A 72,089-nucleotide genomic window follows, 5' to 3' on the forward strand; every position below is an offset into this window, starting at 1 on the left:
TTCTTATTGTACCAACATTTTACTGTCCCAATATATTTCTGCCTTAATGGCTTTTTCTTTCAATGCCTTTCTGATCCAAAATCTTTCTGCCCCAACATCTCTCTGTTCCAATATCCTTTTGTCTCAAAATCTTCCCTTCCCAATTACTTTTGTCCCCATTACTTGCAGTCCCGAAATTATTCTTTCCCGTTAGCTTTCTGTTCCTTAGCCTATAGCTCTTCCAGTCTCTTTCGTTTCGTTACCTCCTATATCAATGGCTTTCTGTCTCAATTTCTATTTGTCTCAAGATCTTACTGTTCCAATATCATTCTGTCTCAATATCTTTTTGTCCGAATATCTTTCTGTAGCATTATCTTTCTTTCCCAATATCCCTCTGTTTCAATTTTTTTCATTCTCAAAGTCTTTCTTTCCCTCTTTCTGTTATATTTTTGTCGCAATACTTTTCTGTCTCAATTTTTGCTTCTTAGGTGCTGTAGATCAATTATTATATCGCCCGGGTGTTTACTGTAACCTGCATATCTTGCATTTTGCTACTACTATTGAGTGAGCGATGAGTTTTATAAATGTTATATGCGTGCTTGTGTGCATTGGGGTTTACCCTTCCTGCTTAGTCTACTTTACCCACCTCGTTCCACATGACAGTGCTGGCCCCAATTATAGCCAATCCCTGGGGCTGCCAGTGCATTTCTGAAGTTTTCGGGATAGAAAGACATTGAAAGAGAAAGTCATTGAGACAAAAAGATATTGGAACAGAAACCCATTGGGGCCGAAAGATACGGGAAAGAAAAAAATCAATATTGGGACAGAAAGATATTGAGACAGAAAGTTAGGCCATTACAAATATTTAAAAAAGTTTTTGTCCCTCTGGTGTTGGGCCACTGAAGGGGGGGGGGGCGAAAAAAAAACAAAGAGAATTTTTTAATCGAGCAAAAAAATATGGAGTTTAGGCATTTTTATTTAAAGTTTAAACGTGAAAACCAAATCTATTCTTGCTTTTAATAAATACGTTGTTATTTTTCATGCAAAAATCTACGAACAAAAAAAAATTTAACTCAAATGCTACATATTATTTTTTAGCCTCCCGATTTTTCAAGCCAATTTCCAAGGGGGAGGGGGGTTGGTTCTGACAAAAACTTTGAAATTGATTTGCAATGGCCTTATTGGGCCATAAATTGCAACAGAAAGTCAATGAAGTAGAGATATTGGAACAGAAAGATCTTGGGACAAAAAGAATTTGAATCAGAAAGACATTGAGAGAGGGTGTATTAAGACAGAAAAAAATTGGGACAAAAAGACACTAGAAGAGAAAGGCTCAGAACCAGAAAGTCATTTGGAAAGAAAGATTTTGAGACTGAAAGAAATTGAGACAAAAAGATTTTGGATTAGAAGAATATTGAAACAGAAAACCATCAATAGGGAAAGATATTGGGACAAAAAGAAATTGGGACAGAAAGACATTGTGGTAAGAAGTATAGATGCAGAAAAAAATGGGACAGAGAGACACTGGGATAGAAAGTCTCAACATTCCCATTTTTTCTCTGTTAATAGGTTTCATCGGGATAATACTGTCAAATTTCGTTAAGCTTATCACCGATTTTCACAAAAACTTTCATCAATTGGGCTGTGCTGTGATAGGCAGCAGTTCAATTGATGTTCATGTCATCGATTGACTTTATTAGATCAGCCCGATTGAGGAAATTTTTTCTCAAAATCGGCGATAACCTTAGTGCAATTAACGAAATTTGACTGTATGGAATTCACTATGAAGGAAGGGTGATAAGGGGCCTGAGAATAAATCTATGTTAAAGGCATTTTGACATAGAATGGCCTGATTTTGTGGAGATTCGAACTCACGACCATTCGCTTGTCAAAGCATACTCAGTAACCTTGCGGCTACATGGCCCCAATTGCTTTCTATTTCAATGTCTTTATGATCCCAAATATTTTTGTCCCATTATCTTTCTGTCCGAATATTATTCTGTTGTAATATACTTTTTTCTCAATTTCTTTCAGTCTCAAAATCTTTCTTTTCCAATAGAAAGAAAGAAAATTGTTAAAAAGGCTAACAAGCCACAGGTTGAAGACTTGAAATAAAGCATCAAATCAAATCTTTCCCAATATCTTTCTGGCCCAAAAGCTTTCTGTCTCTAAGCCAGTGGTTCTGTCCTGATGTCTTTCTGTCGCCGTACCTCTTGTCCAAATAGTTTTCTGTCCCAGTATTCTTCTGTCTCAGTTATTTTCAGTTTCGAAGTCTGTTTTTCCCACAATCTTTCTGTCCCAATGGCTTTCTGTTCCTGAGTGCTGAGTCTTTCTGTCCCAGTGTCTCTCTGTCCCATTTTTATCTGCATCGATACCTCTTACCACAATTTCTTTCTGTTTCAATATCTCTCTTGATAGTTTTCTGGTTCAATACTCTTCTAATCCAAAATCTTTTTGTCCCAAAATATTTTTGTCCGAATAGCTTCCTGTATCAATATCCTTTTGTCTCAATTTCTTTCAGGCTCAAAATCTTTCTTTCTCCATGTCGTTCTGTCCCAATGCCATTCTGGCTTAAAATCTTCCTCTCCCAATATTCTTTTGTCCCAATTACTTTCTGTCTCGAAATCTTTCTTTCCAAATGACTTTCTGTCTTTTTTTCGGTGGCGAAAAAAAAACAAAGAATTTTTTAATCGAGCAAAAAAAACATGGATTTTAGGCATTTTTACCTAAAGTTTAAGCGTGTAGGCCAAATCTTTTCTTGCTTTTAATATAAGGTACCCCGGGGCAAGTGGGACTTAAAAATGCATAGTTAGTGTTTATACCACTGTGTTATCTATACCTATGATTATTTCAAAATTCTTTCAGCACAGAAACTCTTCAGTGGTATCACTGCGAAGGTTTAATTACGAAAAAGGCCTATCAATTTACATGAAATGAATCTGGAGGAGAATTTTCAAAAACATGGCGATAGGTCCCACTTGCCCCGGTAAATGGGGCAAGTGGGACCTAAACTCAAAATTGATTAAAAAGCATAAAATAACAGAAAATTGTGTAAGTTAATATAGAGCAATGTTAAAGCATTGCAAGAAACAATCAAAGACATTATTGGTACGAATGGTTCATCTAAAAATGATTCATATAAAATACAGATCGTGAGCAATTACGCTGTAATGCATTATTGTAATGAGATGTCGTTGAATATGTCGCTGTTTCCAATTCTTGCGAGACATAATTTGGGATTAACCATTATTTAATAGCTCGAAAATACGATTATGATCTGTTTGTTCTGTCATGCCCAATTCGGTAGAGCTACTCATAAGAGATAGTTACGCTATAATAACCACAACACTTTATTGTTTCAATTCCAGTTGCAGAGTTGCTTAATTATATCAAATTTGCCTTTCCAGATTCAATTAACATCGTTTAGATGTAACCAAAATGTGACCGAACTGTTTGTTCCCTCATAAGCTGTGCTAATGATCTTCTTTTTTGAGTGCCCTTGGTTTAGTCCTTTTCGGTTTTATTTTAAAGCTTTACTGATATAAATATTATGTAATTGAACTGAAAATGTACGGTAGTACATCTAAAAACTGTATTAGAACAGGAAGTTTTGTGCTGAAGCACTTTATTTTTATTAATAGGTCCCACTTGTCCCGGGTGCTTTGAAGTGCCGATCTTATTCCGACCTATTTTTTAATGCCGTTTGTCAAATTAAACAACTGGTTTTCGGGTTAATTTTTTTTAATACAATCATTATGTTTACCTACTGCCAGAAAAACATGTACTTTTACGAAAAGCCTGCGGCCAAAATATCATTTATAGATAGGTGCATCAAACTTACAACGCAAATTGAAAATAACGCTCAAATTTAAAGTCCAATTTTGGTGTTTGAAATACCAGTTATAAATAATCTATGATTTTAATACATGCGTTAGGGTTGTAGCTTTCATTTCTAGAAAGATTCGGTGGGATAAAATGAGGTTGAAGAGAGTTATGAGCTCCGTTCCCACTTACCCCGTATTCCCACTTGCCCCGGGGTACCTTAATCAGTTCCTAAAAAACTTTATGGTAACTGTGTTAGTAGAAATTTTTATTTTACATCGGCTTTTCCAATATTTTTACGTTCCAAAGCCTTTATAGCCTTTTATTTCTCAACATTTCGATCCCTTTACGTGACTACCGACCGTTTTACCGACGTGTTTTTTGACTCTCTGGATCTGTGCTTTTATTCTTTTTTTTTCTGTTTAATATCTGCCTTGTGTGGGCATTGTAATAATTCGGTTATTCATTTTTAAACAATATTTACAGCAAGTTTACAAAATTGTGTAGAAAAGCAGTTTCGTATTGATATTCGGTAGAAGCATTTAGTGAAACATGATAACATTTACCATCGCAAGTGGTTCAAATGTTCCTTAGCCGGCATTCAGCACACGAAAAGGCTATTTTCCTGAGGAGTCGAAAAATATCCGATCCCTTCACTTAATCTAGACCGACATGCTTGAGACCTATTAACTTCGTCAATAGACAGACCTATATATGTGTGTTCGATGTTCGATAGCAAATGTGTACGGTAGACAGGAGTTTATCCGTCGCTGATACGGAGCAACTGAAGTTGAAGTACACCACGGAACGAACATGGAAAACCTATTACATTTTGCACTAAATTAAGCATGACGACAGCGCAGCCTCACTGGCGAACGGAGCGAAAGTGAGATAGATGGGCATCATTACCTGTTTCGATCGAACATAAATTTCCCGTTCATAATTAATTCATCCCGTTCGGCTTTGGTTCAGCGTTCATTAGTGAAACGTCACGCAGTTTGGAATATTTGTGCAAATCCAACGACGACGATGACGACGACGACCTGCTCGAAATGAGAACGGAATTGATTTTTCGCTAAGTCAGACAGCTGCGTATTGTCGATGTGAAAGTGGTTCGGGTTAATAAAAATAACTTGCTTTTCGGGTTGATAGGATGCTTGATGGAATTTCTGAGCTCCCTGTGGAATCGATTCATCGACCTGTACCGTAACAATCATGGCGAGGACAACGCGTGACAAACGAGCTTTCCCACTCAGACCTGAACGACAAAGTTGAAAAGCTTGTAGGTACGTACATTCGCACTCGGCACATGGCATGTGCACCTTCCGAGTATGGACGATACATGATACGGGAGAATCCAATGGTTCCATTCGAAGCTCCTCATTGAAGTCGGGATATTGATACACGTATTTTGTTTCAATAATACGCTGTGAGTTGTGTGTACGCACTCATAATGAATACGAAATTAGTTTTCCATTCCATCCCCGGCGTTTGCACAGAGAGACTAACTGCAGCACAGCAGCCAGGCAGGTGGGGTTCGGTCGGACTCGGACCGGTCTGAATCCCTGTGATGTGGTCCGTTAAGATGAGCCAATGGGTCAAGTAAGGTCCTTCAGCACACGGCAAGGCAACCGGCGTTGCTTTGCGTTGTTCAGATCACGATTCTGTTAGGGTCGACGAGATTAGATTAAATTATGGCACATTGTTTCTTGCGTCGCGTCGCTCGGCCAGATGACCATCCCCCCTATGAGCTCCACAGACTAAGCGGGAAGGTAGGTATCGGCTTTGTTTCTTCTGTGTCCAACGTTATTGTTCCTTGCTACCGATATGAGCTTATCGGCAGGTGTAATTCTCAGGAGGTGAGTTACATTACTCATATTCCAATGAAACGATGATGCTCTAGCATTACTGCCACCTTTGCTTATTGTTGGCGAGTATTGATTTACGCTTCGTGGGTATATGGATCAAGAAACCGTTTCAGTTGGATGATTAATCTTGCTGCTCCATTGAAGAAGGAAAGCGTTTTAAAGGGAAACTGCTCAGCCGGACAGTTTTGGTTTTGGTATTTGATGTCTCCGTTAACCGAATCTTAAACGAAAGATGATGTTAGAAAAATAAAAAAAAAGTTGAAGTAGAATATAAAGATCTGAATCCCGAGACGACCTCCTTGCGGTATGAAGTAGTTAAAATAAGTTGCTTAGAGCATTGAATGGTTATCGTTCAACACTCATGCATTTTAAATTGGCTTTATTCTTAGTTTATCACGCATATACTAGCATCTTTGACCCACGGGATCGCGGCTTTCGGGATGCACTTTAAATTCCTATTGCATGCAGTTTACTGCTTATTTACAGCATTTGTTTTACTGCTAACTGAATCTCGCTGCCAACGAACGATAGATTTTGCTCTCGCCTATTTCTGTTCATTTTCGCTTCGGCAAACGATGCATCAATTCGGGTTTTTATTTCACATTTTCTTGCCCAGCGCCGAGTCGAGCCATAAAACAACCTTCTTCCCGGTTGCATAAAATAAACGAACTCCGAACTATAGTCTCCCGGTTGCTCTCCGTGGTATTATCATCGTCACGTTAAATTGACTTTCATAAATAACCAAGAAGGTGCTAAATTCACGGTAGAAATTATTACCGATCCCAAACGGTTTCGACATGCGCGCGCGAACTCGGGTTGACATTTGCTTCGGTCTCGGTTCTCGATGAAAGGCGATAATTTACCATAAATTACGAGCCGCGGGAGAACAATATTGAATAAAAAATTGCCACGCCACGGTTTTTTTTTCAACCCTCCAAGCCTACGACTTTGGCGGCGGCGGCGGTTCTTGTTAATGGAAGAAAATATCTGATTTCACGGCAAACCGTGCTAGTCGTGTTGCTCCATTGTTCTCTTTCAACAAGAAAATCAGCGAAAAAAAAGAAATTCATAACGGAAGAAAGCAGCTCAGTAGAGAAAAAACGAGTGTCACAAATAGTTGCATAATTTTACCCGGCAAACAAAAGATGAAAAATAATTGTTTTCACATGACAAATTGCGAAGGCGGGCGCGTGGGAAGGAACTCTCCGTGCCGTTATAACGCGGCCACTTTTTTTCTGCATCAGTAGCCTGTTTGAATTAAAACAAACGGAAAGTACTTTCAAAACAAGTAGATTTTTTATGGACATTTTTTTTACGGATGTCTCGTCGCTGTGGTCAGCAGCGAGGCGTCGAAAGGGTGCAGCACTGAAAAATGCAGTGTTGAAATTACATCCCTTCAGTTAGAATAGAAATGGGAATAAGTTCCTTGGTAGGGAACCATTCGATTGCTGTCCTTATCGCAGCCAAGGGGGTTGTTCCGGCAGTCCAGTTTGTAATTTATTCCTCATAGACGAAGGACTTTTTCCGTTTAGAAGTTCTTTTTGTTCGTGTAAGACCGAAACCAGTGGAAAGCGCTGTCATAACCAACATCAACACCAATGACGGGACTTGAACTTGAAAGTGGATCGCCTGCAGCTGGCAGGCGTTTTGTTGGTTAGTGTCCTTGATTGAAGAAAAGAAAAGAAAAGGTTGAAGAAAAGTTGGGGCATCACTTTATGATACAAGCGGAAATAATGGTGTTGCATTGCAAAACTCCGAAATGATTTTCGACAGAAGTATTTTCTATCACCAATTTTCTTTGCTTGTGTTTTTGTTTAGGTACAGACCATTTTCTCAGAAATCTAAAGAAAATAATAGTTGGATATCAAATTTCAATGCGTTTGCTTGTCTTTTACCCAATGTTTTAACCCCACTGGTGTTGGTTGAATATGACTTCAACTGTAGCTGACATTGATAAAAATATGAAAAATAAAATAAAAAAATAAAATGCATAAAGAACCAAACTTAATTCTATGGGCTGGTGAAACCATAGTTGAGGCTTTGCCAAAATCGGTATAAAACAATCTCGATATAAGACAATTCGATATAAGACAATTCGATATAAGACAATTTTTACCTCCAACACCTATGACATAGTTGGTAATGACACCAAAGCTAATTTTCCATTCCAAAAACGGCGCCATGAAGATGTTCATTATTTCAAAATTATCCTAAAAATTGTAAAAAACTAATAGCTCAAACAATATAAGTAGTTCAAAAATCGTAAACACACTACACAGACCTCATTGGCGACTGCTAATGTAATTTTTTTGGAAAAATCATGTTTCGATTTAAGGCAATTTCGATATAAGACAACTTTTGACGTAGGACTACGTCTTTGTTTACTATACTGGGACTGGGTAGCACTTTGTAAAAACGAAAAATAGAAGTGTAACGTTTGAATGAAATATTTCAAACGCTAATAGCTACTATACTACTGAACGAAACATAACAGTTAATATGCCGTTGGATAGATAAAATGTCCAGCAATTTTATAGTAACATATTAATAATAATTTTTTAAACGCTAAATAGTAAAAATGTGTGTAAAGTTTTAAGGTCGAATTTTCCCATACATTTCCCTTGTGATCGCCTAGCTTCACAGGCACGGACGACAATTAGATACACCAAAGGATTTGGATCCAAATGATAACCTTTGAGACCACTTTGTAAGCCACACCCCTTTTCCAATCCAATTGCCAACATCGATGGCTATTGACGGCAACACCGACCCCGAAGACAAGCGGAATCAGCGGGCAATGGCCAACGTGAGTCCCACACGATACTCTTTACGTTACATTTTGCATTATCCCCAGACATGCGAAATTGTTCGATAGCTTGCTCAATCAGTGTCGAACAATCATTTAAGCAGCAGCAGCCGATATAGTTTCCTCCACCACCTACACTAGCTTACAAGTAGCAGCGGCAGTGCCAGTGACTATAAAATAGCACACTTGGTTCGCCGTCTGCTCATTTATCGCACGATTGCACTGAAGGACGGTCAGTATTTACCATCGACGGCTATTGGTGGCGAAACCAACGGCATTTGGCGACAACACCAGCGATCGGAGGCAACACCGATAGCAATTGGGAGGTCAAAACGATGGCATTTTGGCGGCAATTGGAGGTAAATCCAAGGACTTTTGCGGCAATTAATGTCAACTTCGATGACAATTCGAGGCAAACCCGATGGCATTTTGGCGGTAATTATCGCAAACCAATACTGAAGGCAAATGGAAACGGATCGACTGACGGGCAGCAAATTCAGCACTAGGCCGTTGTGGTCTTAAACAGTTCTTATAAAAACTATAGTAATTGAAGAATGGAAAGATTTTTCTACACTTTTCTACAATTTCGACGGAAACACCGGTAATTGGAGGCAAACCAAGGGCTTGGGATGACAATTGGTGGCAAAACCAAGGTTGTTAGTGGTATCATTGATGGCGATTGGAGGCAAAACCGATGGCATTTTGGCGGCAATTTCGATCGCAAACCAACACTGATGGCAAACGGCAACGGAACGACTGACTGGTAGCAAATTCAGCAGCAGGCCATTGTGGTCTTAAACAGTTCTTATAAGAGCTATAGTAATTGAAGAATGGAAAGATTTTTCTACACTTTCTAAATGGTTAACGTTCCATTCGGATAATTATTTGAGCAGCAGCAGCAGCCGATCTGGTTTCTCCCACACCTACACTAGCTTACAAGTAGCAACGGCAGTGCCACTGACTATAAAATAGCACACTAGGTTCGCCGTCTGCTCATTTATCGCACGATCGCAGTGACGGATGGTCAGTATTTTGATAAAACTAATCCATTTCTACTTTACCGTGATTTGGTATTTCCTATCACTCCTGTATTAGCGGACAACCATCATCCTAGAGTCTAAAGGACCAAATAGCGACATCCATCTATATACTGGCAACAGTAATTATAGTACTGATTTTTAAGAAGTGCTATCAGCTCAAACATAGTTCTTTTCAGGGCCACCAAACAATTTCAAACGATTTTTTTCAAAACCACTATTGATTCAATGAAGAATTAAATCAGAATATTTCGCTCTTCTGTTACAAATAAACACTCAAACAATGTTACTCACAGATACTCAAATATGCATATGCCATAAATGCAGTTTGCATTAGTCTTTGATCTAATGATCAGACATAAAGTATTATATGACACAGCATACACAGCATATATGACACATGAAGCATATATGACACAGTCCTACGTCATCCTTTCGTACAACCCTTAGGGCTGTATACCTTGTAGTTTTTGAAATAAGGCCATCGCAAATTATTTTTAAAGTTTTTATCAACCCCCCCCCCCTTGGAAATTGTCTTGCAAAATCGGGGGGCAAAAAAATAATTTGTTGGACATGAGTTAAATTTTTTTTTTATAAAATAAATTGTCTGTGGGCTGCCTGACACACTCGAAAAATGAGTGTACGAGTTGAGTTAACGCTTCTAGCACGAAATAACAATAGAAATTCAAACAGTGGAATTTCCGAAAATCGGCTTTAAAAATTTTCTTGCGGTTTTGTAGTTTTTTTTCGTAGATTTTTGCATGGTAAATAATAATGTATTAGGTACCCCGGGGCAAGTGGGAATACGGGGTAAGTGGGAACGGAGCTCATAACTCTCTTCAACCTCATTCTATCCAACTGAACCTTTCTAGAAATGAAAGATACAACCACCAAACTTGGATTTCAAATTTGAGCGTTATTTTCAATTTGCGTTGTAAGTTTGACGCATCTTTCTATAAATGATATTTTGGCCGCAGGCTTTTCGTAAAAGTACATGTTTTTCTGGCAGTAGGTAAACATAATGAGTGTATTAACAAAATAGACCCGAAAACTAGTTGTTTAATTTAACAAACGGCATTAAAAAAATAGGTCGGAATAAGATCGGCACCTGAAAGCAACCGGGACAAGTGCGACCTATTAAAAATAAAGTTTTTCAGCACAAAACTTCTTGTTCTAATACATTTTCAGTTCAATTACATAATATTTATATCAGTTAAGCTTTAAAATAAAACCAAAGCCAATAAAGACTAAACCAAGGGCACCCAAAAAGAAAATCATTAGCACTGCTTATGAGGGAACAAACAGTTTGGTCACATTTTGGTTACACCTAAACGATGTTAATTGAATCTGGAAAGGCAAATTTGATATAATTAGGCAAGTTTGCAATTGGAATTGAAACAATAAAGTGTTGTGGTTATTATATCGTAACTATCTCTTATGAATAGTTCTACCAAATTGGGCATGGTAGAACAAACAGATCATAATCGTATTTTCGAGCTATTAAACAATGGTTAATCCTAAATTATGTCTCGCAAGAACTGGATGCAGTGACATATTCAACTACATCTCATTATCTTTGTGTTATATAAATTATGAAGTCGCCCGTTGTGATCTGATTTCGTTACGCTATTTTTAGATGAACCATTCGTACAAATATTGTCTTTGATTGCTTATTGCAATGCTTTAACATTGCTGTGTATTAACTTACATGATTTTCTGTTGTTTTATGCTTTTTAATCAAATTTGAATATAGGTCCCACATGCCCCTTTTATCTAAGCAAGTGGGACCTATCGCCATGTTTGTGAAAATTCTCCTCCCGACTCATTTCATGTTAATTGATAGGCCTTTTTCGTAATTAAAACTTCGAAGTGATACCACTGAAGAGTTTCTGTGCTGAAAGAAGTTTGAAATAATCATAGGTATAGATAACACAGTGGAATAAACACTAACTATGCATTTTTAGGTCCCTCTTGCCTTGGGGTACTTTACAATCCATAAGATTTTTCTGTGTTCGCTGAAGAGATAGAAGATTACTGTCTCCAGCAAAATTTCTTGTAGTAATATGCTTTAAAACTTTGCAGAACACACCAATGCCTATATATATAATTGAGCGTCAGTTTGTTTGTATGTTTGTATGTCCCACCATAACTCCAGAACGCATTGACCGATTTCCACCAAACTTGGCACACATGTGCCTTGATATAAGAGAATCAGCACTGGGGGGTTGACAAAAGGGGGGAGACTATAACCCCGAAATCCCTGGATGGGTATTCAGCAAACTTAGCACAATTGTTCCTTGTTATAAGAGAATCTGCACAAAAACGAAGGAGGAAAGGTTCCCTGATAGGGGGAAGGGTCCTTAATAGGGGGGGGGGCATAACTCCGAAACGTCTTGACCGTTCTTTATCGAACTTCAAACTTGGCACACATGTTCCTTGACAACAGGGAATTATCACGGAGGTTGATAAAGGGGACAGGGGTACTAATAGGGATGGACCATAACTCCGAAATAAAGGGGTAGGGGTTTGTAACAGGGGGAGGCCATAACTCCGAAATGCCTGGACGGCTATTCATCAAACTTGGCACACATGTTCCATGACATAAGAGAATCAGCACTGGGAGGTTCGATAACTCCGAAACGCATCAACCATTCTTTAGCAAACTTTCATACATGTTCCGTGATATAAGGGAAACAGAACTGAAGAGGTTGACAAAAGAGGGGGGGGGGAAGACTCCGAAATGTTTGGACGGTTCTTCCTTAAGTGCGGTGGGACAAAAGAGGGAGCTGATGACAGGAGGTTGCTGACAGGAAGGGGGAAGTGACGCCCACATGAGTGTAACAATTATCCGTACAACAGAAAAAATCAAAATACGAAACACTAAAGGGCAATGCTCGCGGCTGTAGATTTGTCATGTGTAATTATGCGCCGAATCAAAGTGACCCGTATAAAAAGTGTTTGACCATTAGTGCTAAGTGATAATATGTTTCATTGATATTTTTCGGTGAAATAAAACCCTTCTTTTCTCGATCTGCGTAACGTTTCTGGCTACTATGCTTCGCCTATCGTCAGACGCCTGGAAAATTTTATTTTTGGTTAACTAATTTATACAAACTTTAAACACATTTTTCTTTTCACAAATTTACATTACAAAAAACAAATTAAAAGCTTACATTTCCGTCAGTCTATTTTCTTAGCACATTGTTAATGCTGCGTCCGCTGCCGGCGAGTAACCATTTTAGTTCACTTTTAGGGGGATTAATCAAAATCCAAATTCTACCAGACGATAGAGTTTTCAATTTCAAGAAACTCTTCCAAAGGTTTGATAAACCTAAAACCAAGTTTTCCCAGTCAAAACTATAATGCGGACGGTTTTTTTTGTTTTGGCCCATAGTGCGCGCGAGTAACCGTGTTACAAAAGTTGGCGCGAGTGTTCGAGGGTTAATATCTTTTGACCGGAAAAACCAATGGTTTTAAAATTTTGCAGATATATTTGCAACATGAACACCTCTAAATCGATTCCAAAATAATGTAAACTAAATAAATTATCTTGGATGAAATCGTTGTGAATTATCATAAATTTTAATGCGTTGCATACTATTGCTCATAACTTTCAAATTAAACGACCAATTGAAAAAACATCTATCTGGCTATACAGGGGAACTACGATATAACGTACATTTTGATTTTCAAGTTGTACGTTATATCGAATTGTACGTTATACCGAAGCATACAAAAGGAACTCAAAAATATAGCTTATATTACTCTATTTTGTTACTGTTTAACTACATTTAATAAATAATGATAATATAATCCAACTAGAAGGGTGTAGCAACCTTTTTCGTGTTTTTTCCTTTACACAATCCTGTATACTAAATCTTTTCATAGAAATCATTATATTCTATGATTTCTTATGTAATAGCCAATGATCGCGTTTTTGCAATTCAGCAGCACTGTGCTGTGAAATGCCCTAGTTGGAACTCAGGAACCTTTACCAAGGGTCTAGATAGTCATTATGAATCTGTGAGATTGACAGGGTACATAAATGATTGCGAATGAAACTTTAAATACAGTTTCTGAAAAAATTTGCAACATTTGAAAATATGTACGTTATATCGAGGTAAATTGTACGTTATATCGAGTGACGTTCTATCGAAGGTACGTTATATCGAAGTTTGCCTGTATTACCTTTCAAATGAGACTAATAGCGCATAAATCGATTTGGCCATCTCTGAGAAACAGGCGATAATTATTATCTTGTCAAAACAGGTTTTTTAAGTATAACTTTTAAAGTACTTGTTTGTTTTCAATAAAGCTGCCTGAAAAATTTAGTTTTAACAAGAGCTTTCATTTGATACTAAGATCATTGAAATCGGTCATGTGGTTCCGGAGAAAATCGTGTCAGGTAGTTTTCACATTTTTGTTTATAACTTTAAAACGATACGTTGGACCATGAAACAACTCAATAGTGATATACTAAGTAATACAAGTACCTTTCAAACAAAAGTAAAATCGAATGAATCGGTTTAGCCATCTCCGAGAAACAGGCAATAGAAAATGAAACGCGCACACACAGACATGGCTCAGTTCGTCGGACCGTATCGATTGGTATATGTGACTCGACCCTCGGGGCCTGGGTTCGATTTCATGTTTTTCGACCAATTCCTAAACCTTTGCTATAGTATAACAAAGGTAAAATATCAATAAATGGCGTGTAATGTCACGAAAACAACCAGAAAATATAGTTAGGTAAAAGCTGGGAGAATACCAGAAAAAAAGAACAGAAAGAAAACCGAAAAGTAGACCAGAAAGGCCGAAACAACTGGAAAGAGACCATATAAAATGATATACCTGTTGCTAATAATGCTGATTTTGAAAATTCAGGGATTTTTGAGGATTTTCTATCTTTATTTTTACCAAAATTAAAATACCAAAAATCTAAAAAATTGCACATGTAAGGACGAGTTTTACAAAGGTAGGGGTCAACTTTGAAATTTCAATTCAAGTTTAATATTAATACTAGTTTTTGTGCATTATATTTATTAGAGTTATTGGTGGAAATATGGTAAGAAGAGTATCTTTTAGGTCAAAATCTGGACACCTACCGGGTTCTGTGGACGACAATCTGGTGCAGAAAATCATACAAACGTTCGCTTAGACGAAGTGCGTATACCCACTGACAAATGAAATGGGCCTAAGACTTATCGACTTTGCCAAGTTATGGAGGCCATAAAGAACAATAAATTGGCTGGGAAGGGCGGCAGTAGAAGCTGGTCACTTGTCCGCACCGATTGATTATTAGAATTTGAAATATTGGACAGCTGGAAGGATAAAGTAATCGGCCCAATCTACAAGAAAGACGGCAAGTTGGACTACGAGACTAGCGTGCGATCACCATTTTCAATACCGCTTTCAGATTTGTGGGAAACTATCAAGTCGAATTGTTTGACGGACGGTCAACGACGGATCAAATATTTACGCTGCTGTAAAACATCCAAAAAAGTCGTGAATACAGAGTTCCCACGCATCATTTGTTCGTTGGCTTTAAAGCTGCATATGATTCCATCGACCGAAAAGAGCTATGGAATATCATGATACGAGAACGGCTGCCCCGGGAAGCTGATCAAACTGATTCAATCTACGAATATTGTAACGATCGACTTCGATGATTCCAGGCAGTTCAAGAATTTGTTCACCTTAGCTCACCTTGGGTGACGTCGGGCAAAGACCGATCTGAGATTCGGAAACGTACTATCAACGGAAGTCTTGCTTAAGCTTTATGGGTCTCACAAAGCGTGTCAGGCACAACACGCTCCAAACGTGGACAACGTGGTCCTGCAAGTACTCGGAGTTTTCGAGAGACGATTGCTAAAATAAAATAATTATTGGCAGGATAGAAAATCCATGTTTTCTCAATATTTTTCAACGAAAAAGTAATTATTTTCTATTCTCCCGTAATAGGAACAAAATAAATAACGTTTATCTTCCATCGCACGAGGAGATCCATTGTTTTCAATTTACCACTCGTCTTACTTCGTTCCAAATTTCCACGCTCCTTGGGAACCTAACCTTCCGTTTGAACAAACTTAACACTTAATTATTAGCATAAGGAGAAATTTATATTACTAGCACTGTTCCTCTTCAGGATCGAAAAGGTCCCTCGTTATGGGTTCGAACCTGCACCGACCTGTTTGTAAGGCCAGCGCCTTTCTTTCACGGTGCACCGACACAGATCTTCATTTAACCCTTAGCTTTAGTCGCAATAAATTTCCCTTCAAGAGGGCATGTTTCTCCCGTGTACAACTGGCACGATATTCACGTTGAAACAACACAGCACAACATTACTTACATTTGTACTGTACTACGGAGAGCCATGCTTTATCAGCAGGTATTTCACACTCCATACCGACCGTGCTACTGTTTACAGTGGGGCTGCATGCTGCCGGCCAGATCCCTGCATCTATCATCCAGCCACCAACTCTCGGGTGGTGCAGTAAAAATGTTCCAATAATACCAAATCGACGTTTCGTTGAAGCTGCAGTGAACGAGTAAGCGGCCGATAGTGGTTCTCTCCTGATGGTTTTTTTTTGCTACTTCTTGTGGCTTTGTTCGCTCATGGCTAGGTCCTTCAGTCCTTCAAGTACGATATCCAGATGTGTGGTTAACTTCTGCAAATGCATCTTCTCTTCGGTTTGGGTTGCTTGCTTTTTTGCTTCCTCTAAAACTATAATATATGATTTGATGTGGTTGCAAAGAGTTGAGAAGAAGTGAAAACCTTACAGACCAAAAACCGTCAATAGCATTCTTTTGCTTGGTTCCAGATTGTGTCCTTGGTTTGCATTCCCTAAGCCTTCAGATATAGACGCTGATAGATTGAAGAAAAAAAAACGTCCTACTAAATTAAGCGAATTCCTTACCACACATCAACCGGTGTCAGACGGGAAATTTACATAAATGACGAAAAGTTTTCCAACAAACGCCCCAACTGACAAAGGGAAAATTCTCTGTCGTAACTCTCGACGCTGTCAGTTTACATTTGAAAGTCAATAAACGTGCTTTTGTGTGTGCTGTTCCGTGGCATCCCCCGCATTATTACCGAAGTGCGATTGAAAGGCGATGATTGACGTTCGCTGTGCGAACGATGGATGAAAAGGTGAAAGGGCTGGCTTCGGTCGGTATCCTTGCATGGTCGGGTCGCTGCTGTTTGCTGATTTATCTGCGGTTGAAGTCAAAATGCGTTGATATCAATTACACGGTTGGACTATTATTGTGATGGAAGCTCAAATGTCTTGTTCTGCCTGTGTCGGAATCGGGCAGAATCATAAGTGTCTACAATTGTCATCATTAATCGCACTAGACATAATTGATCTGAAATTTTACAGCGGGAAGAGAAATGGTCTCGCAAACTCATTTCAAGGTACATAAATAGGGAATCGAATGCACTCTAGGTAGTACAGAATGCACACAAAACTCAACCTCCCGCCCCCCACCGGGCGGCGAGGGGTGAACAACGCATTTTCCTCGACTCGAGCATCGCGAGCGAGTTCTACCGCTTCCGTGTTTTGATTCTAGGCAAACATTCCACAACAAACAAGCAATTACTGTATTGTTTCAGCACACAACATAACTATGTCAGCTCATCAACGTCAGATTCAGTTTACCCTTTCCGTACTGTCGGTTTGTAATGAAAAGTGAAAAACGCAAACGCTCGGGCTCCGGGTTTTGGGCCTCTCGCGGTTCGTTCCTAAATATACAACCAACGGTGCGCGGTGGCGGAGGGGTTCCCTCCTGTCATACCGACTCGGATTTGATTCAATTTCATGCCAATGTATTTTCACTATCATCGGTACGTCTACGCTGAGCCGCTGCTATACACTGTTGAACTGTAAACAAGTGCAAATCCAGCTCAGCTCATCCCCTCGCCACCGTCACCACCACCGGCAAGTTGTTGGGCCGCGCACGCGGTTATTATTATTATTATTACGAAAGCTTATTCATTGTATGCACAATAGAGCACTCGATACCGTCGCCGCTGGACTTCGCCCAACAACTTCGGCACCGAGGTTCGAAGGCCTTGGATTCATCAGGATATGAAGTTTATGGAGAAAATATAATGTGAAGTATTGTTTCAGATTTCATTGCGCTGTAAACCGTGCACCGTTCTGACAGCGATAGTTCGCCGATTGTGGAGCCGCCGCACTATAGCATAGCATAAGCGACCGAACGAACACCGACCGTCGGACTGTCGGGCGGGAATTGTTATTCAATTACTAATTGGAAAAGCAATACTCTTACTGTCAATCATTCGCCCGTCATAATAGTTCAGCTTTTGAAGCAAACTTTTCCGGAATGGAATTGTCGTACCATTCGATGTTGGGAGATTTATTCTTTAGAATTCGATGGAGAAATATACGCTGGCTGTAGAAAGTTTTTTTTACTCAAGGGAAATCTGTTTTTGAGCGCCTTGTTTTGAAATTTTGATAAGTTATTAGAGAGCAATCAGCGCCGTAGCGTGGGGTTGGTCAGACTGGCTCCCGCCAAGGGCGCTAGCTCTTGGGGGCGCTTAAAAGGGCTTATATTCAGTAATGCATTAGCAAAAATTGGACGGATTTTAGCAATTTTTAATGCCACGTTATCAGCGGATCAGTTGACAGCCATGGCGAAAACAGTCAAACAACTGCGCTTGATGCTTTGTTCGTACTGCCAGCTCCACCCCGTAGTGAAGTAGTTGGACATGGTGAAGCACTTCGTACCTGCTGAATAGAACCAATCTGGCATTTACAACATCCTCCCCCGCGAGAAAGCCGGAAGCGTTGAACAGAAGCCTGGTTCCGGACGCCCGACAGTACTGCGCGACCGTAACGTGCAGCAGAAGCAGAAAATGGAAGAATGAGAGAAAGGTGGTCTCATCGTTCCGCAGCTTAGGCTGGGAGGTCTGAGCAAACGGCTAAACGGTGAAGAAGTACTTGGCCAAAATTGTCATCTTATGCGGATGCGCCAGTGGAGGCTGACTGTGTCTGAGCTGAGTAGCAGTCAATGACCTCGAGGACGGCTGAAGTTGCTGATGAAAAAATCTTTTCGGCGAAACACGACGTCGTAGTCATAATGGATGACGAAAACTACTTGACGCTGGATGGCAATGACTGACAGAGGACCGAGTACTTTACATCCCCAACCAAGAAGTCTTCCGCCCTTAGTTCCCGAAGATGATCCTTCTATGGCTAGCGATCAGTGAGAAGAGAATGTTTAAGCCGTTGTTCTTTCGTTCGGGGTTGCCAGTGAACAAGAGGATACGAACGTATAGAACGAAATACCTACCGGAAGTTGCCGCCTTCATCAAGAAGTATCGTGTAAGGGATGTGGTCTTTTGGCGGGCCTGACCTCGGTCCATTATCCTAAGAGATTATTGGAGGAGATGAACCGGCTGAAGATAAACGTTGTACCGATAATCACCAAATCTCCCAACGGCAATCTATAGGAAATCTTTGGGCCAAGCTCAAACGGAGTATTTACTTCAATAATTTTGTTGCCAAAATGGAGAAGGAGCTGATCGCCAAGGTCACGAAAGAGTTGAATAATATGCCAACGTTTAACTTTTGATCGGCCATGGGGAAGGCTCCGGTGAACCGCTGTAAAGCCATTTGGCAGGGATTCGAAACATTGTTATAGAAGGCCTCATCACTATAAGATTCCAGGAGAATCTGTTTCATTGAAGTAGCTTGTGTATTTTTACCTTTGTTATACTATAACAAAGGTTTAGAAATTGGTGGAAAAACACGAAATTGAACCGAGGCCCGGAGGGCCGAGTCACATATACCAATCGATAGGGTTCGACGAACCGAGCAATGTCTGTGTGTGTGTGTGTGTATGTATCAGAGGTGGGCACAATTCCGCTAATCCGCTAACAGCTAATTAGCTCAGCTAATATTTTGGTTAGCGGTTAGCGTTTTCGCTAATTTTTATAACCGTTAGCGTTTTTGTTAGCTTCCGCTAATTTTGTGTACCGCTAAATAAACCGCTAACTTTTTTTTGGCAGAAGGAAAATTTGTGAGAAGTGTCGCACAGGTTTCGGTCGAAGGATTCCAAATTCCAAACTTTTGTACATACTTTACCAGCCAAGAGCCGGGGTGGCTCTTGCCGTATCAAGAATTCCTCTCCAGTGTACTTCTGGGTCCTAGGCTACTCGTTTCCAATTTGTTACGCGTCTCGGCACATGCAAGTCGACTTCAACCTGGTCAAACCATCTAACTCGTTTGGCCCCTCTATTTCTATTGCCGGTGGAGCTCTTGAAGAGAACGGACAAAGTTGTTATCTCAAGTCCGTAGAGGACTACTTTTGTACGCGGACTCAAATAAATCGATATTTAAAAACTTCAAGGCCTCTTACATTCAGTGAAAACATCAAGGGAGATTTTTCGATTTTCTCGGACATCACTCGTTTTATAAATTCATGGGCCAAATTTCAACGCAATAAAGTTTTCACAACAACCAAGGAAAATTATGATTCTGATTCTTTTCATTCTGATTTCATTGTATTTTTACTAAAAACTTGAAATTTTATTACTAGATGCGCCACTACTGGTACGCCTACCGGTAATGCTCAAGTGTAAACCCAACGAAATGTAAGTAACTTTTTATTAAGCAATCCAGAGAAAATATTATTTGGAAAGCATTTACATAAATTTTCAAAGCGATGGAAAACTCCAATAAAAAATCGAGAAATCTATGTCATGGAAAATGGAAATGTTTTGTACCCTTTTAATGTGATAATATGCTAAATGATAATGTTTCTTAAACAGTTTTCATGAATGCCTGCAATTCTTTGCACGGAATTATCTCAGGTATTTTTTCTTAGACCTTTAACGGGAAACTAGCAGTCATTAACTTTTCGTCGGAAAGCCCAATTTCGGAAGCAGTTTTTGGGCCCAAAAGCGGGGTTCCGTTTATAGAAATGTAAAGACTGCATTCTTCTTGTCAATCTGAACACAGCGAATATATTTTCATGAACAATATTTTTGTTTTAAACAAAAAAAACTGCTTTTGAAATTTGCAGAATCGATGACGACTAATTTCACCTTAAAACAAAAATTTTCTTTTATTGCCGAAATCAGCGCTTATCAAAGTAATGCTGATTCTACAGTGCTAACAGATTTAGCTGTTAGCGGTTAGCGTTAGCTTCCGCTAAATTGTTGGTTGATTTAGCGGTTAGCGGTTATCGAAGCTAACGTTTTGATTTAGCGGATTAGCTGTTAGCGAAGCTAAAATTTCGGTTAGCGGTGCCCGCCTCTGGTATGTATGTATGTATGTATGTGTGTGTGTGCGCTATTTTCTATCGCCTGTTTCTCAGAGATGGCTAAACCGATTCGTTTGATTTTACTTTTGTTTGGAAGGTACTATTGCCTAGTGTATCACTATTGTGTTGTTTCATGGTCCGACTCTTTGTTTAAAAGTTATGAGTAAAAATGTGAAAACTACCTGACACGATTTTCTCCGGAACCACACAACCGATTTCAATGATTTTAGTACCAAATGAAAGCTCTTGCTATCATAAAAAAATTGTCGGGAAGTTTCATTGAGAACAAACAAGTAGTTTAAAAGTTAACCCTAAAAAACCTGTTTTAACAAGGTAATAAAATTATCGCCTGTTTCTCAGAGATGGCTAAACCGATTTTTGTGCTATTAGTCTCGTTTGAAAGGCGATATAACCTAGTAGATCACTATTGATTTGGTTTTTGATTGGATGTTTAATTTGAAAGTTATGAACAATCGTGTACAACACATCAAAATTAACAATTATTTATAATAATTTTAACTAAGACAATTTATCTAGTTTCAATTATTTTAGTATCAACCGAAAGGTTTTGACACTGCGGATGTATCTGCAAAATTTCATAAGAAAAGATATCAACTCTCAAACACTCGCGTTAGCTTTTGTAACACGGTTACTCGCGCGCACAATAGACCAAAACCAAAAAACGTGGCCATTAGAGTTTTGACTGGGAAAACTTGGTTTTAGATTTATCAAGCTTTTGGAAAAATTTCTTGGAATTGAAAGCTCTATCGTCTGGTAGAATTTAAATTTTGATTAATCCCTCTAAAAGTAAAATAAAAAAATTATTTTTCTTCAGTTTCAATATGACACATTGACGAGTTCTGCAAAGTTTTAGAGCATATTATTACAAGAAATTTTGCTGAAGACATCAACCTTCTATCTATTCAGCGAAGATAGAAAAACCTTATTTATTGTATACTAGCTGACCCGACAAACTTCGTATTGCCACAAATTAACCTGTGTTGTACATAAATCATGAATCTCGGATGATCTTTGTCACAATCTCGAGTTTTGCAAGCCCCCCAGTGGGCGGCGCTTCCGACGGCGGGTCACCGGCAACACTCGCGACCGTCTCGTCCTGAATGATCTAGTGTTACTATAGATAGTTTTTGTGGTCTTGTATGTTGGAAGTTTTATGGAAGAGTCTCGAATTTCTCGAGTTCGATTAGTTTTTGAGTTTCGCAAAAATTTCTGTTTTATTTGTATGAGAGTCCATATCCCCCTACCACAGGGGTGAGAGGTCTCTAACTATCGTAAAATAATTTCAAGACTCCAAAATCTTCCACATGCCAAATTTGGTACCATTTGCTTGATTAGTTCTCAAGTTATAAGGAAATTTGAATTTCATTTGTATGGGAGCTCCCCTCTTAAAAGGGGAAGGCGTCGTAATTCACCATAGAAAAAATTTCTGCCATCTAAAACTCCCACATGCCAAATTTGGTTCCATTTGATTGATTAGTTCTCGAGATAAGAGGAAATTTGCATTTCATTTGTATGGAAGCCCACCCTCTTAAAGGGGAGATGGGCCATAACTCGCTTTCTAAAGAAGAGAGGGGTCTCAATTCACCATAGAAAAAAATCTTGCGTCCAAAACCACTTACATGTCAAATTTGGTTCCATTTGCTTGATTAGTTCTCGAGTTATTTTTTTTTTTTTTTTTTTTTTTTTTATTTATTTCAAAAAATCCATCTGACTGTTTGTCTTAATGAATAAAATAATTCTGGCTTCTATTGAAAACATTGACTAGTCGCTCTCGAAAGACATGAACTGGAACATTGAAGTCAAATAACTCAAACACTTCATTGAAACGTTGGCACATAATTCTGACAGGTTCATGAGCGCCAAATTGGCGGTTCCGCGGCTCTAGGTACAGAAAATTCCTTTGACGTAACTGCCTAACAGGAGCGTATATGTTCAACTGCTCCAGTAGCGAAGGACAGTCTACGTGGTTGGATAGAAGCTTCGCAGCGAAGACAGCTTGGGCAATTCGTCGTCTCAACTCCAAAGGCTGAATACCAAGAAGTCGGCAGCGATCTTCGTATGATGGCAAGTTCAGCGGGTCACTCCAAGGCAAATGGCGAAGCGCGTAGCGGATAAATTTCTTCTGCACCATTTCTATTCTGTTGCACCAGTTAGCGTGAAATGGGCACCAAACAACAGAATTAGTTTCTAGGATCGATCTCACAAGAGAGCAATAGAGCGATTTAAGGCAGAGAGGATCACGAAACTCATCGGCAATTTTGAAAATAAATCCTAGCTGGCGGTTAGCTCTTGAGATGATACTTTCATAGTGGCTCCTGAATGTTAACTCGTTATCTAGCAGCACTCCCAGGTCTTTGACACATTGCACACGGTGGAGACAGTGGCCCGAAATAGTGTAGTTATGTTCGATTGGCGCACGCTTCCGGTGAAACGAAATTATGTTGCACTTGTCTATACTTAAAGTTAGACAGTTTGTTGCACACCAGCTCACAAAAGAGTTCAGGTATTCCTGTAGTTCCACGCAGTCGCTTTGGCACGTGATGACTCTAAAGATTTTTGTATCGTCAGCATAAAACAACCGACAGTCCTGCGGAAGCAAAAGCGCGACATCGTTTATGAAAATCGAGAAAAGAAGCGGGCCCAGGTTGCTGCCTTGTGGAACTCCAGATCGATTGGAGAAGCAGTTGGAAACAGTAGATCCTACTTTGACACATAAATTTCGCTTCGTTAAGTAAGATCTAAACCAGCAGATGGCGTCCGTAGATACACCCAGTCGCTCCATTTTCCCTAGCAGTATTCCGTGGTCTACACGGTCAAAAGCAGCTTTCAGGTCTAGATAGATAGCATCAGTTTGCAGGCTAGAGTCCAAGCTTTGCATACAGCGGGAAACAAACTGCATCAAATTTGTGGTTACCGATCTTTTTGGAAAAAATCCATGCTGCTCAGCATTAATGTAGAATTTACAACAAGCAAACATAGCGTCATTAACAATTATCTCGAAAAGTTTTGAGCAAGCGCACAGGGACGTGATCCCGCGATAATTAGTTATGTCACGTTTATCGCCTTTTTTATGTATTGGAAAAAGATAAGGAATGATGAATTATGAGGAAATTTGTTTTTCATTTGTATAGGAGCCCCCCCCCTCTCTTAAAGTCCTAATTCATCATAGAAAAAATTTTTGTCTCCAAAAACACCCACATGCCGAATTTGGTTCCATTTGCTTAATTACTTCTCGAGTTATGAGGAAAATTGTGTTTCTTTGGTACAGGAGCCCCCCCTCTTAAAGTGGGGAGGGATCCCAATTTACTATAGAAAATATTCTTGCCCTCGAAAACCTTCACATGCCAAATTTGGTTACATTTGCTTGATTAATTCTCGAGTTATGAGGAAATTTGTATGGAAGCCCCCCCTTGTAAAGAGGAGAGGAGTTATAATTCCCCTTATAAAAAAGGGAGGGGTCTCAATTTACCATAGAATAAATTCTTGTCACCGAAAACACCCGCATGCCAAATTTTGTTCTATTTGCTTGATTAGTTGTCGAGTTATGCAGAAATTTGTGTTTCATTTGTATGGGAGCCCCCCCTCTTAGTGGGGGGAGGGATTTCTAACCATCACTAAAACCTTTCCTGGCCCCTAAGAACCTCTACATACGTATTTTCATGCCGATTGGTTCAGTAGTTTTCGATTCTATAAGGAACATACGGACAGACAGACAGGCAGACAGAAATCCTTCTTTATAGGTATAGATGAATTTGTAAAATCAGTTTTTCTATTTTAGTTCTTTTTGGATTTTTTGTATGACTTTTACATGCATTGCCAAATTGTACAAATAGTAAAAATACAACTTTGCTAAACATAGTATACCTCTATGTTTGCTTGTTCAGGAACTGTAGAATTTTGATTATAAAAAATACCCTAATTTTGACCCCGAATTACTTGACTACTAACAGACGGATATACTCTACATTTGCTGATTGTTTTGCTGCAGAAAAACATCATTTTTCATACCAAGAAACGAGAGAAAATTCTGGTTGGAGTCAATTGCGGTACACCTCACATGCTGCATGCTTCATTTCTGTGATGTAGGTTTATGCTGATCTATTTTCCCAAACTTTAAAGTATTAATGCATTGAATAGTTATGACATTTTGCTCATAACAAGTTTATTGAAAAATATACGTTAGTTAAACAACGATTTGTAACTTTATAACAATATGGCATTCAAAACCCTACACGTGTTGTACAAAATACCACAGTGTGACTATCCGAAGGTTAATACAAATTGATGAAATTTATTCAAGAAAACTTTATTGATGTGAAACAAATAGAATGGCATTACAGGAAATTATGCATAGATCAAAAACCTATAAACTAGGCAATTTCTATCAAAATTTATAAGTGCTCCTACTTATTCAATATCCAAAAATTTTATGTAAACCAACGCACTACGCAACGTTAACCAATAGATGAATTATGTTCCAAAGACGTGTCGATTTCTATCTTAAATAGCAAGTAAGACCGTATCACAAAGGTTCCTTTCACCACTAGGTGGATTAAATCAGGTTTTTTCTTCGCCATCCGAAATGAGTCCATTTTTCTAATATATACGTTAAGTGCAGCGAAATATCGGATGAGAGACGAATACGAAAAAAATGATAAACCTGAAGAAAACACTGATGTCGGAAACGAGGGGGCGCCAAATTGGGCTTCACCCAAGGGCGCCGCAATGTCACGCACCGGAACTGTGAGCGATGTTACCTTCTTAAATGAAAACACAATCTTATTGTGAAAAAAATAGTTACAGATGAATTATTGAAAATATTTCTAATCGATAGAAACAAGCTTTATCCATTTTTTGGAAGAGCTCAAATACCGGTACAGTTAAAGTGTTCATCTTTTGAGACTATTCACAAAAACGAAGCTATTTTTGACGTCTTTGTGAGTTTATCGTTTATGTGAGCGGAACTAGTGATCAGCCAGACCACGTGTTTGCTTACTTACTTTTTCGGCAACAATCTGTTTATTTTTCGAATCTGGGCCGAATTTAGGAGTCGCCTCCATACTTCTCGGTCTAGGGTACCGCTTCTCTGCTCACCTGCCTTTCGAATAGCACCTAGTAAATCACACTGCTATTTGGGAAGAACTTACAACCCGCTAACTTACCTGGAAGCAATCGACAACTCATAGATCAGATGCACATGCAAGATAAGACAGACAACGTTCAGTAGAAAGCAAGAATGATACAATACAAGAATTCATTTTAATATTTTTATTTAACTAAACGGTGAAACTCATTGCGGCCGTCAGGAACTGATGACAGGAACGGGCATGCGAGAGATGGAGAGTGCAAATCATGTAGCGGGTTCATAAGGGTGACCAGAGCTCTTCCAGTATAACGTTCGCTCTGTCCACCGTGCTCGTAGACGAAGAGGAAACTCATCGGATCAAACCCCGAGGAGCGGGGGCCAGGCTTAACCAGTCCTCCCCAAGTTCTTTCCTCAGAAACGTACGTTCCCTTCGACGAAAACGTGTGGCGCGATGATATCGAATGGCTCGCCGACCACCAGCACCTCCCCTCGGTATTTGATGACGTATTTTTAGCGTTGCCAATTGACATGAGGTTGATGAGGTCGCTGATTAACTGGCGCACGTAAAACAGTCTGTTCTTTTTCTGGGCCGCTTCCATGATGAAAACTACGGTCGTAGGGTGAATACTTTCTTGGACGAAATATCGTTGATCAATGACACGAGGTGGGTTAAACTGGCTAATTGCTCCCGGGGCAGGCAACAACGATCCTGCCTTGGCCTTGGATCTACGTTCTTTTTCCGCGTCACGGGGCACAGCTTGGTGGCACTTTATTGGAACTATCCGTGCCACGATCCACAATGACAATTTACTGTCGCGAAAACTGTTCACTCGTGAACAAAATGGCCTATTCTTGGCTACAAACTTCTTATGGAGTGAGGCAACAACGATCCTCACCCCGATCCTTTCCGCTGCCTTTTAGTGGAGAAACTCTCAGCTCCCACTCGCTTCGCCAAACTCTCTTTCTCTCTCTCCGCCCGAAGAACCAGGATGTAGTCGTACGGCAGACTTTTCGCCTGCCCATTTAACTTAAAACCTAAGAGAGCTGTTAGTAAATATTTGAAGGGTTATTAATTTATTGCGGTTCTTTGCCATCTTTTTTATGGTCTGTACAATGTTTTTATTACTTTTTTCTTGACTACGTGCTTAGTCTCAAACAATGTATATCTTGGCTGGTTGACTATTTAATATGGTAACAAATTTAGGATTAGTATTTATCTAACTTAAATCTAGTAACAAAGTTTAGAGCCTTTTTTGATCACTTTTTAAATAAAGAGAAATTAATATTTGCAAACAGAATAGCATGCATGAGCATCTAATTTGATTGTTCCAGATGGAATCGGTAACACGATAGATCTACGCTATACTATTTCCAGATCACTCGTTGGACAAAAGTGTTTTTGAAGGAAGCTATCGTGTCCGCTAAACATAACAGTTTTTCTGGAAATCGTGACATTTTGTTTCTTTTATAATAGTAGTATAATACAGATTCTTACTTTTAGAAAAAAAAATTATAGCTGCTTGTATATTACGCAATGAATGTCTAGGAAAACGGTATTTCATGCAACAGTCCACGTTTCCTTAAATTTACGTTTTGTTGAAGTCAAATTCTGTATTCTTAACAAGTTGAATCAAGACCAATTATACATAATTTATTACATTAATTGTTATACGAAGCATTGTTTTTATTGTAATATAAAAATTGAACAATAATATTGAGAAATAAAACAATCTAAAACAGATGGAAACTATAATATATCTATCATCAGCAAAAATCATTTTATTTCAAATTTTGTTTACTCAAGTTTGATTTTGAGCGAACAAAATTTATTATTAGTATTTATTAGTACTATTGTCATTGTCAGTAAAATGTTTTAGAAAGAAAATTCTAAACTTCATATCACATCATTTTTTGTTCTATATTTTTAATGGACGTTAGCGCAATCCCAACTATTTAATTTATTTTATCAAGTTTAATTTTCCCTTAATTTGGTTTGAGTTTTACCTGATTCTGTTCCAGTTTTGCGGTTTTGTTTTTGTTTTCAAACGAAAATGTAAAATTCGACTTATTTCAGGTTTTAAATTTTCAGTAATGATCAATCTCATGTTTTTAACTTGATCTTTATGTTGAGGTCAGGTATTAAATCAATTTTTTGTAATTTTAAAGGGCTTTGGTGAAGAGTTCTTTACGCCGAGTAGCTTACCGTCTATTCTGCTAAAAAATAATGGAAAAATACAGACTGAGCCTGGAGTTGAGGAAAAGTTTCCTACATTGAATTCTACTATTAATAGTGGAAAGCAGCTGTGCAAAAAGTTTGCTTTATTTTCAATATTCGTATTCTACTAAGACGCTCAAGAAACCTGAGAAAAGTGAACGGAAATTAGTTGAGATATAACCTAGTTTCTGTTATATTTGCTACAATCTTTTAAAAGACAAATGGATCACACTAAAATGGAATGATGATGACACCGTTTTATATGTTTTTTTTTTACTAAATCAAACGTAAATTAAATTTGACAACGGTTTATTTGCTATTAACTAATCTATTTATCTTTTACAATCTTCACTAGGCAGTACAGAGTAATTATATCTCAAACTAATTTGCATCCGCAATTGCAGTTTTACATGATGCTTGAGAACACAAAAATCGAAGGAAATCTATACTGTATTGCTTCGTTTGTCCATTGCAAGCCTGGTGGTGAGGGTTGACCCACTTCCAGATCGCACGGTGGACGAAAGTACTTTTAGAAGAAGCTACCGTTTCATTAAAGTACGGCATTTCTTCCGGAAAACGAGAAATATTGTCCCGTTTACAAAAATAGTAAAACTTCTGTTGACTCTTAGAGTACATTTTGAGGTAATCTTCCCGTATTTCATTGAGGAACAAAAGACCTCTTGGAAGGTAAAATCTGCTCGTACCAGTAGCCAAATCACAGCCTAAGCGAACCTTACCCCCGTCAAGTGTATGATTTTGCAGGCTTTGCATGAAGAAGTTGTCTAAATCGGCTAAAGCTACAAGCTTCTTACATCTGACGGGCATCGTTTTGTGTGGCTTGCTCAAAGCTTCAGCAAACTTTTTGCACATTGTCGATCGTTCCGGTAGAGACCGCTTACGGATATCTTCCCCACCAAGCACTATCGCATCGATTATGTGGAAGGCTTGTTCAAAAATCGGAGATTTACCTTCTCCTTGCAGCTCCATAACGATCTCACCGTAGATCAAAGTTCTGGGAGGTAGTTCCAAAGGAACGTCTTTCAGTGGGTACCAATCCCCATCTGAGACATTATATTGCCATATATCTCTACCTCCACGTCCAATAAAGAATGAACGAACATTCCAATCGGAGTTCTCGTCATTCTGTATAGGCACAAAATACACCCCATGGATAGAAGGAAATATCTTTTCCAATTCTACCATGTTAAATTCTTTTTCTGGAGCAGCCAAGAATTGCTTCTCGTTGCTCCATTGTCGTAGCAAATCTTCTACAGTCTGTTGCTCCAACGGCTGTACACCAGATTGGCGTCGTCCATCTGTAAACCTTAATTTTTCCTGGTTGGCCTCCACCAGCTTTTGGTTTGCTGCAAAAGCTGCAATTTGTAACAGGCCACTTATCTGGGCTGTGCCCAGTTCATTATTACTATTACAAATATACCGGTAAAAAGTGCTGTCTTCCTTTAGAACTTTAAGAGGAACCAGTTCCAAGATGTCATAATTCTGACTACTATTCCTCTGTAGAAAATCGTTAATTGTGTATAAATGTTTACAAATCAGTTCGGTGTCGTGTTTCTTCCACTTACACACCAAATAACGTTCAGAATTGGCGGGTCTACTGGAGTTGGGTTTACAAATGGAAATTTTGTCAAAACACTTTGATATTAAATACAATAATCCCACGCTAAAAGGTGTGAATAAATCAAACAATTTAACGACGCAATGCCCACCGGTACGAACGATCTTGAGTGCAACCAATAGTTGATACAGATAAAGTGGTTTGGATAAAACTTCCTGCATATTCTCATTGCCTTCAACGGAAAAACCGCCATCAGCCATCATAACATGGACTCCCTCACCGCCCGTTTGCTCAAGAACATATTTTGCTAACTCATCGATGTTCTCTAAGTCAAACATGTCGCCGTTATTTTGAGGACCATTAAAAGCTTCTGGCGTACCAGCCAGAAAATCTTTGAACTGAGAGTCATTTTCCCCCTTCAAAGTAAAACCAAACACTTTTGCGTGCCATTTCGAACGCCAAAGGACACGATCGGAAAATCCTCCGGGGCCAGCACATATGTCAGCGAAATATAAAACTTCATTATGGTTCAGCATCGAATTACCTGCTTTGTCCATAGGTTTTGTAAACATGTTATCAAACATGCAGTCTAAATTAGCCATTTTGACTGCGGTCTGATTCATAAAAATGTTCGATTGGATCACTTTGCGCATTTCGCTTGGCTCGAGTTGATCAAACGCTGACTTATGCCGCACAATTTGACGTAATATCTGCTTATCGCAGAATATATTTTCGGTGTGCATCGCCAGTGGACGTCTGCCATAGGCAATCCACCTTTGAAGACGATCCTTACTCAATGTTGGCGATCGTCCCACATTTTCCAACCATATCACCCTCTGCGCTGGGCAACCGTCAGTGGGTGGTCGCAGGCTTTCGCTGCGTGTAGCCACCCAAGCAGATTCAAAATCCGCTTCCGTTTGTCGGATATATCGATCCATATCCATCGGTGCTGATTTTTATTTAGAAATTATTTATAAATTTAGTAAACTAACCTGTCGTTCCACAATCGTTGGTTATCGCTCTGAGGAAAATCTCAATATGACTGTTTAGCAGGAGGTAATTCAGCTTATATAATTGAAGGAGGTAGACGACCGAAAGCGATGAACAACGGCGGGGAGATAAAACTCGCTTAGTGTACGTGTGCGTTTAGTGGTAATTCTTTTTAGTGAACGATTTCAAAGGGCATCGGTAAACGAAAAATTTACAACGGCTTGGAGGTAAAACTCGCTTAGTGTACGTAAGCGTTTAGTAATAATTCTTTTTAGTGAACGTTTTCAAAAGGACATCGGTAAACGAAAAATTTACAACCACATAAAAAATTACCAAAGGCGACGAAAAAGCGACATGAATACGAGGTAAATAATTATTGAAAAGAAACCAAAATAGTGACAATAAAATATTTAAAAACCCGAATCATTCCACCTAGCGGTGTTACCTGGGCTTTCCTGCTGCCACAATAATTATATTTTAGTTTCTCAAGAACACCTAGCTTATATTTTTAAATATCATTTATCAAAATCCTTATTAAACAGTAAAATTCACAGGAAACTGCCAACAATGATTATATTTTCTTTCCTAGGGTGCGTAAACACGTGTAAGCGTCATTTAAATTATTTTCTGGACACCCTATTTAGTTTTATGACATTCACTCGTGAACACAGAAGATATGTGTGTGTGTGTATGTATGAAATGATGTTTTCTATCGCCTGTTTCTCGGAGATGGCTGAACTAATTTGTCCGCTATCATTTTTGTTTGAAAGGTATTATAAATTTACGATAATTTATAGCCATTTTAACCAAGATAGTTTATCTAGTTTCAATTACCAAGTGAGAACTTTAAACACTGCGAATAAGCTGCAAAATTCCATAAGAATAGGTTTTACCGGTCAAAAGATAATTGATGAATTTATTCTTGAAAACTTTACTGATATAAATTTGTGAGACCAAAACTCAAAAACCCGAATTAATCTACCTAGCGGCGTGACCTGACCTTTCTACTAGATCATTTTTTTTATTTCTTAGTATCTGAATTAGCCATATTTTTAAACTTCAATTTACTGGTTACTGCGAGCAACTATTGTATTTTCCTTACCAGAATGAATATATGTAGTAAATCAATAAGGCCATTGCAAATCATTTCTAAAGCTTTTGTCATCCCCCCCCTCCCCCCTTGAAAAGTGGCTTCAAAAATCGGGGGGCAAAAAAATTAATTATAGGATATGAGTCAATTTTTTTTATAAAAACAATTGTGTGTGGGCTCTACAGTCTGCAGTATACATTAATATATTTTTTTGAAACGATGGTTCTACAATTGATGAAGGAACGGTAAGGGAATGTAATGAAGAAGGATTTTTTTTCCAATTCCCAAAATTGGCACCGGTCGGTCCTCCCCACGGTTAATGGGAGCAATTTCCTTTTCACAGAAGAGAAATTTTTGTTAAACCCTCTTAGGCTTATGCAAATTTGAAAAAAAGTTTATGTCCTGGTCTCAAAATATTGTTGAAGGGGGGGCAAGAAAAAAATAATAACATCAAACCTTCAAAAACTAAATAAAAGAGAAGAAACCCGCGTAAATTTTTCCATATTATTAAAAATTTAATATAGGTATTTTGTACAGTACTTAAATTTTATTTCAAACCGAACCAAACTTCCATATTTTTCGACCCAAGCACATAAAGTAAAGATCCTGGTAGAGATGAACCAGTTTGACCATAGTGTGAAAATGGCAGTTTAGGTCCCTACCACTTTTTTATTTGAAACGCATATACTATGCTACCGTCATGTTTTAAGAAAAAAAAATCTCTGAAGCTATTCACGTTTGAAACCGTTTATTTCTTGGTCAACCTTTTAGTCATGAATATCAGGCCATTCATTCCTCTGTTGATGCTTGTTCTCTAACAATAACGTGTTCACTTTTGTATGTTAAGGATGTAAACTGTTTCGTAAAATTCAAGTTTCGAGCAGTTCAGTCACATCCTAGTAAAGAACTGTATCTCTGTGTTTTACGTTCCTAACATCCAAAATTAGGATACGTACTTGGACCTTTTTACCGAATAAAACGACCAATTTGAAGCTCCTCAAGCACCAATAGCTGATATTCCGGAGTGTCTAATTTGTCGTGTTTCTATCTTATCTAATACCTATCTAGTTCTTTTAAAACAAGTTGAATTAAAATGGAACAAACGAACGAATGCAAAATAGTCGCCTGTGACTTGTAATAGGAGTCATATAGGTTAGTTGGTGAAAGAAAGTTGATCAATACTAATGGGATAATTGCTTTAACTTTGCACATATTGGATAATTTATAGATATAAACTCATTGAACTGTAAAAAATTTGCTTTTCACTAAAGAATGCAACATAATAATATAACACTTTATTTTTTTTGCCCCTTCACATTTCGGACATAAACTTTTTTTCAAATTTGTATAAGCCTTATTTTCTTTTGCTTATATCTCCGGAAATATTTGGTTTAAGAAAAAATCATCTTCACATTTCCAAAGAAAATTGTTCGAGAAATCCTAGAAAATATTATTTTTTTAACGGCAGTGCCACCAAATACTTTTTATTTCGATTTGAAAACCAAATTTCTTTTCGATAGCTCTTCACCAGATTTTAGAGTATAATTTAGGCCATCTTTAAAAAAATATGAGACAAATCTGAGGGAACATGTTTTGAGACAATTCTCATTTTATGATAATTTGTCATGGTTTTTCATGAAATTTTGAAATTTTTTCTTTCAGTATAACTTTTTATTGATAACTAGCTGACCCGACAAACTTCGTATTGCCACAAATTAACCTGTGTTGTACATAAATCATGAATCTCGGATGATCTTTGTCACTTCTCGAGTTTTGCAAGCCCCCCAGTGGGCGGCGCTTCCGACGGCGGGTCAACGGCAACACTCGCGACCGGCTCGTCCTGAATGATCTAGTGTTACTATAGATAGTTTTTGTGGTCTTGTATTGACTAATGTTTTATGGAAGAGTCTCGAATTTCTCGAGTTCGATTAGTTTTTGAGTTTCGCAAAAATTTCTGTTTTATTTGTATGAGAGTCCATATAAAATAAATTCAAGACTCAAAAATCTCATACATGCTAAATTTGGTTCCATTTGCTTGATTAGTACTCAAATTATAAGGAAATTTGTATTTCATTTGTATGGGAGCCCACCCTCTTGAAGTGTGGAAGGATCCTAATTCACCGTAGAAAATATTTTTGCCTCCAAAAACCTCCACATGCCGAATTTGGTTCTATTTGCTTGATTAGTTCTCGAGTTATGGGGAAATTTGTATTTCATTTGTATTGGAGCCCCCCCTCCTAATGTGGGAAGAGGTCGTAATTCATCACAGAAAAAATTCTTGCCTCCAAAAACACCTACACGCCAAATTTGGTTCCATTTGCTGGATTAGTTCTCGAGTTATGAGGAAATTTGTATTTCGTTTGTATAGGACCCCCCCCTTCTAAAGTGGGGAGGGGTCCCAATTCATCATTGAAAAAAAATTGTCTCCAAAAACACACACATGCCAAATTTGGTTCAATTCGCTTGATTAGTTCTCGAGTTATGAGGAAATTTGTATTTCATTTGTACAGGAGCCCCTCCTCTTAAAGTGGGGAGGGGTCCTAATTCACCATAGAAAATTTTCTTGCTCTCGAAAACCTTCACATGCCAAATTTGGTTGCATTTGCTTGATTAGTTCTCGAGTTATGAGGAAATTTGTATGGAAGCCCCCCCTCTTAAAGGGGAGAGGAGTTATAATTCCTCTTATAAAGAGGGGAGGGGTCTCAATTCACCATAGAATAAATTCTTGTCACCAAAAAAACACCCACATGCCAAATGTTGTTCTATTTGCTTGATTAGTTCTCGAGTTAGGAGGAAATTTGTATTTCATTTGTACAGGAGCCCCCCCTCTTAGAGTGGGGAGGGGTCCTAATTCACCGTAGAAAATTTTCTTGCCCTCGAAAACCTTCACATGCCAAAGTTGGTTCCATTTGCTTGATTAGTTCTCGAGTTATGAGGAAATTTGTATGGAAGCCCCCCCACTTAAAGGGGAGAGGAGTTACAATTCCCCTTATAAAGAGGGAGGGGTCTCAATTTACCATAGAATAAATTCTTGTCACCGAAAACACCCACATGCCAAATTTGGTTCTATTTGCTTGATTAGTTCTCGAGTTATGAGGAAATTTGTATTTCATTTGTATAGGAGCCCCCCCCTCCTAAAGTGGGGAGAGGTTCTTATTCATCATAGAAAACATTCTTGCCTCCAAAAACACCTACATGCCAAATTTGGTTCCATTTGCTGGATTAGCTCTCGAGTTATAAGGAAATTTGTTTTTCGTTTGTATAGGAGCCCCCCCCTCTTAAAGTGGGGAGGGGTCCCAATTCATCATAGAAAAAAGTTTTGTCTTCAAAAACACACACATGCCAAATTTGGTTCCATTTGCTTGATTAGTTCTCGAGTTATGAGGAAATTGGTATTTCATTTGTACAGGAGCCCCCCCTCTTAAAGTGAGGAGGGGTCCTAATTCAACATAGAAAATTTTCTTGCCCTCGAAAACCTTCACATGCCAAATTTGGTTCCATTTGCTTGATAAGTTCTCGAGTTATGAGGAAATTTGTATGGAAACCCCCCCTCTTAAAGGGGAGAGGAGTTATAATTCCCCTTATAAAGAGGGGAGGGGTCTCAAATTACCCTAGAATAAATTCTTGTCACTGAAAACACCCACATGCCAAATTTGGTTCTATTTGCTTGATTAGTTCTCGAGTTATGCAGAAATTTGTGTTTCATTTGTATGGGAGCCCCCCTCTTAGTGGGGGGAGGGGTCTCTAACCATCACTAAAACCTTTCCTGGCCCCAAAAACCTCTACATGCAAATTTTCACGCCGGTTGGTTCAGTAGTTTTTGATTCTATAAGGAACACAGGACAGACAGACAGACAGACAGACAGACAGACAGACAGACAGACAGACAGACAGACAGACAGACAGACAGAAATCCTTCTTTATAGGTATAGATACACTTAATTTTCGACCACTTTTTCTTTGACGTTATTTGAACAAATAAGTAGGTTTTGAGGTATGAGTTTTTAAAAACATATTAAAACCTCATTTAAACGCTTGACGAAAAAAATAAGTTTCATGGAAAATGAATCCTTGCGTGGTATCCAACATATCGGCAAAATTCATTTCAATCAAAAATAGTCGAATCAAACCGTTTTGTTAGTTGAGCTGGAATTGCTCTTGTATTTCAGTTCACTTTTCCTGTATTTCAATGCAAATTACAAAGCATACAAACATACACACATGCAAACATACATATATACATACATACATACACACATTCATACAAACAAACAAACAAACAAACAAACATACATACATACATTATATACAATCGACCTGACCGATACATTTTGGCTTTGCACGTACAGTGCTTGAGAGTTAAAGTTTGAATAACTTTTGAAGGAATCATCCGATTTTCAATAACTCGGTTTCGTTTGACAGATCCCAACAATAATTTTCAAATAATAATAAATTGTAAAGTATTTCCCATTGAGTTAATGCTTATATGTAACAAAAATATGTTTTGAGTACTTTTGTATCACATTTCTTTATGTAACTTTCAAACCACAAGCCCGATCATCATGAAATTTCGAAGTTAAGGTTTTGAAAGGCTCCCCTTTCATATGCAATCAATTTTGTTCAAATCAGTTTAGGGACTTATGAGATAATGTAGTCCCATATATTTCATATTTTTATACATAACTTTTGAACTAAAAGTCCGATCAGTATGAAATTCAATAGGGACACCTAGACCTTTCATTTGACACTAAGAACATTAAAATCGGCCCAGCCATCTCCGAGAAAAGTGAGTGAGATTAAAAGCGTCACATACACACACACACATACACACACACACACACACATACATACACACACACAGAAAATGCTCAGTTTTCAAAACTGAGTCGAATGGTATATAACATTCGGCCCGCAGGACCTTCTTTCCATTTCCGGTTTTCCAAGTGATTTCTATACCTTTATACTATATATTTATATAGTAGAAAGGCAAAAAGAAGAAAACTTATTTTAATATAAGTTTTAATTCTGCTATGTATATTTAATTTTACTATGTATATTTAAATCTACTATGTATATTTTATTCACGAAGTTTCGAAGTTCGAAAACAGACACTGAGGAAGCCTGCAAGTCGTAGGCAATTGATTTTATAAAAATATTTGGACTTATATCCGACAAATTATTTTTCTGCCACCCGATTTTTCATACCAATTTCAAAGCGGGGGTGGGGGGGGGGGGGTTGACAAAAACTTCAAAAATAATTTGTAATGGTCTTACTATATTATTGTCCAATTAACTAATGTTTATTTGAGCGTCTTAGTAGAATACGATAAAAAAGAAACTACTTTTGTTTTCTTGTTTTTTATCGTATATTATTGTGTTTTTGAGTTTTGGTCTCACAAACTTATAACAGTAAAGTTTTCTTGAATAAATTTCAACAATTATCTTTTGACCGGTAAAACCAATTCTTATGGAATTTTGCAGCTTATTCGCAGTGTTAAAAGCTTGGTAATTGAAACTAGATAAACTATCTTGGTTAAAATGGCTATAAATTATCGTAAATTTATAATACCTTTCAAACAAAAATGATAGCGGACAAATTAGTTCAGCCATCTCCGAGAAACAGGCGATAGAAAACATCATTTCATACATACACACACACACATATCTTCTGTGTTCACGAGTGAATGTTATAAAACTAAATAGGGTGTCCAGAAAATAATTTAAATGACGCTTACACGTGTTTACGCACCCTAGGAAAGAAAATATAATCATTGTTGGCAGTTTCCTGTGAATTTTACTGTTTAATAAGGATTTTGATAAATGATATTTAAAAATATAGCCTAGGTGTTCTTGAGAAACTATAAAATAATTATTGTGGCAGCAGGAAAGCCCAGGTAACACCGCTAGGTGGAATGATTCGGGTTTTTAAATATTTTATTGTCACTATTTTGGTTTCTTTTCAATAATTATTTACCTCGTATTCATGTCGCTTTTTCGTCGCCTTTGGTAATTTTTTATGTGGTTGTAAATTTTTCGTTTACCGATGTCCTTTTGAAAACGTTCACTAAAAAGAATTATCACTAAACGCTTACGTACACTAAGCGAGTTTTACCTCCCCGCCGTTGTTCATCGCTTTCGATCGTCTACCTCCTTCAATTATATAAGCTGAATTACCGCCTGCCAAACAGTCATATTGAGATTTTCCTCAGAGCGATAACCATCGATTGTGAAACGACAGGTTAGTCAGGTTACTAAATTTATAAATAATTTCTAAATAAAAATCAGCACCGATGGATATTGATCAATATATCCGACAAACGGAAGCGGATTTTGAATCTGCTTGGGTGGCTACACGCAGCGAAAGCCTGCGAGCACCCACTGACAGTTGCCCAGCGCAGAGGGTGACATGGTTGGAAAATGTGGGACGATCGCCAACATTGAGTAAGGATCGTCTTCAAAGGTGGATTGCCTATGGCAGACGTCCACTGGCGATGCACACCGAAAATATATTCTGCGATAAGCAGATATTACGTCAAATTGTGCGGCATAAGTCAGCGTTTGATCAACTCGAGCCAAGCGAAATGCGCAAAGCGATCAAATCGAATATTTTTATGAATCAGACCGCAGTCAAAATGGCTAATTTAGACTGCATGTTTGATAACATGTTTACAAAACCTATGGACAAAGCAGGTAATTCGATGCTGAACCATAATGAAGTTTTATATTTCGCTGACATATGTGCTGGCCCCGGAGGATTTTCCGATCGTGTCCTTTGGCGTTCGAAATGGCACGCAAAAGTGTTTGGTTTTACCTTAAAGGGGGAAAATGACTCTCAGTTCAAAGATTTTCTGGCTGGTACGCCAGAAGCTTTTGATGGTCCTCAAAATAACGGCGACATGTTTGACTTAGAGAACATCGATGAGTTAGAAAAATATGTCCTTAAGCAAACGGGCGGTGAGGGAGTCCATGTTATGATGGCTGATGGCGGTTTTTCCGTTGAAGGCAATGAGAATATGCAGGAAGTTTTATCCAAACCACTTTATCTGTGTCAACTATTGGTTGCACTCAAGATCGTTCGTACCGGTGGGCATTGCGTCGTTAAATTGTTTGATTTATTCACACCTTTCAGCGTGGGATTATTGTATTTAATATCAAAGTGTTTTGACAAAATTTCCATTTGTAAACCCAACTCCAGTAGACCCGCCAATTCTGAACGTTATTTGGTGTGTAAGTGGAAGAAACACGACACCGAACTGATTTGTAAACATTTATACACAATTAATGATTTTCTACAGAGGAAAAGCAGTCAGAATTATGACATCTTGGAACTGGTTCCTCTTAAAGTTCTAAAGGAAGACAGCGCTTTTTACCAGTTTATTTGTGATAGTAACAATGAACTGGGCACAGTCCAGATAAGTGGCCTGTTGCAAATTGCAGCTTTTGCAGCAAACCAAAAGCTGGCGGAGGCCAACCAGGAAAAATTAAGGTTTACAGATGGACGACGCCAATCTGGTGTACAGCCGTTGGAGCAACAGACTGTAGAAGATTTGCTACGACAATGGAGCAACGAGAAGCAATTCTTGGCTGCTCCAGAAAAAGAGTTTAACATGGTAGAATTGGAAAAGATATTTCCTTCTATCCATGGGGTGTATTTTGTGCCTATAGAGAATGACGAGAACTCCGGTAGGAATGTTCGTTCATTCTTTATTGGACGTGGAGGTAGCGATATATGGCAACATAATGCCTCAGATGGGGATTGGTACCCACTGAAAGACGTTCCTTTGGAACTACCTCCTAGAACTTTGATCTACGGTGAGATCGTTATGGAGCTGCAAGGAGAAGGTAAATCTCCGATTTTTGAACAAGCCTTCCACATAATCGATGCGATAGTGCTTGGTGGGGAAGATATCCGTAAGCGGTCTCTACCGGAACGATCGACAATGTGCAAAAAGTTTGCTGAAGCTTTGAGCAAGCCATACAAAACGATGCCCGTCAGGTGTAAAAAACTTGTAGCTCTAGCCGATTTAGGCAATTTTTTCATGCAAAGCCTGCAAAAGCATACACTTGACGGGGGTGAGGTTCGCTTAGGCTATGATTTGGCTACTGGTACGAGCAGATTTTACCTTCCAAGAGGTCTTTTGTTCCTTAATGAAATACGGGAAGATTACCTCAAAATGTACTCTAAGAGTCAACAGAAGTTTTACTATTTTTGTAAACGGGACAATACTTCTCGTTTTCCGGAAGAAATGCCGCACTTTAATGAAACGGTAGCTTCTTCTAAAAGTACTTTCGTCCACCGTGCGATCTGGAAGTGGGTCAACCCGCACCACCTGGCTTGCAATGGACAAACGAAGGAATACAGCATAGATTTCCTTCGATTTTTGTGTTCTCAAGCATCATGTAAAACTGCAATTGCGGATGAAAATTAGTTTGAGATATAATTACTCTGTACTGCCTAGTGAAGATTGTAAAAGATAAATAGATTAGTTAATAGCAAATAAACCGTTGTCAAATTTAATTTACGTTTGATTTAGTAAAAAAAACATATAAAACGGTGTCATCATCATTCCATTTTAGTGTGATCCATTTGTCTTTTAAAAGATTGTAGCAAATATAACAGAAACTAGGTTATATCTCAACTAATTTCCGTTCACTTTTCTCAAGTTTCTTGAGCGTCTTAGTAGAATACGAATATTGAAAATAAAGCAAACTTTTTGCACAGCTGCTTTCCACTATTAATAGTAGAATTCAATATAGGAAACTTTTCGTCAACTTCAGACTCAGTCTGTATTTTTCCATTATTTTTTAGCAGAATAGACGGTAAGCTACTCGGCGTAAAGAAATCTTCACCAAAGCCCTTTAAAATTATAAAAAATTGATTTAATACCTGACCTCAACATAAAGATCAAGTTAAAAACATGAGATTGATCATTACTGAAAATTTAAAACCTGAAATAAGTCGAATTTTACATTTTCGTTTGAAAACGAAAACAAAACCGCAAAACTGGAACAGAATCGGGTAAAACTCAAACCAAATTAAGGGAAAATTAAACTAATAGATAAAATAAATTAAATAGTTGGGATTGCGCTCACGTCCATTAAAAATATAGAACAAAAAATGATGTGAAATGAAGTTTAGAATTTCATTCTAAAACATTTTACTGACAATGACAATGGTACTAATAAATACTAATAATAAATTTTGTTCGCTCAAAATCAAACTTGAGTAAACAAAATTTGAAATAAAATGATTTTTGCTGATGCTAGATTTTTGATACATTCTGATAGATATATTATAGTTTCCATCTGTTTTAGATTGTTTTATTTCTCAATATTATTGTTCAATTTTTATATAACAATAAAACAATGCTTCGTATAACAATTAATGTAATAAATTATGTATAATTGGTCTTGATTCAACTTGTTAAGAATACAGACTTCAACAAAACGTAAATTTGAGAAAACGTGGACTGTTGCATGAAATACCGTTTTCCTAGACATTCATTGCGTAATATACAAGCAGCTATAATTTTTTTTTCTAAAAGTAAGAATCTGTATTATACTACTATTATAAAAGAAACAAAATGTCACGATTTCCAGAAAAACTGTTATGTTTAGCGGACACGATAGCTTCCTTTAAAAACACTTTTGTCCATCGAGTGATCTGGAAATAGTTTAGCGTAGATCTTTCGTGTTACCGGTTCCATCAGGAACAATCAAGTTAGATGCTCACGGATGCTATTTTGTTTGCAAATATTAATTTCTCTTTATTTAAAAATTGATCAAAAAAGGCTCTAAACTTTGTTACTAGATTTAAGTTAGATAAATACTAATCCTCAATTTGTTACCATATTAAATAGTCAACCTGCCAAGAAATTCTTTGTTTGAGACTAAGCACGTAGTCAGAAAAAAAAATAAAAACATTGTACAAACCATAAAAAAGACGGCAAAGAACCGCAATAAGTTAATAACCCTTCAAATATCTACTAACAGCTCTCTTAGGTTTTAAGTTAAATGGGCAGGCGAATAGTCTGCCGTACGACTGAATCCTGGTTCTTCGGGCGGAGAGAGAGAGAGCGAGTTTAGCGAAGCGAGTGGGAGCTGAGAGTTTCTCTACTAAAAGGCAGCGAAAAAGATCGGAAAGGATCGGAGTGAGGATCGTTGTTGCCTCACTCCATAAGAAGTTTGTAGCCAAGAATAGGCCATTTTGATCGCGAGTGAATAGTTCTCGCGACAGTAAATTGTCATTGTGGATCGTGGCACGCATAGTTCCAAAAAAGTGCCACAAAACTGTGTCCAGTGATCCGGAAAAAGAACGTAAATCCAAGGCCAAGACAGGATCGTTGTTGCCTGCCCCGGGAGTAATCAGCCAGTTTAACCCACCTCGTGCCATCGATCAACGATAGTTCGTCCAAGAAAGTATTCACCCTACGGACGTAGTTTTCGTCGTGGAAGCAGCCCAGAAAAAGAACCGACTGTTTTACGTGCGCCAGTTAATCAGCGACCTCGTGTCAACCTCGTGTCAATTGGCAACGGGAAAAATACGTCATCAAATACCAAGGGGAGGTGCTGGTGGTCGGCGAGCCATTCGATATCATCGCGCCACACGTTTCCGTCGAAGGGAACGTACGTTTCTGAGGAAAGAACTCGGGGAGGACTGGTTAAGCCTGGCCCCCGCTCCTCGGGGTTTGATCCGATGAGTTCCCTCTTCGTCTACGAGCACGGTGGACAGGGCGAACGTTATACTGGAAGAGCTCTGGTCACCCTTATGAACCCGCTACCTGATTTGCACTCTATATCTCTGTCGCATGCCCGTTCCTGTCATCAGTTCCTGACTGCCGCAATGAGTTTCACCGTTTAGTTAAATAAAAATATTAAAATGAATTCTTGTATTGTATCATTCTTGCTTTCTACTGACCCTTGTCTATCTTATCTTGCATGTGCATCTAATCTATGAGTCGTCGATTGCTTCCAGGTAAGTTAGCGGGTTGTAAGTCCTCCCCAAATAGCAGTGTGAAAGCCGACCCTAGAGTCTAAAGCGCGACCGAGCTAGCCGGTTGTTACAATCGTAGTTCCGCGAACGAAACTTGACCTTCTGTTTTTATACGACACGTAGATACTTTGCATGCGAATGCTTTATTGCTTTCAAATGTTCTACAAAGTTATTCAGTACGTTAAAATAAACTCTGAAGATAGTTTATCGCTCGGATGGTAACTAACACAACATTAACATCTAGTTGAATTAAGTACGGAAGACGTGTCGATATGAGCATTTCAGGCTCAAAACATTAAAAAAGCCATTTTTGCTCGACCATTTTTGTTTGGAGTTGGAATGTGAGAATGTGAAAATAGTTTCTTTCTAAACCTGCACACTTAAAACGTTCGGTAAAATTTTACCGAATTCTGAACAGCCGAATATTTGGTAAAAATTTCGATGGTGCCAATCGACGTTTACCGATGATTACACTGAGAAAACTTTTAGTACAGTTTCTATGTGTTTCACACATAGATTTTTTTCCATGTGTCCAGTAAATGAACTTTATATGCCAAACAGTCACCGTTTATGTATTTTTAAAATTTACCTTTAAAATTTGCACGTAATATTCATATGCATATAATTTTCATGTGTACTTCTGGGCGGATTGTGTTTATATGTGGCACATAATAATCATAAGGATTTTCATATGGAAATTTTCCCTTAGTTATGGGCAGATTATTTTGAGTGTAGTAATGTTTGGCATCATAAAAATTTTTTACCGATTTTTACCGAAATTTTTTTTAGTTCGGCTGTTCTAAGTTCGGTAAATTTTACCGAACTCGGTACTTTTTTTTCAAGTGTGTAATATTTCCATATTAACTGCTAGTTGAGCCCGAATCTTGCGATCCGAAAAATATAAATATTTTTTAAGAAAATTGCGAATAAATTCCATTTGCCAGTATTTGCAAAAATATTAAATCCTTATCAGTTCTTTGAGCTTTATATTGAAGTAGCTGTAAACCGCGCGCGTCGCTTCGCATCCAATTGATGAGAGCAAATTGGAGGTACGCTATGTAACGCTCAGGTGCAATTACGTTACTTTTGCTCGTCTTGAATGCATTCTGGTATGATTGGTTTGAGTCTTTGCTTAATGTGGGCGATTATTACCACGAAAAGATATGTATTTTCGCCTCTCGTTTTGGCTACAGAAGGCTCTTATAGATTTTTCAGTATCACGGCATGCGAAGATCTTACGATTACAATAATATAGCTACAGATTACAATAATATACATAAATCGAAACAAATAGTTTTTATGCTCGCATTGGGTTTTATTTCACTAAACAAAACCATTATCCACTGTGCTGATTCTATAGGTGGGCAAAATGGCCCTTTTGTGTGAGAGGCTCTGAACCGTCCATTTTCTGCTGCGAACCGATTCAAATGAGCGGCACGTTGATATCGCGACGATCAATCGAGACGAAAAGACGAGTCGAGCAGTCGTAACAAGCAGTCGAGACAAGCAGTTGAGTTGAACTGAACAGTCGTGTCTAGCAGTCAAATTGAACAGGCTAGTTGGGCAGTTCAATCAAGCTGTTCAGCCAAGCAGTCCAGTCGAGCAGTCAAATCTAGTGGACTAGTCGAACAGTTGAGTCGAGCAGCCGATTCGAATAGTTTAATCGAGCAGTTGGGTTGAATTGTCCAGTTGAATCAAGTAGTCTAATCGAACAGTTTAGTCAAGCAGCCTAGTCGAGCAGTTGCGTTTAGCTGTCCAGTCGAGCAATTGAATCGAGCAGTCGGGTTATCGAGTAGTGAGTCGAGCAACCGATTTGAATTGTCGAATCGAGCAGTTCAGTCGAGTGGTTGAATCGAACGTTTGGATTGAGTAGTCCAGTCGAGCAGTTATATCGAATAGTCTGATTAAGCAGTTGAATCGAGCAGTCCAGTCGGGCAGTTGAGTCGAGCAGTTGAAATGAAACAGTTTAGTCAAGCAGCCGGGTCGAGTGGGTAATTCGAACAATGAAATCGAGTAGTCTAGTCCAGCAGTGGAATCATTCAGTCGAGCAGTCTAACTGAACAGTCCAGTCTAGCCGTTGAGGGGAGCTGTTGGTTGAGTAGCCAAGTCGAGCATTTAAATCGAACAGTTGAGTCGAGTAGTTCAGTCTAGCAGTTTAATTGAGTAATCTAGTCGAGCGGTTGAATCCAGTAAAACAACGCAGAGCTTCGCAAAGCCAAAAGAAAGTCCAGAGTCAAGTTTTGCGAAAGCATCCAGACTCTGCCTGTGGCGGCGCGACTCCAAAACGCGTTAGCCAAAGATCATAATAATGGCCTAGGGCAATTGTAAAAAGAAGATGGCAGTCTCACTGTTACCACTAGGAAAACGTTGGAGATTCTTATGAACACGCATTTCCCTGGTTCGACAGTTTCCACTGCGGTCAGTTTTACTGTCAAAAGTGTACCGGACTTTTCCGGACTTTCAACGGAATTCCTGGTTCGGTCCGGTTCCGGAACGCTTCGTTCCGATTCCGGTCCGATAAAAAATCGGACTCTAAAATTTCGTTCCGATCGGACATCGGACCGGACATCGGACCGGACTTTCCGGACTTTACCCGGTCCGATGTCGATCACTAGTACTGCGCGACCGTAACGTGCAGCAGAAGCTGAAAATGGAAGAATGAGAGAAAGGTGGTCTCATCGTTCCGCAGCTTAGGCTGGGAGGTCTGAGCAAACGGCTAAACGGTGAAGAAGTACTTGGCCAAAATTGTCATCTTATGCGGATGCGCCAGTAGAGGCTGACTGTATCTGAGCTGAGTAGCAGTCAATGGCCTCGAGGACGGCTGAAGTTGCTGATGAAAAAATCTTTTCGGCGAAACACGACGTCGTAGTCATAATGGATGACGAAAACAACTTGACGCTGGATAGCAATGACTGGCAGAGGACGGAGTACTTTACATCCCCAACCAAGAAGACTTCCGCCCCAAGTTCCCGGCGATGATCCTTCAATGGCTGGCGATCAGCGAGAAGAGAATGTTTAGGCCGCTGTTCTTTCGTTCAGGGTTTACAGTGAACAAGAAGATACGAACGTATAGAACGAAATACCTACCGGAAGTTGCCGCCTTCATCAAAAAGTATCGTGTAAGGGATGTGGTCTTTTGGCGGGCCTGACCTCGGTCCATTATTCTAAGAGATTATTGGAGGAGATGAACCGGCTGAAGATAAACGTTGTACCGATAATCACCAAATCTCCCAACGTCCCCCAACTGCAATCTAGGTATAGGAAATCTTTGGGCGAAGCTCAAACGGAGCATTTACTTTAATAATTTTGTTGCCAATGTCACGAAAGAGTTGAATAATATGCCAACGTCTAACTTTTGATTGGCCATAGGGAAGGTTCCGGTAAACCGCTGTAAAGCCATTTGGCAGGGATTCGAAACATTGTCATAGAAGGCCTCAGCACTATAAGATTCCAGGAGAATCTGTTTCATTGAAGTAGCTTGTGTATTTTTTCCTTCGCCATCCGAAATGAGTCCATTTTTCTAATATATATACGTTAAGTGCATCGAAATATTGGATGAGAGACGAATACGAAAAAATGATAAACCTGAAGAAAACACTGATGTAGGAAACGAGGGGGCGCCAAATTGGGCTTCACCCAAGGGCGCCGCAATGTCACGCTTCGCCACTGTGAGCAATGTTACCTTCTTAAATGAAAACACAATCTTATTGGGAAAAAAATAGTTACAGATGAATTATTGAAAATATTTCTAATCGATAGAAACAAGCTTTATCCATTTTTTGGAAGAGCTCAAATACCGGTACGGTTAAAGTGTTCATCTTTTGCCATTTTTGACGTCTTTGTGAGTTTATCGTTTATGTGAGCGGAACTATTGACCAGCCAGACCATGTGTTTACTTTTTCGGCAACAAGCTGCTTATATTTCGAATCTGGGCCGAATTTAGGAGTCGCCTCCATACTTATCGGTCTAGGGTACCGCTTCTCTGCTCGCCTGCCTTTCGAATAGCACCTAGATTCACACTGCTATTTGGGGAGGACTTACAACCCGCTAACTTACCTGGAAGCAATCGACAACTCATAGATCAGATGCACATGCAAGATAAGACAGACAACGTTCAGTAGAAAGCAAGAATTATACAATACAAGAATTAATTTTAATATTTTTATTTAGCTAAACGGTGAAACTCATTGCGGCCGTCAGGACCTGATGACAGGAACGGGCATGCGAGAGATGGAGAGTGCAAATCATGTAGCGGGTTCATAAGGGTGACCAGAGCTCTTCCAGTATAACGTTCCCTCTGTCCACCGTGCTCGCAGACGAACAGGGAACTCATCGGATCAAACCCCGAGGAGCGGGGGTCAGGCTTAACCAGTCCACCCCGAGTTCTTTCCTCAGAAACGCACGTTCCCTTCGACGAAAATGTGTGGCGCGATGATATTGAATGGTTCGCCGACCACCAGCACCTCCCCTCGGTATTTGATGACGTATTTTTACCGTTGCCAATTGACACGAGGTTGACACGAGGTCGCTAATTAACTGACGCACGTTAAACAGTCGTTTTTTTTCTGGGCCGCTTCCACGATGAAAACTACGTCTGTAGGGTGAATACTTTCGTGGACGAAATATCGTTGATCGATGAAACGAGGTGGGTTAAACTGGCTGATTGCTCCCGGGGCAGGCAACAACGATCCTGCCTTGGCCTTGGATCTACGTTCTTTTTCCGCGTCACGGGGCACAGCTTGGTGGCAGTTTTATTGGAACTATCCGTGCCACGATCCACAATGACAATTTACTGTCGCGAAAACTATTCACTCGCGAACAAAATGGCCTATTCTTGGGTACAAACTTCTTATTAAGTGAGGCTACAACGATCCTCGCCCCGATCCTTTCCGATCTTTTTCGCTGCCTTTTAGTGGAGAAACTCTCAGCTCCCACTCGCTTCGCCAAACTCTCTCTCTCTCTCTCTCCGCCCGAAGCACCAGGATGTAGTCGTACGGCAGACTTTTCGCCTGCCCATTTAACTTAAAACCTAAGAGAGCTGTTAGTAGATATTTGAAGGGTTATTAATTTATTGCGGTTCTTTGCCGTCTTTTTTATGGCTTATACAATGTTTTTATTTTTTTTCTTGACTACGTGCTTAGTCTCAAACAAAGTATTTCTTGGCTGGTTGACTATTTAATATGGTGACAAATTTAGGATTAGTATTTATCTAACTTAAATCTAGTAACAAAGTTTAGAGCCTTTTTTAATCAATTTTTAAATAAAGAGAAATTAATATTTGCAAACAAAATAGCATCCATGAGGATCTAATTTGATTGTTCCAGATGGAACCGGTAACACGATAGATCTACGCTATACTATTTCTAGATCACTCGATGGACAAAAGTGTTTTTGAAAGAAGCTATCGTGTCAGTTAAACATAACAGTTTTTCTGGGAATCGTGACATTTTGTTTCTTTTATAATAGTAGTATAATACAGATTCTTACTTTTGGAAAAAAAATTATAGGAAAACGGTATTTCATGCAACAGTCCACGTTTCCTCAAATTTACGTTTTGTTGAAGTCAAATTCTGTATTCTTAACAAGTTGAATCAAGACCAATTATGCATAATTTATTACATTAATTGTTATACGAAGCATTGTTTTTATATTAATATAAAAATTGAACAATAATATTGAAAAATAAAACAATCTAAAACAGATGGAAACTATAATATATCTATCAGAATGTATCAAAAATCTAGCATCAGAAATGAATATAAAAATCAAGTCAAAAATCATTTTCTTTCAAATTTTGTTTACTCAAGTTTGATTTTGAGCGAACAAAATTTATTATTAGTATTTATTAGTACTATTGTCATTGTCAGTAAAATGTTTTAGAATGAAATTCTAAACTTCATTTCACATCATTTTTTGTTCTACATTTTTAATGGACGTTAGCGCAATCCCAACTATTTAATTTATTTTATCTATTAGTTTAATTTTCCCTTAATTTGGTTTGAGTTTTACCCGATTCTGTTCCAGTTTTGCGGTTTTGTTTTCGTTTACAAACGAAAATGTAAAATTCGACTTATTTTAGGTTTTAAATTTTCAGTAATGATCAATCTCATGTTTTTAACTTGATCTTTATGTTGAGGTCAGGTATTAAATCATTTTTTTATAATTTTAAAGGGCTTTGGTGAAGAGTCCTTTACGCCGATTAGCTTATCGTCTATTCTGCTAAAAAATAATGGAAAAATACAGACTGAGGCTGGAGTTGACGAAAAGTTTCCTACATTGAATTCTACTATTAATAGTGGAAAGCAGCTGTGCAAAAAGTTTGCTTTATTTTCAATATTCGTATTCTACTAAGACGCTCAAGAAACTTGAGAAAAGTGAATGGAAATTAGTTGAGATATAACCTAGTTTCTGTTATATTTGCTACAATCTTTTAAAAGACAAATGGATCACACTAAAATGGAATGATGATGACACCGTTTTATATGTTTTTTTACTAAATCAAACGTAAATTAAATTTGACAACGGTTTATTTGCTATTAACTTTTACAATCTTAACTAGGCAGTACAGAGTAATTATATCTCAAACTAATTTGCATCCGCAATTGAAGTTTTACATGATGCTTGAGAACACAAAAATCGAAGGAAATCAATACTGTATTCCTTCGTTTGTCCATTGCAAGCCTGGCGGTGCGGGTTGACCCACTTCCAGATCGCACGGTGGACGAAAGTACTTTTAGAAGAAGCTACCGTTTCATTAAAGTACGGCATTTCCTCCGGAAAACGAGAAATATTGTCCCGTTTACAAAAATAGTAAAACTTCTGTTGACTCTTAGAGTACATTTTGAGGTAATCTTCCCGTATTTCATTAAGGAACAAAAGACCTCTTGGAAGGTAAAATCTGCTCGTACCAGTAGCCAAATTATATCCTAAGCGAACCTCACCCCCGTCAAGTGTATGATTTTGCAGGCTTTGCATGAAGAAGTTGTCCAAATCGGCTAAAGCTACAAGCTTCTTACACCTGACGGGCATCGTTTTGTGTGGCTTGCTCAAAGCTTCAGCAAACTTTTTGCACATTGTCGATCGTTCCGGTAGAGACCGCTTACGGATATCTTCCCCACCAAGCACTATCGCATCGATTATGTGGAAGGCTTGTTCAAAAATCGGAGATTTACCTTCTCCTTGCAGCTCCATAACGATCTCACCGTAGATCAAAGTTCTGGGAGGTAGTTCTAAAGGAACGTCTTTCAGTGGGTACCAATCCCCATTTGAGACATTATATTGCCATATATCCCTACCTCCACGTCCAATAAAGAATGAACGAACATTCCTACCGGAGTTCTCGTCATTCTCTATAGGCACAAAATACACCCCATGGATAGAAGGAAATATCTTTTCCAATTCTACCATGTTGAACTCTTTTTCTGGAGCAGCCAAGAAATGCTTCTCGTTGCTCCATTGTCGTAACAAATCTTCTACAGTCTGTTGCTCAAACGGCTGTACACCAGATTGGCGTCGTCCATCTGTAAACCTTAATTTTTCCTGGTTGGCCTCCACCAGCTTTTGGTTTGCTGCAAAAGTTGCAATTTGTAACAGGCCACTTATCTGGGCTGTGCCCAGTTCATTATTACTATTACAAATATACCGGTAAAAAGTGCTGTCTTCCTTTAGAACTTTAAGAGGAACCAGTTCCAAGATGTCATAATTCTGACTACTATTCCTCTGTAGAAAATCGTTAATTGTGTATAAATGTTTACAAATCAGTTCGGTGTCGTGTTTCTTCCACTTACACACCAAATAACGTTCAGAATTGGCGGGTCTACTGGAGTTGGGTTTACAAATGGAAATTTTGTCAAAACACTTTGATATTAAATACAATAATCCCACGCTAAAAGGTGTGAATAAATCAAACAATTTAACGACGCAATGCCCACCGGTACGAACGATCTTGAGTGCAACCAATAGTTGACACAGATAAAGTTGTTTGGATAAAACTTCCTGCATATTCTCATTGCCTTGAACGGAAAAACCGCCATCAGCCATCATAACGTGGACTCCCTCACCGCCCGTTTGCTTAAGGACATATTTTGCTAACTCATCGATGTTCTCTAAGTCAAACATGTCGTCGTTATTTTGAGGACCATCAAAAGCTTCTGGCGTACCAGTCAGAAAATCCTTGAACTGAGAGTCATTTTCCCCCTTCAAAGTAAAACCAAACACTTTTGCGTGCCATTTCGAACGCCAAAGGACACGATCGGAAAATCCTCCGGGGCCAGCACATATGTGAGCGAAATATAAAACTTCATTATGGTTCAGCATCGAATTACCTGCTTTGTCCATAGGTTTTGTAAACATGTTATCAAACATGCAGTCTAAATTAGCCATTTTGACTGCGGTCTGATTCATAAAAATGTTCGATTGGATCACTTTGCGCATTTCGCTTGGCTCGAGTTGATCAAACGCTGACTTATGCCGCACAATTTGGCGTAATATCTGCTTATCGCAGAATATATTTTCGGTGTGCATCGCCAGTGGACGTCTGCCATAGGCAATCCACCTTTGAAGACGATCCTTACTCAATGTTGGCGATCGTCCCACATTTTCCAACCATATCACCCTCTGCGCTGGGCAACCGTCAGTGGGTGGTCGCAGGTTTTCGCTGCGTGTAGCCACCCAAGCAGATTCAAAATCCGCTTCCGTTTGTCGGATATATCGATCCATATCCATCGGTGCTAATTTTTATCTAGAAATTATTTATAAATTTAGTAACCTGACTAACCTGTCGTTCCAATTGTTGGTTATCGCTCTGAGGAAAATCTCAATATGACTGTTTGGCAGGAGGTAGTTCAGCTTATATAATTGAAGGAGGTAGACGACCGAAAGCGATGAACAACGGCGGGGAGGTAAAACTCGCTTAGTGTACGTAAGCGTTTAGTGATAATGCTTTTTAGTGAACGATTTCAAAGGACATTGGTAAACGAAAAATTTACAACGGCTTGGAGGTAAAATTCGTTTAGTGTACGAGTGCGTTTAGTGGTAATTCTTTTTAGTGAACGATTTCAAAGGGCATCGGTAAACGAAAAATTTACAACCACATAAAAAATTACCGAAGACGACGGAAAAGCGACAAAAATACGACGTAAATAATTGTTGAAAAGACACCAAAACAGTGACAATAAAATATTTAAAAACCCGAATCATTCCACCTAGCGGTGTTACCTGGGCTTTCCTACTGCCACAATCATTATTTTTTAGTTTCTCAAGAACACCTAGGCTATATTTTTAAATATCATTTATCAAAATCCTTATTAAACAGTAAAATTCACAGGAAACTGCCAACAATGATTATATTTTCTTTCCTAGGGTGCGTAAACACGTGTAAGCGCCATTTAATTTATTTTCTGGACACCCTATTTAGTTTTATAAAATTCACTCGTGAACACAGAAGATATTGTGTGTGTGTGTGTGTGTGTGTGTGTGTGTGTGTGTGTGTGTGTGTGTGTGTGTGTGTGTGTGTGTGTGTGTGTGTGTGTGTGTGTGTGTGTGTGTGTGTGTGTGTGTGTGTGTGTGTGTGTGTGTATGTATGAAATGATTTTTTCTATCGCCTGTTTCTAGGAGATGGCTGAACTAATTTGTCCGCTATCATTTTTGTTTGAAAGGTATTATAAATTTACGATAATTTATAGTCATTTTAACCAAGATAGTTTATCTAGTTTCAATTACCAAATGAGAGGTTTTAACACTACGAATAAGCTGCAAAATTCCATAAGAATTGGTTTTACCGGTCAAAAGATAATTGTTGAAATTTATTCAAGAAAACTTCACTGATATAAATTTGTGAGACCAAAATCTACAGCCCAAAATCTACAGGAAGGGGGGCTCCTACACAAATGAAATGCAAATTTCCTCATAACTCGAGAATTAATCAAGCAAATGGAACCAAATTTGGTAAGTGAAAGTTTTCTAGGGCATGAATATTTTCTATGGTGAATTAGAACCCCTCCCAACTTTAAGAGGGGGTGCCTCTACACAAATGAAATACAAATTTCCTCATAATTCGAGAACTAATCAAGCAAATGGAACCAAATTTGACATGTAAGTGGTTTTGGACGCAAGATTTTTTTCTATGGTGAATTGAGACCCCTCTCTTCTTCAGAAAGCGAGTTATGGCCCATCTCCCCTTTAAGAGGGTGGGCTTCCATACAAATGAAATGCAAATTTCCTCTTATCTCGAGAACTAATCAATCAAATGGAACCAAATTTGGCATGTGGGAGTTTTAGATGGCAGAATTTTTTTCTATGGTGAATTACGATCCTTTCCCTTTTTAAGAGGGGAGCTCCCATACAAATGAAATTCAAATTTCCTTATAACTTGAGAACTAATCAAGCAAATGGAACCAAATTTGGCATGTGGAAGATTTTGGAGTCTTGAATTTATTTTACGATAGTTAGAGACCTCTCACCCCTGTGGTAAAATATAAAACAGAAATTTTTGCGAAACTCAAAAACTAATCGAACTCGAGAAATTCGAGACTCTTCCATAAAACATTAGGCAATATAAGACCATAAAAATTATCTATAGTAACACTAGATTATTCCGGACGAGACGGTCGCGAGTGTTGCCGGTGACCCGCCGTCGGAAGCGCCGCCCAAACTCGAGATTGTGACAAAGATCATCCGAGATTCATGATTTATGTACAACACAGGTTAATTTGTGGCAATACGAAGTTTGTCGGGTCAGCTAGTATTTTTATAAAATCAACTAGCTGACCCGACAAACTTCGTATTGCCACAAATTAACCTGTGTTGTACATAAATCATGAATCTCGGATGATCTTTGTCACTATCTCGAGTTTTGCAAGCCCCCCAGTGGGCGGCGCTTCCGACGGCGGGTCACCGGCAACACTCGCGACCGGCTCGTCCTGAATGATCTAGTGTTACTATAGATAGTTTTTGTGGTCTTGTTATTGATTAATGTTTTATGGAAGAGTCTCGAATTTCTCGAGTTGGATTAGTTTTTGAGTTTCGCAAAAATTTCTGTTTTATTTGTATGAGAGTCCATATCCCCCTACCACAGGGGTGAGAGGTCTCTAACTATCATAAAATAAATTCAAAACTCAAAAATCTCCTACATGCTAAATTTGGTTCCATTTGCTTGATTAGTACTCAAATTATAAGGAAATTTGTATTTCATTTGTATGGGAGCCCACCCTCTTAAAAGGGAAAGGGGTCGTAATACACCACAGAAAAAAAATTCTGCCATCTAAAACTCTCACATGCCAAATTTGGTTCCATTTGCTTGATTAGTTCTAAAGTTATGAGCAAATTTGTATTTCGTTTGAATGGGAGCCCCCCCCCTCCTAAAAAGGTAAGAAGTCCTAATTCATAATGGGAAAAATGGTTGCCTCCAAAAACACCCACATGCCAAATATGGTTCCATTTGCTTGATTAGTTCTCGAATTATGAGGAAATTTGTATTTCATTTGTGTAGAAGCCCCCCCTCTTGAAGTGTGGAAGGATCCTAATTCACCGTAGAAAATATTTTTGCCTCCAAAAACCTCCACATGCCGAATTTGGTTCTATTTGCTTGATTAGTTCTCGAGTTATGGGGAAATTTGTATTTCATTTGTATTGGAGCCCCCCCTCCTAATGTGGGAAGAGGTCCTAATTCATCACAGAAAAAATTCTTGCCTCCAAAAACACCTACACGCCAAATTTGGTTCCATTTGCTGGATTAGTTCACGAGTTATGAGGAAATTTGTATTTCGTTTGTATAGGACCCCTCCTCCTAAAGTGGGGAGGGGTCCCAATTCATCATTGAAAAAAAAATTGTCTCCAAAAACACACATATGCCAAATTTGGTTCAATTCGCTTGATTAGTTCTCGAGTTATGAGGAAATTTGTATTTCATTTGTACAGGAGCCCCTCCTCTTAAAGTGGGGAGGGGTCCTAATTCACCATAGAAAATTTTCTTGCTCTCGAAAACCTTCACATGCCAAATTTGGTTCCATTTGCTTGATTAGTTCTCGAGTTATGAGGAAATTTGTATGGAAACCCCCCCTCTTAAAGGGGAGAGGAGTTATAATTCCCCTTATAAAGAGGGGAGGGGTCTCAAATTACCCTAGAATAAATTCTTGTCACCGAAAACACCCACATGCCAAATTTGGTTCTATTTGCTTGATTAGTTCTCGAGTTATGCAGAAATTTGTGTTTCATTTGTATGGGAGCCCCCCCTCTTAGTGGGGGGAGGGGTCTCTAACCATCACTAAAACCTTTCCTGGCCCCAAAAACCTCTACATGCAAATTTTCACGCCGATTGGTTCAGTAGTTTTTGATTCTATAAGGAACACAGGACAGACAGACAGACAGACAGACAGACAGACAGACAGACAGACAGACAGACAGACAGACAGACAGACAGAAATCCTTCTTTATAGGTATAGATTGCCTACGACTTGCAGGCTTCCTCAGTGTCTGTTTTCGTACTTCGAAACTTCGCGAATAAAATATACATAGTAGAACTAAAGTGGATAAGTTTTCAGATATGGACAGATATAGACAGATATAGACAGATATAGACAGATATAGACAGATATGGACAGATATAGACAGATATATGCATTGCTTTCCTTAGAAAAATGCAATGCAATAATGCGCAGATTTAGGCACAGATTTTTTATTCATGTGCCAAATTCTGCGCAGTAATGTATCCTACAAAGAAATTACGAAAGAATACGCAACCGCACCCAAATGGCTGAGGTATAGAGGCATGAAAATTCAAGTAGAATCTATAACTTGCATTGATTGGCATCCTGTGCTGTGTCTCGGGGTTCAAACCTATGAGCGCCAATTTATGAAACCATGTCTTCTATTTTTTTAATGTCCAACCCCATGGGGCTGTCAGAGAGTGGGGAAATGGTTTCTATATGAAAACACAATTTCTAGTATTAGTCTACAGTGTAATGTTTAGTATGCAGAAAACCCGAATCAATTCGCCCTTAACATTATCGAGAATAAAATATTTAAAATGAGGCAATCAAAATGATAACAATATTCCTTTGCTACCCGGACAGCACAAAAAGCTCGGATCATGGATTTATTTATGGTAATAGCTAATGCCGGATTTTTTGGTGTGATTTCAGCGTATAAAGACATAAACAGTATGGCAGGAGTATTTATTTTCACTTTTTGGGTGCGCAGAATTAGGAGCAAACATGCGCAGAATTAGGAACATGGACAAGAAAGTGCGCAGAATTAGGCACCGTGGATAAGCTTACAAAACGAAAAATATACTCAATTGTTGGTCGACTTATAATTCCCATATTTTTTTACCAAATATTATAGATCGTAGCACTACACGTTGCTGCTATCCACGTTGTTAATTTAAATCTAGAATACTTAGAATAGCGGAAGAATCATAAAAACGTCTTAACTGCGCAGAATATGGTTCACGGTACTCATAATTACCTTTAAAACGGTGCCCAAAGAATGAAGATAAGCTGAGTAGAACCTAAATTACAACTGATTGAAGCTCGCGTTGTTCGCCACGGCGGACAGCCGGACGGATTCAAAACAAATGAGACATAAGTAATAGCATCGAAACCTTAAGATATAGCATAATAGTTGCTTCAGAAAAGTTTCTTCATTTAAAAAGCACTTTCTAGTGATGAAAAAACATTTGGACATTAGGGTGTCCCTAAGCAGATACAAAAGTTATTTTCTCTATTTCAAGTCAGAAATGATTCCTGTCTACAGAAAATTTGTAGAGAAACTAATTTCAAGAAATTTCGTTGAATACTGCAGGTTTCTATTTCTTACATGAAAAAAGTTATAGAGCCAAACTCTTAGGGACACCATTAAAATAGTTAGCCAAAAGCTGGTGGCCAACCAGGAAAAGTTAAGGTTGACAGATAAACGACGCCAATCTGGTGTACAGCCGTTGCAGCAACAGAGTGTAGAAGATTTGCTACGACAATGGAGCAACGAGAGGCAATTCTTGGCTGCTCCAGAAAAAGAGCTTAACATTGTAGAATTGGAAAAGATATTTCCTTCTATCCATGGGGTGTATTCTGTGCCTATAGAGAATGACGAGAACTCTTGTAGGAATGTTCGTTCATTCTTTATTGGACGTGGAGGTAGAGACGTTTAAACCTATACCAATTTTATATCTCTGCTTAGGAAGCCCGCCATAGTGCAAAACTACTCCTCTTGTTCAACCGACTTTATCGTTTTAACATTTAACCTAGTCCAGTTTGATGTCTTGGAAGTAAACAATTTTTTAAAATATAAAACCACTTCTTTTCTTCAACTGTTTGTAGCTTTAAACTTTGAAGCTAGTCCAATTTGATATTCTGGAAGCGAAACATCATAGAAAAATGAGCGATTATCCTTTCCTACAGAGACTATAGATTACAAGGCGACAAGGCATTCAAAAACCGCTAAATTTTGAATTATAACGGGGAGTTACCTTTATTTGTGATGGTACTCTTCGTTTTGATTCCAAATTTAGCGGTTTTTGAGTGCCTTTTCGCCTTTGTAATCTATCGTCTCTGTATAGTTTCCTTTTGTCAGATTGTATCCATTCAGATATAGTAATGTTCTGATTTTGTCAGCTCTATGTCCCATTTTGGGCTACAAAAATGGGGAAATTGACAAAATCAAGATTTTTTTTCGATTTTTTTTTAAATTTCAAGACTCAAGACCTTGCAATATAGAGGACTACTAAACAACTACTAAAAAATAAATTTTAACTCTTAATTGATTGAAGTTTTTGTAGCGTTTTAGTACAATTCTAAACTTGGAATTAAATACAAAGAAAACTTATCCAATTTAATTCTAATGTGTATATTTATTCTTGACAAATACGTATTACTAGCTTCGAAGTTTAGAGCTAAAAACAGTTGAAGAAAAGAGGTGGTTTTATACTAAAATTGCTTACTTTCAAGACATCAAACTGGACTAGGTAAAATGTTAAAACGATATAATCGGTTGAACAAAAGGAGTGATTTTGCAGTATGGCGTACTTCCCAAGCAGAGATATAAAATTGGTATAGGTTTTAACGTCGTAAAGAATCTTCGACCTATTGGGACGGGAAGTTTCTGTCACTATTTTGCAAAAAAACACACGTTCCAACTTTGATGTCGGCTTTTGCAACCAATCATCGCTTGGCTCGAGTTAATCAAACGCCGATTTATGACGCACATCTATACTATATTCCTTCGTTTGTCCATTGTAAGCCTGGCGGTGCGGGTTGACCCACTTCCAGATCGCACGGTGGACGAAAGTACTTTTAGAAGAAGCTACCGTTTCATTAAAGTGCGGCATTTCTTCCGGAAAACGAGAAATATTGTCCCGTTTACAAAAATAGTAGAACTTCTGCTGATTCTTAGAGTACATTTTGAGGTAATCTTCCCGTATTTCGTTGAGGAACAAAATACCTCTTGGAAGGTAAAATCTTCCAGACTCACTCGTGCCAATAGCTAAATCATAGCCTAAGCGAACCTCACCCCCGTCAAGTTTATACTTTTGCAGACTTTGCATGAAAAAGTTGTCTAAATCAGCTAGAGCTACAAGCTTTTTACATTTGACGGGCATCGTTTTGTGTTGTTTGTTCAAAGCTTCGGCAAAGTTTTGTGCACATTGCCGATCGCTCCGGTAGAGACCGCTTACGAATATCTTCCCCACCAAGCACTAAGCACTATTGCATCGATTATGTAGAAGGCAATGCACACAGATCTATTCTGTGACAAGCAGATATTACGCCAAATTCTGCGTCATAAATCGGCGTTTGATAAACTCGAGCCAAGCGATGGTTGGTTGCAAAAGCCGTCATCAAAATTGGACCGGGTTTTTTCGCAAAATAGTGACAGAAACTTTCCGTCCCAACATGTCGAAGGTTCTTTACGACGTTTAAACCTTTACCAATTTGAAATTTTTGCTTGGAAAGTATGCTAGAGTGCAAGATCATCTCTTTTCTTCAACCCTTTCTATCATTCAAAACATTAAGGTGGAACGGTCCTGAAGCCCAAGATGGCCGGATCGACGGCACGCGTATCCTCACATGGGTCCATCAATTCAGCCATGCTAGGCTAGTCAAGTTTGATGTCCTGAGAGTAAACAATTTTTTAACATATAAAACCAGTTCTTTTCTTCAATCGATTTTATCTTTAAACATTGAACCTAGTCCAAAGTGATGTCCTGTAAGTGAAACGACATAGCAAAGTGAGCGGTGAGCGGAGCAGATTTCCCTACTCGTAAAAAAGGTAGCAAAGCAACTTGAAACTATGTATGTAAAGAATAGCAGGAACTGATGCAAAGCAGCAAATGAAACGTTCAAAACTATTCTCGAATAAAAGAATCGCCGATTTTCCTCACTTTGAGAATTACTCCGTTACGTCATATGCGCAAATATTCCTTCAGCCTTGTTTCCGCGCTACACAACAGTTCCGAACAAATTCTTGCGGTACCTAAATGGATACAATCTGGCAAAAGGAAAGGACTACCACTCACTTTTCTATGACGTTTCACTTCCGGAACATCAATTTGGACTAGATTCAATGTTTGAAGATAAAATCGGTTGCAAAAAAGAGGTGGTTTTATACTAGAAAAAATTGTTTACTTTCAGGACTTCAAACTGGACTAGTTTAAATGTTCAAACGATAAAATCTGTTTATTAAGAGGGGTGGTTTTGTACTATGGCGTACTTCCCAAACAAAGATACAAAATTGGTAAAGGATTAAACGTCGTAAAGAATCTTCGACCTATTGGCAATCCACGTTTGAAGAAGATCCTTACTCAAAGTTTGTGTCGCATTTTTGTTTTTTGCCAAATTCGAAATCCTACTGTATCTTGAAACAAACCATATATTTCGCAACCATTAAGAGATAGATAATAACTAAATGTAACAAAATAGCTTATTTTAGTGTGTTCTGCAATTTTTGTAAAGACACTATAGTTTTTGGGGCGCATTTAAAAATTACTAAGCGGATTCACGGTCATCCTAAAAGTGTAATAAAATGTGCTATATTTTATTAACAAACTGATCTCAAGAAACACCTATTGAAAGGTTACGCATTTTCGCGCTATTTAGGCCATAACAAATAAATAAAAAAGTTTTGTCCTTCCTGTGTTGGACAACTGAAGGAGGGAGGGGGAGATTTTTTTAATCGAGCAATAAAACTGCGCTTTTGGCTTTTTAGCATTTTTACTTAAACTTTAAACGTGAAAACTAAATCTTTTCTTGCTTTTTATATATCTGTTATTATTTTCCATGCAAAGCGATACGAAAAGAAAGACAAAATCAAATGAAAAATTTTTTTGCCGATTTTCGAAAATTCCGTTGTTTGAAATTCCCATTTTTGTTCCATGTAAGAAGCGTTAATACTCATTTTTCGAGTGTTTTGGGCTGTAGATTTTGGTCTCACAAATTTATATCAGTACAGTTTTCTTGAATAAATTTCAACAATTATCTTTTGACCGGTAAAACCAATTCTTATGGAATTTTGCAGCTTATTCGCAGTGTTAAAACCTCTCATGTGGTAATTGAAACTAGATAAACTATCTTGGTTAAAATGGCTATAAATTATCGTAAATTTATAATACCTTTCAAACAAAAATGATAGCGGACAAATTAGTTCAGCCATCTCCGAGAAACAGGCGATAGAAAACATCATTTCATACATACACACACACACATATCTTCTGTGTTCACGAGTGAATGTTATAAAACTAAATAGGGTGTCCAGAAAATAATTTAAATGACGCTTACACGTGTTTACGCACCCTAGGAAAGAAAATATAATCATTGTTGGCAGTTTCCTGTGAATTTTACTGTTTAATAAGGATTTTGATTTTGGAAGAATTTGGGGGGCTCCGTAGCCGCAAGGTTACCGAGTCTGCTTTGACAAGCGAGTGGTCGTGGGTTCGAATCTTAGTAGAATCAAGCCATTCGATGTCAAGTGACTTTAGCATGGGTTTATTCTCAGGCCCCTCCATTTACCCTTCCGTCGTGCTGAATTCTATATTTACCCTCTGAAGCCTCTTGACAGTGCAAATGTCCCTCCTATAGTTAAGTGTACTGGTCAGAGGTACGAATGAGTCCTCGCCAGGGACGGCTATAATATGGGATAGTGCTGGCAGCGAGGAATAAGTCGGTAAAGTAGATTAAGCTTTGAAGGAAGGGTAAACCCCAATACACGCAAGCACGCATAAAATTTAATAAGCATATCGCTCACTCAATAGCGATTATAGCAAAAAAGAAATGTAGTGCAGGTCATACAGCAAACACCCGGGCGATATTACAATAGATCAACTATACTGGTCGCAGTAATGAGTCCACACATGAAAAAAAAAGGATTTTGATAAATGATATTTAAAAATATAGCCTAGGTGTTCTTGAGAAACTAAAAAATAATTATTGTGGCAGCAGGAAAGGCCAGGTAACACCGCTAGGTGGAATGATTCGGATTTTTAAATATTTTATTGTCACTGTTTTGGTTTCTTTTCAACAATTATTTACGTCGTATTTTTGTCGCTTTTCCGTCGTCTTTGGTAATTTTTTATGTGGTTGTAAATTTTTCGTTTACCGATGTCCTTTTGAAAACGTTCACTAAAAAGAATTACCACTAAACGCACTCGTACACTAAACGAATTTTACCTCCAAGCCGTTGTAAATTTTTCGTTTACCGATGTCCTTTTGAAAACGTTCACTAAAAAGGATTATCACTAAACGCTTACGTACACTAAGCGAGTTTTACCTCCCCGCCGTTGTTCATCGCTTTCGGTCGTCTACCTCCTTCAATTATATAAGCTGAATTACCGCCTGCCAAACAGTCATATTGAGATTTTCCTCAGAGCGATAACCATCGATTGTGAAACGACAGGTTAGTTTACTAAATTTATAAATAATTTCTAAATAAAAATCAGCACCGATGGATATGGATCGATATATCCGACAAACGGAAGCGGATTTTGAATCTGCTTGGGTGGCTACACGCAGCGAAAGCCTGCGACCACCCACTGACGGTTGCCCAGCGCAGAGGGTGATATGGTTGGAAAATGTGGGACGATCGCCAACGTTGAGTAAGGATCGTCTTCAAAGGTGGATTGCCTATGGCAGACGTCCACTGGCGATGCACACCGAAAATATATTCTGCGATAAGCAGATATTACGCCAAATTGTGCGGCATAAGTCAGCGTTTGATCAACTCGAGCCAAGCGAAATGCGCAAAGTGATCCAATCGAACATTTTTATGAATCAGACCGCAGTCAAAATGGCTAATTTAGACTGCATGTTTGATAACATGTTTACAAAACCTATGGACAAAGCAGGTAATTCGATGCTGAACCATAATGAAGTTTTATATTTCGCTCACATATGTGCTGGCCCCGGAGGATTTTCCGATCGTGTCCTTTGGCGTTCGAAATGGCACGCAAAAGTGTTTGGTTTTACTTTGAAGGGGGAAAATGACTCTCAGTTCAAGGATTTTCTGACTGGTACGCCAGAAGCTTTTGATGGTCCTCAAAATAACGACGACATGTTTGACTTAGAGAACATCGATGAGTTAGCAAAATATGTCCTTAAGCAAACGGGCGGTGAGGGAGTCCACGTTATGATGGCTGATGGCGGTTTTTCCGTTCAAGGCAATGAGAATATGCAGGAAGTTTTATCCAAACAACTTTATCTGTGTCAACTATTGGTTGCACTCAAGATCGTTCGTACCGGTGGGCATTGCGTCGTTAAATTGTTTGATTTATTCACACCTTTTAGCGTGGGATTATTGTATTTAATATCAAAGTGTTTTGACAAAATTTCCATTTGTAAACCCAACTCCAGTAGACCCGCCAATTCTGAACGTTATTTGGTGTGTAAGTGGAAGAAACACGACACCGAACTGATTTGTAAACATTTATACACAATTAACGATTTTCTACAGAGGAATAGTAGTCAGAATTATGACATCTTGGAACTGGTTCCTCTTAAAGTTCTAAAGGAAGACAGCACTTTTTACCGGTATATTTGTAATAGTAATAATGAACTGGGCACAGCCCAGATAAGTGGCCTGTTACAAATTGCAACTTTTGCAGCAAACCAAAAGCTGGTGGAGGCCAACCAGGAAAAATTAAGGTTTACAGATGGACGACGCCAATCTGGTGTACAGCCGTTTGAGCAACAGACTGTAGAAGATTTGTTACGACAATGGAGCAACGAGAAGCATTTCTTGGCTGCTCCAGAAAAAGAGTTCAACATGGTAGAATTGGAAAAGATATTTCCTTCTATCCATGGGGTGTATTTTGTGCCTATAGAGAATGACGAGAACTCCGGTAGGAATGTTCGTTCATTCTTTATTGGACGTGGAGGTAGGGATATATGGCAATATAATGTCTCAAATGGGGATTGGTACCCACTGAAAAAGACGTTCCTTTAGAACTACCTCCCAGAACTTTGATCTACGGTGAGATCGTTATGGAGCTGCAAGGAGAAGGTAAATCTCCGATTTTTGAACAAGCCTTCCACATAATCGATGCGATAGTGCTTGGTGGGGAAGATATCCGTAAGCGGTCTCTACCGGAACGATCGACAATGTGCAAAAAGTTTGCTGAAGCTTTGAGCAAGCCACACAAAACGATGCCCGTCAGGTGTAAGAAGCTTGTAGCTTTAGCCGATTTGGACAACTTCTTCATGCAAAGCCTGCAAAATCATACACTTGACGGGGGTGAGGTTCGCTTAGGATATAATTTGGCTACTGGTACGAGCAGATTTTACCTTCCAAGAGGTCTTTTGTTCCTTAATGAAATACGGGAAGATTACCTCAAAATGTACTCTAAGAGTCAACAGAAGTTTTACTATTTTTGTAAACGGGACAATATTTCTCGTTTTCCGGAGGAAATGCCGTACTTTAATGAAACGGTAGCTTCTTCTAAAAGTACTTTCGTCCACCGTGCGATCTGGAAGTGGGTCAACCCGCACCGCCAGGCTTGCAATGGACAAACGAAGGAATACAGTATTGATTTCCTTCGATTTTTGTGTTCTCAAGCATCATGTAAAACTTCAATTGCGGATGCAAATTAGTTTGAGATATAATTACTCTGTACTGCCTAGTTAAGATTGTAAAAGTTAATAGCAAATAAACCGTTGTCAAATTTAATTTACGTTTGATTTAGTAAAAAAACATATAAAACGGTGTCATCATCATTCCATTTTAGTGTGATCCATTTGTCTTTTAAAAGATTGTAGCAAATATAACAGAAACTAGGTTATATCTCAACTAATTTCCGTTCACTTTTCTCAAGTTTCTTGAGCGTCTTAGTAGAATACGAATATTGAAAATAAAGCAAACTTTTTGCACAGCTGCTTTCCACTATTAATGGTAGAATTCAATGTAGGAAACTTTTCGTCAACTCCAGGCTCAGTCTGTATTTTTCCATTATTTTTTAGCAGAATAGACGATAAGCTAATCGGCGTAAAGGACTCTTCACCAAAGCCCTTTAAAATTATAAAAAATTGATTTAATACCTGACCTCAACATAAAGATCAAGTTAAAAACATGAGATTGATCATTACTGAAAATTTAAAACCTGAAATAAGTCGAATTTTACATTTTCGTTTGTAAACGAAAACAAAACCGCAAAACTGGAACAGAATCGAGTAAAACTCAAACCAAATTAAGGGAAAATTAAACTAATAGATAAAATAAATTAAATAGTTGGGATTGCGCTAACGTCCATTAAAAATATAGAACAAAAAATGATGTAATGTGAAGTTTAGAATTTTCATTCTAAAACATTTTACTGACAATAACAATAGTACTAATAAATACTAATAATAAATTTTGTTCGCTCAAAATCAAACTTGAGTAAACAAAATTTGAAATAAAATGATTTTTGACTTGAATTTTATATTCATTTCTGATGCTAGATTTTTGATACATTCTGATAGATAGATTATAGTTTCCATCTGTTTTAGATTGTTTTATTTTTCAATATTATTGTTCAATTTTTATATTACAATAAAAACAATTCTTCGTATAACAATTAATGTAATAAATTATGTATAATTGGTCTTGATTCAACTTGTTAAGAATACAGAATTTGACGTCAACAAAACGTAAATTTGAGAAAACGTGGACTGTTGCATGAAATACCGTTTTCCTAGACATTCAATGCGTAATACTCAAGCAGCTATAATTTTTTTTCTAAAAGTAAGAATCTGTATTATACTACTATTATAAAAGAAACAAAATGTCACGATTTCTAGAAAAACTGTTATGTTTAGCTGACACGATAGCTTCCTTCAAAAACACTTTTGTCCATCGAGTGATCAGGAAATAGTTTAGCGTAGATCTATCGTGTTACCGATTCCATATGTAACAACCAAATTAGATGCTCATGCATGCTATTTTGTTTGCAAATATTAATTTCTCTTTATTTAAAAATCGATAAAAATGGCTCTAAACTTTGTTACTAGATTTAAGTTAGATAAATACTAATCCTCAATTTGTTACCATATTAAATAGTCAACCTGCCAAGAAATTCTTTGTTTGAGACTAAGCACGTAGTCAGAAAAAAAAATAAAAACATTGTACAAACCATAAAAAAGACGGCAAAGAACCGCAATAAGTTAATAACCCTTCAAATATCTACTAACAGCTCTCTTAGGTTTAAAGTTAAATGGGCAGGCGAAAAGTCTGCCGTACGACTGAATCCTGGTTCTTCGGGCGGAGCTAGAGAGAGAGTTTGGCGAAGCGAGTGGGAGCTGAGAGTTTCTCCACTAAAAGGCAGCGAAAATGATCGGAAAGGATCGGGGCGAGGATCGTTGTAGCCTCACTTAATAAGAAGTTTGTACCCAAGAATAGGCCATTTTGTTCGCGAGTGAATAGTTTTCGCGACAGTAAATTGTCATTGTGGATCCTGGCACGGATAGTTCCAATAAAGTGCCACCAAGCTGTGCCCCGTAACGCGGGAAAAGAACGTAGATCCAAGGCAAAGGCAGGATCGTTGTTGCCTGCCCCGGGAGCAATCAGTCAGTTTAACCCACCTCGTGTCATCGATCAACGATAGTTCGTCCACGAAAGTATTCACCCTACGGACGTAGTTTTCATCGTGGAAGCGGCCCAGAAAAAGAACCGACTGTTTAACGTGCGTCAGTTAATTAGCGACCTCGTGTCAACCTAGTGTCAATTGGCAACGGTAAAAATACGTCATCAAATACCGACGGGAGGTGCTGGTGGTCGGCAAGCCATTCGATATCATCGCGCCACACGTTTTCGTCGAAGGGAACGTACGTTTCTGAGGAAAGAACTCGGGGAGGACTGGTTAAGCCTGGCCACTGCTCCTCGGGGTTTGATCCGATGAGTTCCCTCTTCGTCTACGAGCACGGTGGACAGAGCGAACGTTATATAGGAAGAGCACTGGTCACCCTTATGAACCCGCTACATGATTTGCACTCTCCATCTCTCGCATGCCCGTTCCAGTCATCAGGTCCTGACGGCCGCAATGAATTTCATCGTTTAGTTAAATAAAAATATTAAAATGAATTCTTGTATTGTATCATTCTTGCTTTCTACTGACCCTTGTCTATCTTATCTTGCATGTGCATCTAATCTATGAGTCGTCGATTGCTTCCAGGTAAGTTAGCGGGTTGTAAGTCCTCCCCAAATAGCAGTGTGAAAGCCGACCCTAGAGTCTAGAGCGCTACCGAGCTAGCCGGTTGTAACAATCGTAGATCCGTTAACGAAACTTGACCTTCTGTTTTTATACGACACGTAGATACTTTTGTTGCCAAAATCGAGGCATGCCCAATTCGAAATACAACTGTACCAGTTTAAAATCATTTTTGCTCAATTACTTTGCATGCGAATGCTTTATTGCTTTCAAATGTTCTACAAAGTTATTCGGTATGTTAAAATAAACTCTGAAGATAGTTTATCGCTCGGATGGTAACTAACACATCATCAACATCTAGTTGAATTAAATACGGAAGACGTGTCGATATGAGCATTTCTAGCTCAAAACATTAAAAAAGCCATTTTTGCTCGACCATTTTTGTTTGGAGTTGGAATGTGAGAATGTGAAAATAGTTTCTTTCTAAACCTACACACTTAAAGCGTTCGGTAAAATTTTACCGAACTCTGAACAGCCGAATGTTTGGTAAAAATTTCGATGGTGCCAATCGACGTTTACGGATCGTTACACTGAGAAAACTTTTCGTATAGTTTCTATGTGTTTCACACATAGATATTTTTCCATGTGCCCAGTAAATGAACTTTATATGCCAAACAGTCACCATTTATGTGTTTTTAAAATTTACCTTTAAAATTTGCAGGTACTATTCATATGCATATAATTTTCATGTGTACTTCTGGGCGGATGAAATTTTCCCTTAGTTATGTGCGGATTATTTTGAGTGCAGTAATGTTTGGCATCATGAAAAAATTTTACCGAACGTTCGGCTGTTCTAAGTTCGGTAAATTTTACCGAACCCGGTTTTTTTTTTCAAGTGTGTTATATTTCCATATTAACTGCTAGTTGAGCCCGAATCTTACGATCCGGAAAATATAAATATTTGTTAAGAAAATTGCGGATAAATTCCATTTGCCAGTGTTTGCAAAGATAATAAATCCTTGTATCAGTTCTTTGAGCTTTATATTGAATTAGCTGTAACCCGCGCGCGTCGCTTCGCGTCCAATTGAGAGCAAATTGGAGGTACGCTATGTAACGCTAAGGTGCAACTACGTTACTTTTGCTCGTCTTGAATGCAATCTGGTTTGATTGTTTTGAGTCTTTGCTTAATGTGGGCGATTATTACCACGAAAAGATATGTATATTCGCCTCTCGTTTTGGCTACAGAAGGCTCTTATAGATTTTTCGGTATCGCGGCATGTAAGATCTTACGATTACAATAATATAGCTACAGGTTACAATAATATACATAAATTGAAACAAATAGTTTTTATGCTCGCATTGGGTTTTATTTCACTAAACAAAATCATTATCCACTGTGCTGATTCTATAGGTGGGCAAAATGGCCCTTTTGTGTGAGTGGCTCTGAACCGTACGTTTTCTGCTGCGAACCGATTCAAATGAGCGGCACATTGTTATCGCGACGAGCAGTCGAGTCGAAAAGGCGAGTCGAACAGTCGTAACAAGCAGTCGAGACAAGCAGTTGAGTTGAACTGAACAGTCGAGTCTAGCAGTCAAATTGAGCAGGCTAGTTGAGCAGTCGAATCAAGCTGTTCAGCCAAGCTGTCCAGTCGAGCAGTCAAATCGAGTGGACTAGTCGAACAGTTGAGTCGAGCAGCCGATTCGAATAATTTAATCGAGCAGTTGGGTCGAACTGTCCAGTTGAATCAAGTAGTCTAATCGAACAGTTTAGTCAAGCAGCCTAGTCGAGCAGTTGCGTTTAGCTGTCCAGTCGAGCAATGGAATCGAGCAGTCGGGTTATCGAGTAGTGAGTCGAGCAGCCGATTTGAATTGTCGAATCGAGCAGTTCAGTCGAGCGGTTGAATCGAACGTTTGGATCGAGTAGTCCAGTCGAGCAGTTATATCGAATAGTCTGATGAATCAGTTGAATCTAGCAGTCCAGTCGGGCAGTTGAGTCGAGCAGTTGAAATGAAACAGTTTAGTTAAGCAACCGGGTCGAGTGGGTAATTCGAACAATGAAATCGAGTAGTCTAGTCGAGCAGTGGAATCAAGCTATTCAGTCGAGCAGTCTAACCGAACAGTCCAGTCTAGCAGTTGAGGGGAGCTGTAAGTTGAGTAGCCAAGTCAAGCATTTAAACCGAACAGTTGAGTCGAGTAGTTCAGTCTAGCAGTTTAATTGAGTAATCTAGTCGAGCGGTTAAATCGAGTAATCTAGTCGAAAAGTTGAATCGAGCAGTAGGGTAGAGCAGTCGAGTCGAGCAGTCAAATCGAGCTGTCACCAGTGAGCTGACTGAGAATAAAACCCATTGCTACGAAAGCATGACGTCCTGTCAGGGGGTTGTTTTTAGTTACCGATAAGCCACTTATGTCGTCCTGGCAGAGACCTGGTTTTGGCTACAGTCATGTCTCTTATATATATTGACAAATTTGAGTAAAAAGTGCCGCCGTGGCGCTACCTGCTGCGATGGTGATAAAAACGAAAACAAACGTTAGTTGCGGTATATTTCATTAAAACATTTCAGTAGTTTAATTTTTAACTAGTTTTCGATTGAAAACTACAAAATTTTCATCAGGTTTTGTAAGAAATTTGCTGTTTTGCAAGGTATTTAAAAATACTTCATCAGTCTTCATCGGTGTCTGTTAACGAACTTAGTTCGAAAACAGTCACTAATGCAGCCTGGAAGTAGTAGGCGAAATTCGTATCTGTCGCGAATAAATATACATACATAGTAGAATTCAATTGGAAAGTTTTCTTCCAATTGGAGAGTGCTTATACTGAGTTGACGACCAAATAAACATTGGCAACACTACGGATCCCTCCTATATTGTCTTATTCATTATTTTCGAACGCAATTACCCAAAATGTAGTGCTTGACTATTAAAACTACGGAAAGAATTGCAAGCAACTAACTGACGCAAAGCAGCGAATGAAACGTTCCAAACTATTCTCCGATAAGGCTGTCGCTGATTTTCCTCGCTTTGAGAATTGCTGCGGCACGTCACATGCGCAAATACCCCTTCAGCATTGTTTTCGTATAAGACTACAGTTCCGAACAAATTCTTGCAGTACCTATATGGCACGCTTAAAAAAATAACTCTTGAATGAATAAGAATAACTCAGAAATGAGTGAGTTTCAACTCAAAAATGAGTAAAACCCGACTCACCTTCACAAAAAGTGGACGTTTCACTTGCAGGACATCAATTTGGACTAGATTAAACGTTTAAAGATAAAATCGATTGAAGAAAAGAACTGGTTTTATATTTAAAAAAAAATGTTTACTCTCAGGACATCAAATTTGACTAGCCTAGCATGGCTGAATCGATGGCACCCATGTGAGGAAACGGGTGCCGTCGATCCGGCCATCTTGGGCTTCAGGACCGTTCCACCTTAATGTTTTGAATGATAGAATGGGTTGAAGAAAAGAGATGGTCTTGCACTCTAGTATACTTTCCAAGCAAAAACTTCAAATTGGTAAAGGTTTAAACATCGTCAAGAATCTTCGGCCTATTGGGGCGGGAAGTTTCTGTCACTATTTTGCAAAAAAAAAACACGTTCCAACTTTGATGACGGCTTTTGCAACCAACCATCGCTTGGCTCGAGTTTATCAAACGCCGAGTTTAAGTTGGTAGAATTGGAAAAGATATTTTCTTCTATTCATGGGGTGTATTTTGTGCATATAGAGAATGATGAGAACTCCGGTTGGAATGTTCGTTCATTCTTTATTGGACGTGGAGGTAGAGATATATGGCAATATAATGTCTCAAATGGGGATTGGTATCCACTGAGACAATCCTTTGGAACTACCTCCCAGAAATCTACGGTGAGATCGTTATGGAGCTACAAGGAGAAGGTAAATCTCAGATTTTTGAACAAGCCTTCCACATAATCGATGCGATAGTGCTTGGTGGGGAAGATATTCGTAAGCGGTCTCTACCGGAACGATCGACAATGTGCGAAAAGTTTGCCGAAGCTTTAAACAAGTCACACAAAACGATGCCCCTCAGGTGTAAAAAGCTTGTAGCTCTAGCCGATTTGAACAACTTCTTCATGCAAAGCCTGCAAAATCATACACTTGACGGGGGTGAGGTTCGCTTAGGCTAAGATTTAGCTACTGGTACGAGTGAGTCTGGAAGATTTTACCTTCCAAGAGGTATTTTGTTCCTCAACGAAATACGGGAAGATTACCTCAAAATGTACTCTGTGAGTCAGCAAAAGTTCTACTATTTTTGTAAACGGGACAATACTTCTCGTTTTCCGGAAGAAATGCCACACTTTAATGAAACGGTAGCTTCTTCTAAAAGTACTTTCGTCCACCGTGCGATCTGGAAGTGGGTCAACCCGCACCGCCAGGCTTGCAATGGACAAACGAAGGAATATAGTATAGATTTTCTTCGATTTTTGTGTTCTCCAGCATCATGTAAAACTTCAATTGCGGATGCAAATTGTCCATGGGCAATGCACACAGAAGATGTATTCTGTGACAAGCAGATATTATGCCAAATTGTGCGTCATAAATCGGCGTTCGATAAACTCGAGTCAAGCGATGATTGATCTTTACGACGTTTAATTCTGTACCAATTTTTTATCTTTGCTTGGGAAGTACGCCATAGTGCAAAACCATCCTTCTTATTAAACAGATTTTACCGTTTGAACATTTAAACTAGTCCAGTTTGAAGTCCTGAAAGTAAACAATTTTTTAAAGTATAAAACCACCTCTTTTATTCAACTGATTTTATCTTTAAACATTGAATCTAGTCCAAATTGATGTTTCGGAAGTGAAACGTCATAGAAAAGTGAGTGGTAATCCACGCCTTTTGCCAGATTGTATCCATTTAGGTACCGCAAGAATTTGTTCGGAACTGTTGTGTAGCACGGAAACAAGGCTGAAGGAATATTTGCGCATATGACATAACGCAGCAATTCTCAAAGTGGGGAAAATCGGCGATTCTTTCATTCGAGAATAGGTTTGAACGTTTCATTTGCTGCTTTGCATCAGTTCCTGCTATTCTTTACATACATAGTTTCAAGTTGCTACCTTTTTTACGAGTAGGGAAATCTGCTCCGCTCACCGCTCACTTTGCTATGACGTTTCACTTGCAGGACATCAATTTGGACTAGGTTCAATGTTTAAAGATAAAATCGATTGAAGAAAAGAACTGGTTTTATATGTTAAAAAATTGTTTACTCTCAGGACATCAAAATTGACCAGCCTAGCATGGCTGAATCGATGGCACCCATGTGAGGACACGGGTGCCGTCGATCCGATCCGATCAGGACCGTTCCATCTTAATATTTTGAATGATAGAATGGGTTGAAGCAAAGAGATGGTCGTACACTCTAGTATACTTTCCAAGCAAAAACTTGAAAGTGATAAAGGTTTAAACGTCGTAAAGAATCTTCGACCTATTGGGACGGGAAGTTTCTGTCACTATTTTGCAAAAAAAAACACGTTCCAACTTTGATGACGGCTTTTGCAACCAACCATCGCTTGCATCGAGTTTATCAAACGCCGATTTATGACGCAGAATTTGGCGTAATATCTGCTTGTCACAGAATATAGCTTCTGTGTGCATTGCCCGTGGACGTCTGCCATAGGCACGTATAGGTTCCTCTTAAAGTTCTAAAGGAAATCAGCACTTTTTACCAGTATATTTGTAATAGTAACAATGAACTG

The 72,089-nt window shown here is 38.6% G+C and overlaps 2 protein-coding genes across 2 annotated transcripts; one reads left to right on the forward strand and one right to left on the reverse strand.

Moving 5' to 3' along the window:
* Positions 1-26,803: 26,803 nt before the first annotated feature.
* LOC128736787 (cap-specific mRNA (nucleoside-2'-O-)-methyltransferase 1-like) lies at positions 26,804-30,355 on the reverse strand. The gene is made up of 2 exons (XM_053831276.1): positions 28,864-30,355; positions 26,804-26,955 (listed from the first exon to the last, which is right to left on the reverse strand). Exons 1-2 carry the CDS (start codon positions 30,353-30,355, stop codon positions 26,804-26,806), a joined length of 1,644 nt encoding a protein of 547 aa, XP_053687251.1.
* A 7,717-nt stretch (positions 30,356-38,072) lies between these two features.
* Positions 38,073-40,211, forward strand: LOC128736788 (cap-specific mRNA (nucleoside-2'-O-)-methyltransferase 1-like). Its single transcript, XM_053831278.1, has one exon. It carries the CDS (start codon positions 38,073-38,075, stop codon positions 40,209-40,211), a length of 2,139 nt encoding a protein of 712 aa, XP_053687253.1.
* The last annotated feature ends 31,878 nt before the right edge of the window (positions 40,212-72,089 follow it).

This window comes from Sabethes cyaneus, chromosome 2 (assembly GCF_943734655.1).
Source record: "Sabethes cyaneus chromosome 2, idSabCyanKW18_F2, whole genome shotgun sequence".
Classification (NCBI taxonomy): Eukaryota; Metazoa; Arthropoda; class Insecta; order Diptera; family Culicidae; genus Sabethes; species Sabethes cyaneus.

What these genes read in the sequence shown, in the direction of transcription:
- LOC128736787 (XM_053831276.1), bottom strand. Translation starts at nt 30,355, where the DNA reads ATGCGCAAAGTGATCCAATCGAACATTTTTATGAATCAGACCGCAGTC. An exon ending in AAATCATACACTTGACGGGG is followed by an intron (nt 26,956 to 28,863) that starts GTAAGGTTCGCT and finishes ATTTACTAACAG; the next exon opens with CTCTCTTAGGTTTTAAGTTA.
- LOC128736788 (XM_053831278.1), top strand. Translation starts at nt 38,073, where the DNA reads ATGGATATTGATCAATATATCCGACAAACGGAAGCGGATTTTGAATCT.